The 72,089-nt window shown below is 44.9% G+C and overlaps 3 protein-coding genes and 2 non-coding genes across 7 annotated transcripts in view; 4 read left to right on the top strand and 1 right to left on the bottom strand.

Moving 5' to 3' along the window:
* pargl (poly (ADP-ribose) glycohydrolase, like) overlaps positions 1 to 9,146 on the bottom strand; it is a 34,438-nt gene extending 25,292 nt beyond the window's left edge. Inside the window, exon 1 of one of the 3 annotated variants that reach the window (XM_052525402.1) lies at positions 8,918 to 9,146. Coding sequence is in view for 1 of the 3 variants with exons in the window: in XM_052525400.1 (XP_052381360.1) it covers positions 7,048 to 7,105 (58 nt within the window). In the remaining 2 variants the exon portion in view is untranslated. Of the gene's footprint in view, positions 1 to 7,047; positions 7,215 to 8,917 lie in introns of those variants that run through there. The other 2 variants (XM_052525400.1, XM_052525401.1) reach the window with 2 other exon arrangements.
* Positions 9,147 to 15,406: 6,260 nt separating this feature from the next.
* zmiz2 (zinc finger, MIZ-type containing 2) lies at positions 15,407 to 63,013 on the top strand. The gene is given in 22 exon segments (XM_052525399.1): positions 15,407 to 15,987; positions 22,139 to 22,186; positions 24,969 to 25,057; positions 30,304 to 30,418; positions 30,834 to 31,024; positions 35,075 to 35,246; positions 35,570 to 35,821; positions 35,921 to 36,106; positions 36,940 to 37,017; positions 37,594 to 37,630; positions 37,633 to 37,812; positions 38,074 to 38,215; positions 38,370 to 38,448; positions 39,469 to 39,621; positions 40,027 to 40,132; positions 40,264 to 40,421; positions 40,561 to 40,628; positions 40,713 to 40,781; positions 44,152 to 44,393; positions 52,108 to 52,223; positions 59,618 to 59,836; positions 60,619 to 63,013. Coding segments are annotated over 20 exon segments (2,721 nt in total). The 5' UTR covers positions 15,407 to 15,987; positions 22,139 to 22,186; positions 24,969 to 25,007; the 3' UTR covers positions 60,727 to 63,013.
* Positions 63,014 to 64,145: 1,132 nt separating this feature from the next.
* ppiab (peptidylprolyl isomerase Ab (cyclophilin A)) lies at positions 64,146 to 69,355 on the top strand. The gene is made up of 5 exons (XM_035755301.2): positions 64,146 to 64,316; positions 66,765 to 66,795; positions 67,495 to 67,583; positions 67,953 to 68,125; positions 68,923 to 69,355. Exons 1-5 carry the CDS (start codon positions 64,248 to 64,250, stop codon positions 69,053 to 69,055), a joined length of 495 nt encoding a protein of 164 aa, XP_035611194.1. The 5' UTR covers positions 64,146 to 64,247; the 3' UTR covers positions 69,056 to 69,355.
* Positions 66,845 to 66,926, top strand: LOC118370352 (small nucleolar RNA SNORD35). Its single transcript, XR_004822789.1, has one exon. It is a non-coding gene; the product is annotated as a small nucleolar RNA SNORD35 (small nucleolar RNA).
* On the top strand, positions 68,190 to 68,271 carry LOC118370354 (small nucleolar RNA SNORD35). The gene has a single exon (XR_004822790.1). It is a non-coding gene; the product is annotated as a small nucleolar RNA SNORD35 (small nucleolar RNA).
* Positions 69,356 to 72,089: the final 2,734 nt, after the last annotated feature.

The raw sequence follows: 72,089 nt of genomic DNA, 5'->3' as shown, positions 1-72,089 counted from the left end.
TTCTATAAACATTTTTTTCTTTGTCATTATGGGGTATTGTGCGTAGATTGATGAGGAAAACAAACAATTCAATCCATTTTAGAATAAGGATGTAACGTAACAAAATGAGGGAAAAGGGGTCTGAATACTTTCAGAATGCACCGTACACCCCAAAAAATGTATTCGCCTCACGTTAGTCAAAAAAGTCTGTCTTTTTAATATCCAGTGCAAATTATAGTTCCTCAATATTTGACACTCCCGGCCTCGATAATCACCAAGCCTCGGTGTGATAGAGCAAAATATCATGATCTGATATCCATATATCCAGTGGAAATGTCATAAAAACAGCTTTCTGTTCCAAGCTCACTGACACAGGAAAGTGAGGGCCCGGAATAGTCTAGTTGATATAATGTGATGATTTGATACAATGTTGAACTTCACTAGCAATAGCTCAAGTCAAAACAGATCGAAAGGGAGGCAGACAGGCAGAGAAGAGAGATGAATGTATCATATTTTCTACTGTTTTTATTTCTCTGCTTTAGGCCTTTTACTTATTTGATGATGGAAGTTATAGGCATACTGCTGCAATGGCCTTCTATGCTTTCATTTCTTTAGCCACTAATGGACCACAATGTATCAATGTGTCCATATGACAGAGGCAAATGCTCTTGATGAATTTTAACTTTTAGATGATCATTTTACTTCAGATTTTTATAATTAACCACGAGACAATGACTTTGAAAAACTAAAACGTTATTGAAATTACTGTTCCACGAAAATGGACCATTTAGTTTGCTTGTCTTTGAAATAACACCAAAATGAACGCAGACTAATCTATATAATCATGTTGTCACATTGACACTTTGATAAATATAACCATCAGAAGATGGCACTCAGTTCTGTGTAACGCTTATCAGTCAAATGGTCTAATACACTTGATGAAATTAAATAGAATATTAGTTTCAATTTGTCAATTTTCTGACTACTCGTTCAAATTGAATAATAGAAAACTGTTGAAAATGTTCGAATTTTTCAACCGATTAAAATTGAGATTTTATAATGTTTTTCAAATTTGAGAATTTACCTTTATTTGTTCGAAAATTAAAAATGAAATATTGGTGTGGCTGGGAAAATGGTTATTTCTTAAATCTATGGATCAATTGGACGCTACCACTTCAGTGCTGGTGAGATTAGCCTTGCCTACACTATAAAGTGGTAAATTAATGCGGCACACACACACTGTCACGTTCGTTGTAACTAGGAGACCAAGGCGCAGCGTGACTAGAATACATTCCTCTTTATTAAAGGAAGACCACTTAAACAAAACAAATGTGACACTATAACCACTGGTGGTGACACAGGTATAGATAGACAATACATAGACAATAACCCACAAAATACCCAAGGAATATGGCTACCTAAATATGGTCCCCAATCAGAGACAACAATAAACAGCTGCCTCTGAGAACCAATCTAGGCAACCATAGACATAAAAATACCTAGACTAGTAACAACAATTTGGAGGGCTGGTCTTTATGTTAGATCTTTTATCCAATCATATTCAGCAATCATGTGTTGCCAGGGATCTAATATCTGCCCGCAGGCCTTCAGAATCAACAGTGCGGGCGCTTGTAGCTTAAAGTGAATGGAAATGAAAATGAAAATTTAGTGTCAACCAATCAGCTTTAGAGTTGGCTATTGTACACCTGCTGGCTGGCTCCAGTGTTACACAGGAGCCAGCTAGCAGGCGTAGTGCGTGCACGTCTTTTGATTGGATTACCAATATTGAGAGGCAAGTCCTATGGGCAGGTTTATGCAGAACCTCAGAACAAGGAAACTGAATTTGATAAACAAATTAATTTGCGTACTACTAAGCTGTTTTTTCAACCCACAATGGCGGAAGGAGGAGAAGATATAGATTTGGTCGAAGGATATAATTATAACGCCATTCTCAAGATGAACTTTTCAAGAAAAGTTAGACATTGTAAGGAGAGGTCGCCCGACGCCGACGCTACAGCCTGTCACAGGCGGGAAAGGGGTTTGTTCGCCACTTTCAAAGTTCCAACTACGAGCGCTATCAATGGCTCACAGGCTCCGAGGAACACTGTAAACTGTACTGCTGGGAATGTCTATTATTTGCAAGTGATCGATTTGATGTTTGGAGCCACACTGGCTTTGAAAACTTGAGTTGTCTAACCAAGGCAGCAACGAGACACCAAATTACGGCTGGCCACTTACGAGCAATGGTGCTTTTGAAAACTTTTGGGGACACCCGAGTGGATCTACAGCTCAACGAACAAGCGCGCAGGGCAACGGAGCTGCACAATGAAAAGGTGAAGAAAAATAGGGAAATATTGAAAAGACTCATTGATTGTGTCATGTTTTTGGGTAAACAGGAACTGTATTTTTTGGAGGGGGACTTAAAGCTCAAAGTTTGTGGACCAGAAATGGATAGAAGAAGAATATTCATATAACTCTGTTGCAGTCGAGTATGTTCTTGCCAATTAGTTGAACTGTACTGTATTGTACTCTTCCCCTGCAATTCTCTCAAGGTGACGCAACACCTGGTTATACTGCGTTTCTGTCTAAAAGTATAATGTCTAGAGCCATGGCATCATAATGGTGGTAATAAGAGGTGGATTAATTCGGGTGGGACTGTGTAGGACCTCACTGAAGGCCCAGGCCCCAGGCCCACGGCACGGCACGCCACTGACCAAAATAATAAAGAAAACAAAGAACACTATGGTCAGGTTGTGACACATGAAACGGATGTGAAACGGCTAGCTTAGTTAGCGGTGGTGCGCGCTAAATAGCGTTTCAATCGGTGACGTCACTTGCTCTGAGACCTTGAAGTAGTAGTTCCCCTTGCTCTGCAAGGGCCGCAGCTTTTGTGGAGCGATGGGTAACGATGCTTCGTGGGTGACTGTTGTTGATGTGTGCATAGGGTCCCTGGTTCGCGCCCGGGAATGGGGACGGTCTAAAGATATACTGTTACACACACAGGGGCGGATTGGCTGATCAGTTTTTACCCGGATGGGCCAGTCTAACTTGTTTTTTGTGTGCAAATGATCAAGGAAAACAATTATTTACAAGCAAACAAAAACTGCTACTGTGTATTAATGTTTTACTCAATAATAAAGCTGTAAATGACAGATTCTAACTCTGACTTATTTCTACCTAAGGGATGCTGAAACCTGGGATGACTCATGACTGACTTGGAGGTGAAGGCTAAAAACAAAATCCTCAAAGAGCCTATTCCAGAAATCAAGTCATTACAATATCTTAGTTTGTGCATTTATTTTCATTCTGATGTGTGTATATCACTTCTAAACCTAAACCTGTTTCTGAGAATCACACCACTTCCTGCTATCTGACCACACCGAGAGAGAGTTTCCATGACGCTCTGCAGAGCTGCAGTGCATTGTGGTCTCATGGCCTACACTCAGATATGTTGGTTCATCTGGGTCAGATCTTATTTTTCCACTTTGAGAAAAAGGAAATTGTGTGTAGGCTACATTTACAACAGCTCAAAACTGAAATCATGCATGCAAGTTTAACATTATCCTGCTAAGAATATCTTAATCACTGGTATAAGTTATGAATGTTCCTTTTTGCTAAATATATTAATGGTCTGAGGGGGTGAGCAAAGGAACAACAGTGTGGTGGTTAGTGTATCACATTGCTGCCTGTATCTCTAAAGTTATGCACACTTCATCTCATAGAGAAGTGTGGGTGGTGGATGTAATGTAGTGGCAGGGGTGGATTGGCCATCTGGCATTTCGGGCGGAGGGCATGTTTTTGCGCAAAAAGATAATTATCTGGCTAATACTGGGGGCTACAAGGAAATAAATGGTCTGGTGTGGGGGGCCTTGAGGAAAAACATGGCCCAGTGTGTTAGAAATGCTAAGGCTGATTTCTGGTCCCAGTCCACACTTACACTTACATACACACACACACACACACACACACACACACAGAAACACCAGGTATCTCCGAAGCAATGCTATACCATTCTAACGGCCATCGTGCGTTGTCAGGACACTGAATGGGGTTAACTCTCTTGGTACGGTCACTGACTGAAGAGACACGGAGTTGCGTACATCAGTTGCTGTCAGATTGCCCTTCGCTACAATGTTATCTTCAAACCCCTGCGTATGCCAACACCGTGCATATAGAAAGTCTAACAGTTACGCCTAGCCTATAAGTCGAAATGGAAGGTAAACTTACAAATCTGTGCGTAATGGCATTGTGTTTTATGTAAACATCCAATGAAGTAGCCTCATAGGCTAGTTATCTTGTGCATGTAGCCTAATGCACAGATTGTGCCGAGATCTATTGCATGTCCCTGTCGACTCACGAGTTGCCCCCCGAACCCCTGTGATGAACATCTTGGGGTTCAGGTAAAGCAGCGTCTGAGACAGCAATGTTACGGTCCATTGTTAGAACCTATTAAAGGTCGAGACACAAGCTTCTGTACGGTAAACTAGTAGCCTAAGTTAGCGGTATAGCTGAGATAAATGCATAGCCTATAATGGAAACGATGCTCCTGATTTGGGATAACCTATGCATCCTTCAGTCCTCCCATTCTTGAATGATAGGTGATGTTACGCTAGGCTACCAACCAAGTGATGTCAGATCAGTGATTATTTCTATAGCCTATGATCATTGATCTAATATACACTGTGTATACAAAAGTATGTCGACACCCCTTCAATTTAGTGGATTTGGCTATTTCAGCCACACCCATTGCTGACAGGTGTATAAAATCAAGCACATTGAATCACGCAAACAGCCATGCGATCTCAATAGCCAAACATTGTCAGTAGTATGGCCTTACTGAAGAGTGACTTTCAACGTGGCACCGTCATAGGATGTCATCTTTCCAACAAGCCAGTTGGTCAATTTTCTGCCCTGCTAGTGCTGTTATTGTAAAGTGGAAACATCTAGGCCACACAAGCTCATACAATGGGACCACCGAGTGCTGAATCACATAAAAATGGTCTGTCCATGCAACACTCACTACCGAGTTCCAAACTGCCTCTGGAAGAAACGTCAGCAAAAGAACTGTTCGACGGGAGCTTCACAAAATGGGTTTCCATGGCAGCCGCACACAAGCCTAAGAACACCATGCGCAATGCCAAGCATCAGCTGGAGTGGTGTAAAGCTCGCCACTATTGGACTATGGAGCAGTGGAAAAGCGTTCTCTGGAGTGATGAATCACGCTTCACCATCTGGCAGTCGAATCAGGGTTTGGCGGATGCCAGGAGAACACTACCTGCCGAATGCATAGTGCCAACTTTGTTTGGAGGAGGAGGAATAATGGTCTGGGTCTGATTTTCATTGTTCGGGGTAGGCTTCTTAGTTCCAGTGAAGGGAAATCTTAAAACTACAGCATACAATGACATTCTAGACGATTCTGTGCTTCCAACTTTGTGGCAACAGTTTCTGTAAGGCACTTTCCTGTTTCAGCATGACAATACCCCTGCGCACAATGCGAGGTCCATACAGAAATGGTTTGTTGAGATTCGTGTGAAAGAACTTGACTGGCCTGCACAGAGCCCTGACCTCAACCCCACTGAACACACTTGGAATTAATTGGAACGCCGACTGCGAGCCAGGCCTAATCGCCCAACATCAGTGCCCAACTTCACTAATGCGCTTGTTGCTGAATGGAAGCAAGTCCCCGCAGCAATGTTCCAACATCTAGTGGAAAGCCTTCCCAGAAGAGTGGAGACTGTTTTAGTAGCAACTCCATAATAATGCCCATGATTTTGGAATGAGATACTAGAAGAGCAGGTGTCCACATAATAATTGATCTAAATACAAAAAGTATTTCAAGAAACTGAGAATCCATCCATGAATATATTCAAACAGCACCTAAATTACATTGCTTTGCAGGAGTGGTCCTTGAGTTGCCTCTCGTCCCACAGACACGTTTGCATAAAATCCCTCCCACAGTCATTGGATAGGCCTATAGACCTATAATGCCATTAAACTATAGTCTCATTTAATTTCACTTGCCCACTGCAACCTACTGTTAGCGAACAGGTTATGGGTTCTCAATATAGTGGGCCAGTGTAGGTTTGTAATGGGCAGCAAAATAGCAGTTGTAGTGAATTTGGCAACATATCAAGATAATTTGTTTCATTGGGTGTGCTCAGGTACTATTTACAGTCGTTAGAATAGTTGCCATAAGGGGGAAATACTACTGTTAGTAAAGCACCATGGTCGTTAACTTGCCATTACACAAAGATTATTGACACCCCCTATTCTGAACGTTCCTTTCGTCACATAGGCCAAGATGTTAAGACTTCTAAACTACTGTAGGCTACGAAAGGTGTTTGCTACACAGCAGAACATTGAAGCCACTTCAGGGGGCAGAATGATAGGGACTCAATCCCAGGTCTCTTCTCAGTCAGTGACAGAGCTAAGAGTTTCTTCATCAGGTTGTGCTCATAACGCACCATGGCCATTAGAAGAGTGTATGCCTATAGTCTGAAGTTGTATGTGTGTGTGTTTGCGCACAGTGACGGCCTGTTATATGTGCCCAACTTCGCCTCTAAAGGGCCGAAGTCCGTGAATCGTAGCACTCGCTTTCCTGTCTGCTCTGGTATGTGTGTGTGTTGGTTCTTTATTTATTTTTCCCCACAAATTATATCCTGTCTCATCCAACGGCCTCGGGACAAAAAGATCGAGTCATGCGTCCTCTGAAACATAACAAACAGCGCTTCTTAACACCTACCCGCTTAACCCGGAAGCCAATGTGTCAAGAGTAAAAGGACCGATCAGACCATACACAACCAATTATCACTTTGGATGAGTATAGGGTCTCGCCCTGTGCACTGTAGTAGCCTAGTGGCGTCCACGAGAACCATGTATTTGAGTTTCACCCAGTTTTCCTAACAGCACCAATATTTTTACTTTCCCTTTTCAAACGACACAAGGTCAATTACAACATTGAAAATGTTTAACTCCGTTTCTATTATTCAAATTGAACAATCCTATTTGATAATTGGATTGATAAACGTCACACGCACCGGGGATACATTGTGTAGGTGGGCTACTCACTTAAATGATGCCCGAATCCGCAGCTAATTTCTGAAGAGCAAAATATGTGCTTTTCCATCTAGAACTCTTCGCGAAATTCCAGCAATCCTGAAAATGAAAGTGAAACGTAGACTAGGCAAATTGTCAAGCACGTCAACTGTGCATATGACGTAACGCAATACGTGCGTGTTTTTATGAAGTGAAGTCAACGTTGTTCTTAGGGCAGAAATAATCTGATTGGTTTAGGGAAGAACAAATCCGATTGGTTTCTAAAAGGTCAATGGTCAGAGTTTAAATTGCACAACTTTTGGAAACATGGAATAGGTTTGAACTCAGAATAGCTACAGAATTAGCTACTCATATTGAATTAGTGAATGGAGCTAGCTAGCAAATATACAAGAAAATCAGCTAACATTTGTTTTATTGAAATGTTAAATTGAATAAGCTACACAAACGAGGACAGCAATGTAAATTGCTAAACTAAACAGAGCTAGTTGATTTGCAGATCTCTTACTAAATGTTGAGTCATGGAATAAAGCTAGCTAGCTCGGTCTCAAATATACCATTAAGTAATCGCCCACTTCATCAGTATTTTGTGGGATAAGCTAAATAAACAAAAAAAATGGAATGAACTAGCCCTGGGTTCCCGAAGTGTAAAATGCTAAACTAAACTGGACTAGCTGGTTAAGTAGATAATGTTGAATCATCAAAAAGAGCTAGACAATTTTTCTGGTTTATATCACTTATTCAACGAACAGATTTACTGGCAGATTTGTCACCTAATTTGCTAGCGATTTCTATTTCATAATTCAATTTAAGGAAATAGCTATCTGCTCAGCTAAGCTACATTCAGCGTAGCATTTTATGTTTCTGCCCCCAGTGAAGCATAACAGTCCATTGAAATGTTTACATTTATTCAACTAAATATTCTGATAAATTAAGTGGAAGCAGATTAACTGATATTTGCGACATAGCTAGCTCGCTCTATTCTATGACTCAACATTAGTAATTATCATATTATCGGTATATTCAACAGCGTTATCTTGTGATCAAGCCATCAATGTTTTGTAATTATTGGTGTTTGACATTTCAATGAAAATACTACTACTATCAGCTTTTTGATAAGCGGTTTAGCAAAAAACATATGTCCTGTATTATCGGTAATGGGCTCCCAAGTGGCGCAGCTGTCAAGGCACTGCATCTCAGTGCAAGAGGTCCCTGCATCTACAGTCCCTGGTTCGGTTTCAAACTGTATCACATCCGTCCGTGATTGAGAGGTCCATAGGGTGGCGCACAATTGGTCCGGGTTTGGCCGGGATAAGCCGTCATTGTAAATAAGAATTTGTTTGTAATTGACTTGCCTAGTTAAATAAAGGTTACATTTAAAAAAAATAAAAACATGGTCCCCAGTTATTCGCCATCTTACTATTTTGTTCAATTACAAGATATATGTTTAATTTAGTTAAAAAAAGAGACACCAGCCTCGTATCCGAAGTGTTTACTAGATAGTTGACTAGTTGGCTAGCCTTCCAGTAAAAACAAAATACTTGAATGTCAACTTTTCATTGCGTAGCCCGATATGCCCTCCTATACTCTTAAAAATCATTCATCATTAAATCATCTTCTTCAGTGTTGTAACCAAATACTGTCTCATTATTTTTTTACAGATTCATCTTTTGTTTTGAGAAAGTAGATAACAGTTTAATACTCACATATGAGTTTGAATAATTTAGGTAAAAAGTTGGATATTAAATGATATGTATGGATGGATGGATGTATGTGTGTGTGTATATATATATATATACTCTCAAAACATGACTTAATTTACATAAACTGCAATGAAAATCGGTGGTCAGCTAGCTAGAAAGGTGTCTTTAGTTGCAAAACGTACCGTTATTTTCCAGGCCATTTAAATGTTGAGCTCAAAATGATTTAATCCTCCAACCGCTAGTGTACGATGTTGGGGGGAAATTAGCTAGCTATCTGTCCATCCCCATTTTCTTAAATTCATATAGTTGATTAAATTTCAATTAAGAAAATGTTAGCTGACTTGTAGATTTGACACCTAGCTACCGAGCTAGCTCTATTTATTCATTTGAGGTTGCTAAATGCATAGCTAGCTGGCTTGCTCTGATGAATTATTCTTTGCTTCAAGTCAGGCGACTAGTTGTATTTTAGCGATATTGTCACACTTATCTGTGACACAATAATGATTTCAAAACATTACAACTTGTTTGTCAAAGTTTAATTAACAAGATTCTCAGTTCAAACCTCCGCCTGTTTTTAAAAGTTGTGCATCTATTAAACTCCGCCCATTTACCTTTTAGAAACCAATCAGATAATTTCTGCCTTTAGAACAAAGTTGACTACACTCAATAGACTTAACTAGCTTGTGATTTTATTCGCACATTTGATCATTTGTCATTGCATATCCAGCACGAAATAAAGCAGGTATCTGGGCAAATTCGCTATGTGGAAGAGTAACTGTCAAGACCACCCTTGAACACAAGGTGGCGGTGATAGACAGAGTAATCCAGGGGCTCTGGTGTCGTCAATTTTATGCGCTGTCTTGTCTCCTCATACTCCACTAATTCCCTAATCTGATCTGGAAACACAAAATAAGAGGCAAAGATAGGATGGACTATTAAAACACACCATCGGTCTGTTATCAATATGTTTCTGGACAGATGGAGGGGTTGGAGTTGTTTGTGTGTTCGTGCATGACATGCCTGTGGACCTGTACGTGTACATGTCTGTGTGTGTCAGTGGAGGCTGCCGAGGGGAGGACAGCTCATAATAATGTCTGGAATGAAGTCAATGGAGTGGTATCAACCACATGGAAACCACATCTTTGATTTGTTTGATACCATTCCATTGACTCCATTCCAGCCATTATTATGAGCTGTCCTCCCCTCAGCAGCCTCCACTGTTGTGTGTGTGTGTGTGTGTGTGTGTGTGTGTGTGTGTGTGTGTGTGTGTGTGTGTGTGTGTGTGTGTGTGTGTGTGTGTGTGTGTGTGTGTGTGTGTGTGTGTGTGTGTGTGTGTGTGTAGTCAGTGCACACAGACACAGGTATGTGGGGCTGTGAGGATTATGGAATTTTGGGTAACAGTTAATTGTCATGCAAATAGACTTGGTTATTGTCAAAATTGTTTTAAAATGTTTTGAGCTAGTAATGCATCATAATGCATTTTTGAAAATTAGCAATGACATACCTAATGAATAGAGCACAGCTTTGGGAACACCCCTGTCTCAAAAATGAATGATTCTGAGGCGTCACTACAGACCCGGGTTCGATCCCGGCCTGTGTCACAACCGGCCGCGACCTGGAGTACCATAGGACGGTGTACAATTGGCCCGGCGTCATCCGAGTTAGAGGATTGGCTGGGGGGGCTTTACTTGGCTCATTGCACTCTAGTGACTCCTTGTGGCGGGCCGTGCGACTGCAGGCTGACCTCGATAGTTAGATAAACAATGTTTCCTCCTACACATTGGTGCAGCTGGCTTCCAGGTTAAGAGGGCGGTTGTTAAAAAGTGCGGTTTGGCGGGTCATGTGTTGGAGGATGCATGACTCGACCTTCGCTTCTCCCGAGCCTGTTGGGGAGTTGCAGCGATGAGACAAGATTGTAATGGGATCGCATTTGGATATCAAGAATTTGGGAGAAAAAGGGGGTAAAATACACACAAAGAAAATGGTTCTGACCATTTGAACTTTTGGAAATTAAGCTTCTCCTCCCGTTCGTGCTGTTCTACTCGTCAAATGACTACCAACTTTACCCATTTCCTGTAAACATTTAAAACTGCTATAGGGTAAAACTATATCTACTTGAATACAAAGTTGTATCCCACCTACTCCTAAAATGAATATTGAGATGATTATCTTTTTTTTTTGTTCACGATATTTGTCTTTAAATTTTGGATACACGACGATACGATAACTGTGCCAGTCCCAGTCACTAGGCTGTGTGAGTGTGAGGGGTAGAGAGGCAGATGGCAACTGTATCAGTTTGCCTTAGGCATGTGGTCTGCAAATATGAGAGGGAAAACCAGGGACTACACATTGCTAGAGATTGTATGAGCAGTATGTGTCATTAAATGGATGAGTTGTGTGTGTGTGTGTGTGTGTGTGTGTGTGTGTGTGTGTGTGTGTGTGTGTGTGTGTGTGTGTGTGTGTGTGTGTGTGTGTGTGTGTGTGTGTGTGTGTGTGTGTGTGTGTGTGTGTGTGTGTGTGTGTGTAGGACTACTGTATTTGGCTGAGCGAGGGTGGAGACCCTTGTTCACTCTTCCTGCCTGTGTGTGTGTTATTGTGGGTCAGCCATTTCTGTGGAATGTTCCGCCCCTGGCCAGAGAGAAGTCACCACAATGGAATGCACTGAGAAAACAGAAAAACAAAACACTGACCAAGAAAGGCCAGAAAATGAAGAAAGGCTACCTTGCATGTGTGGGTAAGCACACACACCTGTGTCTGTGTGTGTGTCTAGCGTCTCTAAAATAATGTAAAATAGTGTAAGAGACAGAAGGTCAGCACAGGAGAGGGAGAAATAGAAAGAGAGAGAGAGAGAAAGAAAGGAAAAAGCTTCCATTCCCTTTGTCTCCATCATCAGCTGCAGCAATAGCAGTGCAGAAACAGGCATAATCACATGCAGACACTTCACACATTCTCTCTCCCCCTCCCTCTTTCTTTTACTCTCTTTCTCTCCTTCGTGTCTCTCTCTTTCTCTTCTCTCTCCTCCCTCTCTTATTTCTCTCCCTCCCTCTCTTCTGAGAGATTAGCTGGAGGTCATATTGCTGCAATAGTGATCCTCCTGTCTCAACCACACACACACACACACACAAATATCAGATCAATACTGAAGCACCATTTGACCCTGTGCCCTGTAAGCGTGTGTGTGTGTGTACGTGCTTGAGTGTGTGTGCGTTCACTCTGTGTGCTAGTATGTGGAATGGGAGTCAGGAAGAGTCGGTTGTTAAATGACTGCAGTGAATTGGAATGGTGGGGAGTTGGTGAGTGTGTGTGTTCGCGCTGCGGCAGGTCGTGGGGGGAGGGGGCATAGGACGGGGGTGGAGAGGAAGGAATTAAGGGAGGAGGAGGAGGGTGAAGAGGAGGCGGTGGGGGGAAGAGGGAAGAGGAGGAGTAGGAGGGAGAGGAGGAGGGGACACTGGGTAGAGGAGAGAAAGATGAAGAACAGGAGAGGATCTCTACCTGTTTCCAGGGCAACGGAAAACTGCAGGTCGGAGTGTTTTCTCCACGCTACGCTGCCCTCTAGCAGAATACTGCAGACACCTCTGCACACACACTGCAGACACCTATAAACACACACACACACACACACAACTCAGACTTACCTCAGTGCATACTGAGCAATGTGTCCTTGCTTCTGAATCTCTGCTAGTGATGGGCTATGAACAGCTCTGTACCTAACACTGAATAACTGTGTTTTACAGTTCAGGACTTAATGTACAAGGTCAGTGTGTGTGTGTGTGTGTGTGTGTGTGTGTGTGTGTGTGTGTGTGTGTGTGTGTGTGTATTTGTGTCTGCCCCCTCACACTCACGCACACCTAAACCAGCTGTAGTTTTATGACCACTTCATGTATATTCATCATCTATAAGGTGTCTATAAACAGAGTAGTAACTGTGTAATCAGTCTTGTGTGACTGTCTGATCAGACACTATGGTCTGCCAACACTGGCTTTGTCGTCCCACACAAACACACACACACACACACACACACACACACGTTCCCTTGTATATTGCTCTGACCTGACATCAGGAGAGGGCAGCTCTGTTCAGCCGTAGTCAACAACACTCTTCATCTATTGTTCTCCTCACCACCCTCTCCCTCCAGCTCTGCCTCTCCACCCTCCTCTCTGTCGTTCCCCGCTGCAGCCCCCTCTCTCCCCCTCGATTTACACCTCCTACCCCCTCTTTTCATCCCACCTCCTTCCCTCTCCACCCCCTCTGTCCTTTGATTTCTCCCTCCCATCCCCTCTTCACTCCCCTCTTTCCCTGTCAACCTCCTTTCTCCCTCTGTACCCCCTCTTTCCCTCTACATCCCCTATCTTCCACCCTACAACCTCTCTCCCACTGCACCCCTCTCTTCCCCCTCTCCCATCTGGCTAATTCACATGATACAGTATGTGATTGCCCTAGGGTGGAACATACCAACCGCACTAGATCAAGGGAAGGCACAGAAAGGAAGGAAAGCTTTTTAGTTTCCATCTTGACACACACTTTAGAACCTGTCTTCTCTACTACAGCAGTGTTCCTTAAACCAATCCTCAGGAACTCCCAGTTGTTTCACATACCTGTTACATTTCACCACTAGCACGACTGATTCAGCTAATTAAGGGCTTGCTGATTAGCTCATTTACACTAGTAAAACCAAATGCATGCTTTTCAACCGTTCACTGCCCGCACCCGCCTGCCCGACTAGCATCACTACTCTGGACGGTTCTGACTTAGAATATGTGGACAACTACACATACCTAGGTGTCTGGCTAGACTGTAAACTCTCCTTCCAGACTCACATTAAACATCTCCAATCCAAAATTAAATCTAGAATTGGCTTCCTATTTCGCAACAAAGCCTCCTTCACTTGCGCCACCAAACATACCCTCGTAAAACTGACTATCCTACTGATCCTCAACTTCGGCGATGTCATTTACAAAATAGCTTCCAATACTCTACTCAGCAAACTGGATGCAGTCTATCACAGTGCCATCCGTTTTGTCACCAAAGCCCCTTATACCACCTACCACTGTGACCTGTATGCCTAGTCAGCTGGCCCTCGCTACATATTCGTCGCCAGACCCACTGGCTCCAGGTCATCTATAAGTCTATGCTAGGTAAAGCTCCGCCTTATCTCAGCTCACTGGTCACGATAACAACACCCACCCATAGCACGCGCTCCAGCAGGTATATCTCACTGGTCGTCCCCAAAGCCAACACCTACTTTGGCCACCTTTCCTTCCAGTTCTCTGCTGCCAATGACTGGAACGAATTGCAAAAATCGCTGAAGCTGGAGACTTAAATTTCACTCACTAACTTTAAACATCAGCTATCTGAGCAGCTAACCGATCGCTGCAGCTGTACATAGCCAATCTGTAAATATCCCATCCAATCTACCTACCTCACCCCCATATTGTTTGTATTTACTTTTTTGCACACCAGTATTTCTACTTGCACATCATCATCTGCACATCCATCACTCCAGTGTTCATTTGCTAAACTGTAATTACTTTGCTACTATGGCTTATTTATTGCCTTACCTCCTCACGCCATCTGCACACACTGTATATATACTTCATTTTTTTCTATTGTGTTATTGACTGTATGCTTGTTTATTCCATGTGTAACTCTGTGTTGTTGTTTGTGTTGCACTGCTTTGCTTTATCTTGGCCAGGTCGCAGTAGCAACTAGCTTACCTGGTTAAATAAAGGTGAAATAAAATAAAAATATATATAATAAAATTGAATCAGGTGTGCTAGTTATGGAATTCGACAGTTATGGTTTGGGGTCCCAGAGGAAAGGTTTGAGAAGCACTGATCTACACAAGAGACCCCCTACCAGTGCTATATCACACACAGACACTGGTGTAACCCAACCCATCTCCCCCTTCTCAGTCTGCAGGGGTACGATCTGTTACCCTCAGCCTGGGTCACGTTTAGTAGGTACAAAATGTTTTGAAACACAAAGTAAAACTGAATGTGCTCAATAACAGCACATATTTTGGTTTTCGGTTTCAAGACATTGTGCTTGTGACATACTAAACACAACTCCGGTTAAGTGTTTTTAAGGTTGAGTATTAGTTGCTAGACACCTCAGATACTTCCCTTAGCCCCTATACCCCTACAATGCATGTAAGGGGCATTCCCAGATACCTGAGAACAGGCAGAGCCATGGGAACACCTGAGAGGGATAAAAGTGACAGACATTCGTGTGCTCTCTCTCTAAACCTGGTCCATCTCGCTCACCCCTCCCCCTCTTGCTGCTGTAGAAAGGGACAGGTGTGTGACTTTGTCCTTCCATTACCCCTCTCTTCCTCTAATTAATTGACACACCAATGTATCAAACAGAAAATTACTATCCTGCCACTGATGCTTTGTGTCAAGGAGAACTGCTGATTTTAACGATGACAACAAATTAAGGCCATTGTTTAATTTGCTTCCAATAAAAATGTAATGCATAGAATAGACATGCATCACTTACCCTGTGGAAATCTATATTTGTAGGCCTATATTCTATAGATGTCACTCTGCAACTCTAAATCATTTCCTCTGAATAAACAGGCTACCATTCTGAAACAGACCTGATATACAATATACAAAATGTAATCGTCAATGGGAATCTGATTAACGATCGTTACCGAACCGACGTCACGGTGGAGGCAGGGGTGACATCTCTCTCGATGACTCCTTCTGTAATGATCAGCTACTCTGGTCTAGGGGCGAGGAGAAAAGTCAGTCGCTAGCCTTGTGTAGGGTGTGTGAGGGACATGAAAAATGCCTTTCTCCCGTCGGAGACAACAGCCCCGTGATCTCATGAATATATTCTAGCTGGCGGGCCATTGTGTAATAGTCAGGGAGGTATGCAATCCAGTTTCTTAGGCAAAAACGGCTACTCGGAGCAAGGACCAACTACTACACAGCGATTCTTCTCACTTTTGTGCATGCTTACATTCCGAGTAGTGACGACGCCGGACAAGCAGTGATACGGATCTTTTGAGGCACATTCGACGAGGCTGCCAGCTACAGTTTTAAAAGGGAAACGATTCGCCACATCCAGACATGGGAGCGAACGTTACAACTTGAAGACAGACAAGACACACTGTTGCGGATATAAGGAAAAATAACGAACATAGCCTACTTTTATTGTCACCGACCAATACTTCTTGGAACTATCTACCAGCTGAATAATACAGAATCAAATAAAGAATTCCAACCACGGGTAGTTGGAGTCAAAGGTAAGCCCCAGCAGAACACCAGATGGCTAGGCTAGCGTTGTCGAATAGCCTACTGTAGCCACTAACGTTAAGCTATTTGCAAATATTACCCAGACTAAATATGCAGTCACTAGCCTGTGCTGTATAACGTTTGGACAGCGTCTGCATCTCGGTTTGTCTGATAAGCGCTCCGGAACACGTTGTTTAATTGCTGCAAACAATAGTTTGGTCATGCCTTGTTGGCTACGGTTCTGTATGTAGCCTACAGGGCAATAGCTAATTTAGCTACAAAGTAGCTAGCATAATTACGTGGTTGAGTCCCCTTCTCGAATGGGGAAACGTGGACATAACTGACAGTAAAATAGTCTGGTTGTAAACAAACGGGGTCCCAAGTCGCAATACCTCTGAGCAGTTTCTGATATTACAAGGTTAGATGAAACAAAATGTCTCCCATTGTTATTTCAAGTGCGAGCAGCATGCGTAGCATGGTAGCTCCGATGTAGCACGGACTGCCTTGGAATTCTCTGACATCTATCTGTAAGCGATGCACGATTTCAGTGGAAACGTGTCCGTGCATTGCTTACATTGTATCCGCGCAAAGCATAACGTTTCAACAACAGTATGGTTGATGTTTTGTGTGTGTGTGAGATAATTGGTTGAATGTGTGTTTTTTTTTTATTAGGCTACAACAAATGTATACTGACAGATTATCTTGCGATCTGTCGATCGCCTCACGATGAGATCTGAGATGGTGCTAAATAGATTAGCGCCAAAAAGCTACATCCCTTGTAGGCAATGTAGCTCCTTAAACACCATAGTCTTTGTGTGAGTTTCCATCGAGACGCTGTGTTGCGAATTGCTAAAACACAAACTTAACCTCAAGGCAGTCAAATAATATGATCACTCCTGTGTATCACCTCAGCCACCACATACCTGTGTATTCATGAGGACTTTCTATATGCACATTGTTAGTTCGCACACTTATACCCAGACCTACATGTACAACGATACACAAATAACACATCTGAAGGACCGGTCAGCAACATCCCAAGGATCAGTGCTGGTCCAGAGACCGTGGGTTGAGGGACTCTGCTCCAGGTATTTAGGGGTCCAGCTGTAGCCAGGTGAGGCAGCTGGGTGTCAGAGGTTAAAGGTGAGGCTAGGTGACAATACATGGCAATGGGTGTCTATCGGCTGGCCAGATGTCCCCTGTATGCTAGATGGAGTCAAACCCAGAGGTGGGTGAGATTGGGAGTAGGCCTATTCCACATACATTTACATTTAAGTCATTTAGCAGACGCTCTTATCCAGACACACGTTCTACACAGGCCTGTGAGGAATATCAGATCTTTACAATGCCTGGAGAATAGAGGTCGACAGAGTGATTTTTCAACATCGATACTGATTATTGGAGGACCAAAAAAGGCCGGAACCGATTCATCGGACGATTTTAACATTTATTTCTATGTAATAATGACAATTACAACAATACTACTGAATGAACACTTTTATTTTAACTTAATATAATAAATCAAAATCAATTTAGCCTCAAATAAATAATGAAACATGTTCAATTTGGTTTAAATAATGCAAAAGCAAAGTATTGGAGAAGTAAAAGTGCAATATGTGCCAAGTAAGAAAGCTAATGTTTAAGTTCCTTGCTCAGAACATGAGAACATATGAAAGCTGGTGGTTTATTTTAACTTGACTCTTCAATATTCCCAGGTAAGAAGTTTTAGGTTGTAGTTATTATAGGACTATTTCTCTCTATACCATTTGTATTTCATATACATTTGACTGTTGGATGTTCTTATAGGCACTTTAGTATTGCCAGTGTAACAGTATAGCTTCGGTCCCTCTCGCCCCTATCTGGGCTCGAACCAGGAACACATCGACAACAGCCATCCTCGAAGCATCGTTACCCATCGCTCCACAAAAGCCGCAGCCGTTGCAGAGCAAGGGGAACAACTACTTCAAGTCTCAGAGCGAGTGACGTTTGAAACGCTATTAGCGTGCACCCCGCTAACTAGCTAGCCGTTTTACATCGGTTACACCAGCCTAATCTCGGGAGTTGATAGGCTTGAAGTTATAAACAGCTTAATGCTTGAAGCACAACGGAGAGCTGCTGGCAAACGCACGAAAGTGCTGTTTGAATGAATGTTTACGAGCCTGCTGCTGCCTACCACCGCTCAGTCAGACTGCTCTGTCAAATATCAATTCCTAGATTTAACTATACCACAATAACACACAGAAATCAGAGCCGTATGTCATTAATATGGTAAAATCCGGAAACTATAATTTCGAAAACAAAACGTTTATTCTTTCAGTGAAATACGGAACTGTTCCATATTTTATCTAACGGGTGGCATCCATAAGTCTAAATATTCCTGTTACATTGTACAACCTTCAATGTTATGTCATAATTACGTAAAATTCTGGCAAATTAGTTCGCAATGAGCCAGGCAGCCAAAACTGCTGCATATACCCTGACTCTGTGTGCAATGAACGCAAGAGAAGTGACACAATTTCCCTTCGTTGAAAGAAATTCATGTTAGCAGGCAATATTAACGAAATATGCAGGTTTTAAAATATATACTTGTGTATTGATTTTAAGAAAGGCGTTGATGTTTATGGTTAGGTACACATTGGTGCAACGAAAGTGCTTTTTTTGCGAATGTGCTTGTTAAATAACCGTTTGGCAAAGTAGGCTATGATTCAATGATAAATTAACAAGCACAGCATCGATTATATGCAACGCAGGACAAGCTAGATAAACTAGTAATATCATCAACCATGTGTAGATAACTAGTGATTATGTTAAGATTGATTGTTTTCTATAAGATACGTTTAATGCTAGTTAGCACCTTACCTTGGCTCCTTGCTGCACTCCCATAACATGTAGTCATAACAAGTAGTTAATATATTTAACCTTTTTATTTAACTATGCAAATTCTTATTTACAATGACGGCCTACCCCGGCCAAACCCTCTCCTAACCCGGATGATGCTGGGCCAATTGTGCGCCTCCATATGGGACTACCGATCACGGCCGGTTGTGATCCAGCCTGGGCTCAAACCAGTGCCGTAGACCTCCTTGCCACTCAGGAGCTGAATTTATGTATCTGAAATGCACCCACTGTATGTGTCTGGCTCTCACTTACAGACGGGCAGGCAGACAAACAGCATGAATGACCTGAGGGTTCTGCTGCTTCTCAACAGAACGCTGCTGTCACCTGAAATCCTGTCTCACTGCTGTTTGAGACACACCGCACACAGTAGCAGTGTGTGGGTAAAATCACTCAGAATGCCAAGCAGGCTGTAAAATAGCTTTTTTTACCGATGTTGGGGGGGGGTTTGCTGCACCAGGACAACCCACAGTTGAGCTCAGCTCAATGCCGTTTGGCTATTTATTTATTTTATCTAGGGAGGCTAAATGCCTGCTGTCATCAATCAATCAAATACAGTGGCGGTCACATGTTATAATATTGTTATTATATTATTATATATGTTATACTCTTTTGGTCCAGACAGCGTCAGATACAGGGGCTACACATACTGAGACAGAGGGGTGCTGTTTCCCTGTTCAGACAGGGTGCTACACATACTGAGACAGAGGGGTGCTTTCCCTGTTCAGACAGCGTCAGATACAGGGCTACACATACTGAGACAGAGGGTGCTGTTTCCCTGTTCAGATCAGCAGGGGCTACACATACTGAGACAGAGGGGTGCTGTTTCCCTGTTCAGACAGCGTCAGATACAGGGGCTACACATACTGAGACAGAGACAGGGTGCTGTGCTGTTTCCCTTTCCCTGTTCAGACAGCGTCAGATACAGGGGCTACACATACTGAGACAGAGGGTGCTGTTTCCCTGTTCAGACAGCGTCAGATACAGGGGCTACACATACTGAGACAGAGGGGGTGCTGTTTCCTGAGACTCCCTGTTCAGACAGCGTCAGATACAGGGGCTACACATACTGAGACAGAGGGTGCTGTTTCCCTGTTCAGACCTGTTCTGAGACAGAGGGGTGCTGCTTCCCTGTTCAGACAGCGTCAGATACAGGGCTACACATACTGAGACAGAGGGGTGCTGTTTCCCTGTTCAGACAGCGTCAGATACAGGGGCTACACATACTGAGACAGAGGGGTGCTGTTTCCCTGTTCAGACAGCGTCAGGTACAGGGGCTACACATACTGAGACAGAGGGGTGCTGCTTCCCTGTTCAGACAGCGTCAGATACAGGGGCTACACATACTGAGACAGAGGGGTGCTGCTTCCCTGTTCAGACAGCATCAGATACAGGGGCTACACATACTGAGACAGAGGGTGCTGTTTCCCTGTTCAGACAGCGTCAGATACAGGGGCTACACATACTGAGACAGAGGGTGCTGTTTCCCTGTTCAGACAGCGTCAGATACAGGGGGACAGAGGGTGCTGTTTCCCTGTTCAGACAGCAGATACACACATACTGAGACAGAGGGGTGCTGTTTCCCTCGCTCTGATCATTTCGCCAGTGAGATTCAGCTACTTGCAAATTACCCATTTTTGTGGGGAAACAGTGATGATAGAGAAAATATTTTATAATTGTAATTTATTTATTGGTCAAATATTTGGGGAAGCCTGACCTCCCTTGGCATCCATGAATACACACCACTGTGCACACATGTCACCGACCTGTAGCATCCCTGTTCCCTTTCCCTGTTTACCATGCCTTTGTTCCTTTGAGAGCTTTATCATAAGTCATGTACTTCTCAAAAGTCAGTTTGTAGCACATTTGACTTAACATTTGATTTGGATCCTATATGATCAATATTATGAACATATTGTTTAATCTGTCAACTAAGGCAGTCTTTAGAACAATTGTAAATTCAATGCTTGACCGTTGTGAATTGTCCCTGCAATCAGATCAAATCGAAAGAATTTGCTTGCATCTCAGACTAACCCATAAAATCTACTGAAAATTGATAGACTGTAGTTACTTTAGTGCACAGACAACATTCTAGCGTCAAACTAGTTCATTGCAATTATGATTCAAGTAATCAAGGCCTGCCTGAACCCAAATCAATTTTGTCTTGAAACAACCAAACTGCAAATAATTCTAGACTAAAACTGATGTTTTTGGTTCCTCCCCATTGTTTAAGTGAAATACTGACAAGTTATGGCATTTCTGTGTGTCTTTGGCTATTTTCATATTTTCGGGCAAGTGACCATAATTTTCTGGCAACCTGAAAAAATGATCCTGACTACCCGGATGGGCAATTGCCTTTCAGGCCTAAATGTCAATCCACACACAATTATGGGTTAAGTCCATATGACAATGTGTGTATCTGTGTCTAGAATGATGATAATGTTTACAATGGTACCTCTGGTGATTGACAGTATGATCGATGGCACTGGACTCATTTCCCTCTTCACTTGTTTCTCTTCACCTTTTCCACACCCCTCCTCCAGATATCCTTCTCAGTGAGTGGGTCAGCAGCATACCACCCTGCATCCCACTGCTGGCTTGTCTCTGAAGCTAAGCAGGATAGGTCCTGGTCAGTCCATAGATGGGAGACAAGATGCTGCTAGAAGTGGTGTTGGAGGGCCAATAGGAGGCACTCTTTCATTTGGCCTAGAATAAAATATCCCAATGCCCCAGGGCAGTAATAGGGAACGTTTCCCTGTGTACGGTGCCGTCTTTCAGATGGGATGTTAAACGGGTGACCTGACTCTCCGTGGCCACTAAAGAGCCTATGGCACTTATCAAAAATGTAGGGTTGTTAACCCCGCTGTCTTGGCTAAATTCCCTATCTGGCCCTCATACCATCATGGTCACCTAATCATCCCCAGCTTCCAATTGGCTTATTTGTCTCCCCTGTAACTATTCCCCAGGTTCTTGCTGTAAATGAGAATGTGTTCTCAATCAACTTACCTGGTAAAATAAGGGTTAAAAGTGAAAGGGTGAAAGCCACCTAATCCTGGACTGCTGGTCTGGTAGGTGAGTCATTGGAGTCCATTCATCTGACTGTGAGTCTTCTACATGCTGGCACACAGACAAACAGTCACAGGGATTGAGGACACACAACCTTCTCCAAGGTCTTTTGTTCCAACCCCACGGAAACACAACTGATTCAACTAATTAAATGAGACATCACTATACTGAGAAATGGAGCCTTTGTTCATGTTTTTTCAGGGCCCCCATACTAAACAATGAGGATGAGGAAGTGATTTGCTGTTTGGGGTAAGTTTCTCAAAAACAAGTGAAATTACAAAAAAGGTATCAAGATCCTTCCTTAACATGCCATTTACATAAAAGATTTGGTTGAAAAAATGCCAACTTTTCCATTAAGGTCTTGATGATCAGTTGATTATTTAAATCATTTGTTAGTGCTGGGCCGAAACAATAGCCTGCACACTCTGTAGCCCTCCAGGACTAGGGTTGAAGACCAGCCAGGGCTTGTTCTTACAAAGCATCTGAGTAAGAGTGCTGATCTAGGATCAGTTTTGCCTTTTAGATCATAATTATAAGGAGGGAATGGGTGGATCCTAGATCAGTACTCTACTCTGTGAATGTGGGCCCAGACCACTGCTCTGGGTGGTTTGATCTCTTGGGTGGTATGTAAGTGTGTGTTTGTACTGTTATTACACAACAACATCAATTAGCAAGTCATGAGCCAGAGCCAAGTTTCCATGTACATTCAGCAGAGCAGTGGGGGAATCCATCAGTGTGTTTCTCAGCCCTGGGTCCTATTCATTAGGTACGAAACGGAAGGAAACTGGGAAGTACTGGGAAGTACTATCTGAACTTGTCCAATAAGAAGCCAGTGTCCTAATTAATACAACCCTGCTGGTGACAAGCAGTAAACACGGTGACCTTGGAATGGAGAGGGAGATAGATGTGGAGATGCAGAGTGAGAGAACATTGGTTTACTGTAGTAGAGGTGTAAACAGGGGCTATGCAGAACAAACTGGAGCTTCACTTCAGATGTTTGAAGTCTTTATGTTGATCCGCTATAAAGCACTATTATATCAAAAAAAACATTCATTTAGCAGACGCTCTTATCCAGAGCGACTTACAGTATGACTGCATACATTTCCATAATTTTTCTTACTGGTCCCCTGTGGGAATAGAACCCGCAACCCTGGAGTTGCAAGCACCATGCTCTACCAACTGAACCAAACGGGACTATCTCATCTGAAGTCAGGCAGGGGACAGGGGTCATAGTTCAGCCTATGATAATGCCTGATTCACACCAATTAGTGGTGCGCAGTCTGACTGCACGTCAGTTATCTTTTCATTAGATGCCTCCATCACCCAACCTGCTGTCACAGTACGTTTTCCATGGAGAACCATGAATCGCAGTAGTATAAATTGCTTTTCGGCCCATGTGTGGGAAAAACTCCTAGCCTGTGTTTACACAGTCACCCCAATTCTAATGTATTGGCATATCTGATACCAATCTGATCTTTTCCCCATTGTCTAACCAGCAGAAACCACATGGAAACGGATCATTTGAGTTCTGATTTAAATCCTGATACAATTCTGATGGTTCATATGTGACGATCATTTTTTTGTTGCTCTGAAGTGTTTTGTAGTTTTTTTTGTGTGTTTTTTTGCACATGACCTGTTGTTGCATGACAACCACCCCAAAATGTAAAGGAACAGTGATAGGAAATTATAATTGCATCTGTGACCTATTTCAAAGGTCAAGCACAAATCTTAGTAATGCAATAGCTGATATGGGCCACATATATAAAACTGATTGTAGACAGTTAGAAAAATTATAATCTGAATTTGGTTCTTAGCTTGCATTTACACAGCCATCCTAAGTCGTGTATTTAGATTCAGTTTTATGTGAGCGGTATCTGAAGGTCTCAGTGTTTAATGACATAAGATGCCTCATCTAAATACTCCCGGCGAGTGACAGTGTGACTGCTCCTAGTGGCTCGCAGTGGGTGACAGACAGGATATGATAGATATGCAAACCTGTGTGTCAGACCGTGTGAGTCAGAGATGTGGGTGGGACTCCCTCTCTAACACACTTAACTGTTGTTCGACTCCATGAAACCCCCTCAGACAGCAGGGACGCAACACACGTTGGCTATGTAGGAGGCAAAACGAGGTGGTGGCTGTACAGTCGGATGGTGTTTTTGTCTGAGAGAGATGGGAGGAGGATGGGGTGAGGGAATGAGAAATGGAAGAGAGGGAGAATTGGGAAGAGAGTGAGGGAAGGAGAACACCCACACTCGCGCGCACACAAGGTTGAAGGGAACTAATATCCATAGAGAAGGTTTCTGTCTGGTAACTGTCACTCTATATATCCCCCCCCACACACACCCCTCTTCAATCTGCAGGGTGTCTGACCCAATTCTGTGAGGAGAGGAGACGAAGAAGAAAGAGATGGCTCTAATGTTGGCAACAAATTAGCCTGTCAGTTAGCGGAGCTTACCCTGGAATGAAGAGTAATTTACAGAGAAAGAGAGGCAGAAAGGGAGGGTGAAGAAGAGAGACTGGGATGGAGGGAAAGTTATATTGAAGGCGTGTGATCCTAAAACTGAGAAATGGCAGTGCAAGAGAAGCCCCCTCTCGCTCTCTCTCAGCCCTTAACGAGCTGTGTGTGTGTAGGCAGCCTCTTCATGGCTGTTCTCTTCAATTCCTGCTGCTGCCCCTCCCTTCTATGAGAAGCTTTATGCCAGGCAGTGATAGGCTACTGCTCTGAGACACACACACACACACACACAAACACACGGATACGCACACGTAGAGACCTAGGCTAAAAGGGAGAGGAGGGTAACTTGTGTGGGCTATGATTGTGAAATCACTGCTTCAGTTCAATGCTATGAGACTAATTTCGCTCTCAATTCATTTCAATTAAATTCAATTGACATGATATTGGTGATGACAAGGAAACGATAATACATAGAATAATAAATTATCACAAAATAATTAGGCCTATTCAGAATACGAATGAAACACAAATGACACACCATTTCAATACTCTCTCTCTCTCTCTCTCTCTCAGGCTGCCTGTCAGGGTCTTGTTGACCTCCCCGTTCCTCCGATGAACCCCCTCAACTCCATGAAACCCGGTCTGCCTCCCACTCCGCACAGGTACACACACACACACACACACACACACACACACACACACACACACACACAGAGTGACTCATAGAGGGAGTGCTGAGCTGATTGTCAGTTGGCTTCTGGTTGGCTTTGACCTCTCACCTATCCTGCTATTGGCTGATCTCTGGGATCTGACTGCCGATTTGCTGCTGCTGGCCCGAGTGCTAGTTTCCTGTTTAAGAGTTCACTTCCTGTGGTTTCAGGGGGGAAGTGGTTTTGAGAGTGTAACCTTATCCGCACACACACACACAAGGGTTGGGCTCAGTTCAATTGAATGTCTCATAAATTCCAATTAAATTCTTTCATTTTAATTAGTAAACAGGATACGTAATTGCAATTTGAATTAAAGGAAATAGAATTGAATTCAGTGAAATTCAATGGCATTAAAATGCCTGTTCTATTATATATTAAGTGTGGTCTTTACAAATATACAGTACCAGTCAAAAGATTGGACACACCTACTCATTCAAGGGTTTTTCTTTATTTTTTACTATTTCCTACATTGTAGAATAATAGTGAAAACATCAAAACTATGAAATAACACACATGGGATCATGTGGTAACCAAAAAAGTATTTTCTTTGTGGTTTCTTTGCAGCAATTTGGCCATGAAACCTGATTCCCGCAGTCTCACATGAACAGTTGAGGTATCTGTTCATTGAACTCTGTTAAGCATTTTATTTGGGCTGCAATTTCTAAGGCTGGTAACTAATGAACCTATCCTCTGCAGCAGAGATAACTCTGGGTCTTCCATTCCTGTAGTGGTCTTCATGAGAGCCAGTTTCATCATAGTGCTTGATAGTTTGATTGACCTTCATGTCTTAAAGTAATGATTAACTGTCATTTCACTTTGCTTATTTGAGCTGTTCTTGCCATAATATGGACTTGGTCTTTTACCATATAGGGTTGTCTTCTGTATACCACCCCTACCTTGTCACAGTAGAACTGATTGTCTCAAAAACATTATTAAGAAGGAAAGAAATTCCACAAATGAACTTTTAGCAAGGCACTCCTGTTAATTGGAATGCATTCCAGGTGACTACCTCATGAAGCTGGTTGAGAGAAGTGTTCAAAGCTGTCAAGGCAAAGGGTGGCTACTTTGAAGAATCTGAAATATAAATATATTTTAATTTGTTTAACACTTTTTTTTGGTTACTACATGATTCCTTATGTGTTTTGATGTCTTATTATTATTCTACAATGTATAAAGAAAGAACAAAACCTTTAATGAGTAGGTGTCCAACATTTTGACTGGTACTGTACATAAAACATCAAACATGTTATATACATATCATTTTGGGGGGAAACAATTGATTTGCAGAACAAACTCTTAAAATGAACAATATCTGTATGCAAATATTCTAAGTTATTCTATTTCATTAATAATTTAAATATGGGGAAAATACATTTCCCAGAGTGCATTAGCCTAACCTTAAAGTTGATCCGAAGCCTTCAAGAAGAAGCCAAACAAATGAAATAGTTGGTGGAAATTTTATTGGCTATTCTATGCACCAAGTGTCACGCCCTGGTCTTAGTATTTTGTGTTTTCTTTAATTATTTGTTCAGGCCAAGGTGTGACATGGGGTTATTGTATTTTCGTATTGGGGTTTGTAGTTTTTGGGATCGCGGCTGAGTAGGGGTGTTGTATAGGCTTGGCTGCCTGAGGCGGTTCTCAATCAGAGTCAGGTGATTCTCGTTGTCTCTGATTGTGAACCGTATTTAGGTAGCCGGGGTTTCACTGTGTATTTCGTGGGTGATTGTTCCTGTCTCTGTGTAGTTCACCAGATAGGCTGTAATTAGGTTTCACGTTCCGTTTGTTGTTTTGTATTTTGTATAGTTATTTCATGTCACTTTTTCCATTAAAGTCATGAGTAACCACCACGCTGCATTTCGGTCCGACTCTCTTTCTACAAACGAAGAACGACGTTACAGAATCACCCACCACACTCGGACCGAGCAGTGTGTTAACAGGCAGCAGCGAAGGGAGGACGTTATGGACCGCAGAGGCTTGGAGTACGACGTGGGAGGAAATAGACAGGTGGGCGGCCGACCCAGAGAGAGAGCAGGAGCCCGCCTGGGATTCGCTGGAGCAGTGCGAAGAGGGCTATAGGAGAATGGAGTCGAAAAGAAAGACACGGCGGCGCAGAGCGAAACCCGAAAGTCACCCCCAAATATTTATTGGGGGAGGGCTCAGGGAGAGAGTAGCAGAGTCAGGAGTCAGACCTGAGCCTACTCTCCCTGTTAATTGTGAGGAGCAGTGATCAAAGGACTTCTGGACTTGGGAGGAGATATTAGACGGAAAAGGACCCTGGGCTCAGCCTGGAGAATATCGCCGTCCCAAGGAAGAACTAGAGGCGGCTAAAGCGGAGAGGCGCTGGTATGAGGAGGCAGCATGGCGACGCGGATGGAAGCCCGAAAAGCAGCCGCAAAAAAATATTGTGGGGGGCTTAAAGGGAGTATGGCTATGCCAGGTAGGAGACCTGCGCAAACTCCCTGTGCTTACCGGTGGGCTAGAGAGACCGGGCAGACACCCTGTTATGCTATGGAGCGCACGGTGTTTCCAGTGCGGGTGCATAGCCCGGTGCGGTTCATACCAGCCCTTCGTATTGGCCGGGCTAGAGTGGGCATCGAGCCAGGTAAGCTTGGGCAGGCTCGGTGCTCAAGAGCTCCAGTGCGCCTGCACGGTCCGGTCTATCCAGAGCCACCTCCACACACCAGTCCTCCGGTAGCAGCTCCCCGCACCAGGCTTCCTGTGCGTGTCCTCGCTCCAGTATCACCAGTGCCAGCACCACGCATCAGGCCTACAGTGCGCCCCGCCTCTCCAGCGCTGTCGGAGCCTTTCTCCTCTCCTGCGCTACCGGAGTCTCCCGCCTGTTCAGCGCTATCAGAGCCTTCCTCATCTACAGCGCTGCCGGAGCCTCCTGCCTGTTCGGAGCAGCCTGAGCTGTCAGTCTGCAGGGAGCTGTCAGTCTGCAAGGTGCTGTCAGTCTGCATGAAGCAACCAGAGCTGTCAGTCTGCAAAGAGCTGCCAGTCTGCAAGGAGCTGTCAGTCTACAAGGAGCTGCCAGTCTGCAGGGTGCTGTCAGCCTGCATGGAGCAGTCAGAGCTGTCAGTCTGCATGAAGCAGCCAGAGCTGTCGGTCTGCAAGGAGCTGTCGGTCTGCAAGGAGCTGTCGGTCTACAAGGAGCTGCCAGTCTGCAGGTTGCTGTCAGCCTGCATGGAGCAGTCAGAGCTGTCAGTCTGCATAAAGCAGCCAGAGCTGCCAGTCTGTATGAATCAGCCAGAGATGTCAGTATGTATGAAGCAGCCAGAGCTGTCAGTATGTATGAAGCAGCCAGAGCTGTCAGTATGTATGAAGCAGCCAGAGCTGTCAGTCTGTATGAAGCAGTCAAAGCTGTCAGTCTGCATAAAGCAGCCAGAGCTGTCAGTCTGTATGAAGCAGTCAAAGCTGTCAGTCTGTATGAAGCAGCCAGAGCTGTCAGTCTGCATGAAGCAGCCAGAGCTGTCAGTCTGTATGAAGCAGTCAGAGCTGTCAGTCTGTATGAAGCAGCCAGAGCTGTCAGTCTGCAAAGAGCTGCCAGTCTGCAAGGAGCTGTCAGTCTACAAGGAGCTGCCAGTCTGCAGGGTGCTGTCAGCCTGCATGGAGCAGTCAGAGCTGTCAGTCTGCATGAAGCAGCCAGAGCTGTCAGTCTGCAAGGAGCTGCAAGTCTGCAAGGAGCTTCCAGTCTGCAGGTTGCTGCCAGTCTGTAGTCTGAATCAGCCAGAGATGTCAGTATGTATGAAGCAGCCAGAGCTGTCAGTCTGTATGAAGCAGCCAGAGCTGTCAGTCTGTATGAAGCAGCCAGAGCTGTCAGTCTGAGTCAAAGCAGCCAGAGCTGTCAGTCTGTATGAAGCAGTCAAAGCTGTCATGAAGCAGCCAGAGCTGTCAGCCAGCTGTCAGATGCAGCCAGAGATGTCAGTATGTATGAAGCAGCCAGAGCTGTCAGTATGTATGAAGCAGCCAGAGCTGTCAGTCTGTATGAAGCAGCCAGAGCTGTCAGTCTGTATGAAGCAGTCAAAGCTGTCAGTCTGCATAAAGCAGCCAGAGCTGTCAGTCTGTATGAAGCAGTCAAAGCTGTCAGTCTGTATGAAGCAGCCAGAGCTGTCAGTCTGCATGAAGCAGCCAGAGCTGTCAGTCTGTATGAAGCAGTCAGCGCTGTCAGTCTGTATGAAGCAGCCAGAGCTGTCAGTCTGTATGAAGCAGTCAAAGCTGTCAGTCTGTTCGAAGCAGTCAGAGCTGTCAGTCTGCATGAAGCAGTCAGAGCTGTCAGTCTGCATGAAGCAGCCAGAGCTGTCAGTCTGCATGAAGCAGCCAGAGCTGTCAGTCTGCAAAGAGCTGTCAGTCTGCAAGTTCCGTTTGTTGTTTTGTATTTTGTATAGTTATTTCATGTCACTTTTTCCATTAAAGTCATGAGTAACCACCACGCTGCATTTCGGTCCGACTCTTTCTACAAACTAAGAACGACGTTACACCAAGGTTAGAGTACATGAACACAGTTTCCAGAGAAAAGTGATATATATATATATTCTTTGGTATCTGGAAGTGTTACGTGTCACATTCAATTAAACTAGTGTTATTATTTATTTATAAATATATTTTACCCCCTTTCTTTCCTCCCAATTTCAATTATGATCTTGTCACATCGCTGCAACTTCCCAATGGGCTCGGGAGAGGCGACGGTTGAGCCATGCGTCCTCCAAAACATGACCCGTCAAACCGCTCTCCTTAATTAACATCCGCCCTCTTAACCCGGAAGCCACATGGGAGGCTGAAACTCTTATGCTTTGACTAAGTGGAATTACACTTACACTTCCTGCCATTGGTGTGGCCAATTTTGAATTTCAATTCATGAGTCGAATAGGAGTCAATTCCAAATTTATGAATTAAGCCCAACTCTGACACACACACACACACACACACACTCTCTCTCAGGAGCCTCCTCTCCCTCGGAAGGGCTGCTCATACTGGTTTCTAAGTAACTGCTTTGTTGTTGTTATGGAAACGTTGTTGAGTGCCTCTTGAGGATGTGATGTGGTACAAGCCATTCAACTCCTACAAATACACCCACTTGTCTTTCTCTTCAACAAACTAACAATAACTGCTTCCTCTCCTTCATCTTACAGACCCAGGTCTGTAAGCCGTGCCCGTACATGACTCCATACCATAATATCCCTGCTTCCTGTCTCCCTTAGTGACGGTAACTTCCTGTATGACTCTGCCTCCTGGCAACAAGGCACCAATCAGCAGCCAGGCGCCCTCTCTGTGGTAACCACTGTCTGGGGCGTGACCAATCCCTCGCACAGCCAGGTAACGGACCAGGCCAATTATGTCTCCTTCCTCATCACCCCACCCCCCTTCTCTCATCCATCCTGCTATCATTATCATCTTTTCCATCCATCAGCCAACCCTCTTCCATCCCCCACTCCTACGTCCATGTATTTAACCTTGTTTGAAGGAGAGCAAATATCTTTGGCAGCATTCCAGGCCGCCTACATAGCAGTTGTTCACCAAATCTGACAAGGCCTGGATTGTGTTTTAACATGTTAGTAACCGCATCAGTGATATTCCGATCCTGCTACAATGTAGATGACACAGCTTTTGATTATTTGTTCATTTGTATAGTATATGTGCCTTGCAGACTGTATGGAATGTCAATTTCTTTTTTTCTTCTACCGGTTACCTGTTTCCACTACTTATCCACTTCCTGTGTTACCCCGTCTAGGTGTTTGGCGCGCCCATGGGTCCGGGCGGGAACTCTGGAGGTCACATGATGCAGGGCAGCGGTGGCGGTGGGGGGATGAGTCCTGGTGTGAACCACCAGTACCAGAGCTATGGTGATAAGGGCTACGGACAACCAGGTCTCTACGGACGCCCCAACACCGCCTATAACCAAGCACCACCATATGGACAGAGGTAAACACCTTTTTGACCTGTTTTTATGGTATATGTTCACCGGGGTCGTGTTCATTAGGCATCAAATGGAAGAAAACGGAGTACTACCTAGGGTATTCACTAGGCATGAAATGGAAGGAAAGAATTGACTGAAATAGGGAAGGACTACCTGGAACATTGCACCAAATACATCTGTTTAACCTATAGCTATTGTAAGCAGTAATCATGAGTCTATAAACCAGAGTGGTGGTGTGCAATAGTAGGATGACCACTTAGTGCAGGGTGAGTTGCATAATCAGCTCCAATGTAAATAACATGAGTACGTCTGATAAGCTTCCCAGTAAATAATTAAAAACAATCAACACAGAAAGGTGCTTAAAAATAGCCCATTTTAATATATGTAGTCTAAGAAACAAGATCCAGGAAGTCAATAACTTGCTTGTAACAGATGACATTCATATTCTCTGAAATCTCTGAAACTCACTTAGATAATACCTTTGATGATACAGTGGTAGCAATACATGGTTTTAACATCTACCGAAAAGACAGAAATGCCAACGGAGGTGGTGTTGCTGTCGATATTCAGAACCACATTCCTGTAACGCTTAGAGACAATCTAATGTTAAATACTGTTGAAGTAATATGTCTACAGGTTCATCTGCCTCATCTAAAGCCCATTATTGTGGGTAGCTGCTATAGATGACCAAGTGTTAACAGTCAGTATCTAGATAATATGTGTGAAATGCTTGATAATGTATGTGATATCAACAGAGAGGTATATTTTCTGGGTGATTTTTAAATATTGACTGGCCTGCAACCTGAATCAGGTTGTCCGTCAACCTTCCAGGGTAGTTACAAACAGCACAGGAATTAAATCATCAACATGTATTGATCACATTTTTACTGACGCTGCAGATATTTGCTTTAAAGGAGTATCCAAATACATAGGATATAGTGATCACAATATAATAGCCATATCTAGGCGCAGTGCACGCTGACCAGGTCGCTAGGTGCACGGTGTTTCCTCCGACACATTGGTGCGGCTGGCTTCCGGGTTGGATGCGCGCTGTGTTAAGAAGCAGTGCTGCTTGGTTGGGTTGTGTTTCGGAGGACACATGGCTCTTGACCTTCGTCTCTCCCGAGCCCGTACGGGAGTTGTAGCGATGAGACAAGACCGTAACTACTAACAATTGGATACTAGGAAATTGGGGAGCAAAGGGGGGTAAAAAAATAAATAATAATAAGCACCCATTAAGAAAATGACTGTTAAAAACTGTTAAATCCCCTTGGCTTGATGAGGAATTGAATTGTATGGTTGAAAGGGATGAGGCAAAAGGTATGGCAATTAAGTCTGGCAGCCCAACTGATTGGCAAACATACTGCAAATAAAGAAATCATGTGACTAACCTAAATAAAAATAAACTAGACTAGGAAACGAAGATAAATTATATAAAGAATGATAGTAAAAAGCCAACTTGGCTCCATTTATTGAATCAGATGGCTCATTCATCACAAAGCCCACTGACATCGCAAACTACTTTAATTACTTTTTCATTGGCAAGAGAAGCAAACTTAGGGATGACATGCCAGCAACAAACTCTGACGCTATACATCCAAGTATATCAGACCAAATTATGAAAGACGAGAATTGTAATTTTGAATTCCGTATGGAAGACAAGCCACCAGGGTCTGACAATCTGGATGGAAAATTACTGAGGACAATAGCAGACGATATTGCCACTCCTATTTGCCACATCTTTAATTTAACCCTACTAGAGAGGGTGTACCCTCAGGCCTGGAGGGACGCTAAAAGTCATTCCGCTACCCAAGAAAAGTAAAAACCCCTTTACTGTCTCAAATAGCCGACCAATCAGCCTGTTACCAACCCTTAGTAAACTTATGGGAAAAATTGTGTTTGACCAGATACAATGCTATTTTACAGTAAACAAACTGACAGCAGAATTTCGGCACGCTTATAGGGAAGGACATTCAACAAGCACAGCACTTACACAAATGACTGATTGGCTGAGAGAAATTGATGATAAAATGATTGTTGGGGCTGTCTTGTTAGACTTCAGTGCAGCTTTTGACATTATCAATCATAGTCTGCTGCTGGAAAAACGTATGTGTTATGGCTTTTCACCCCCTGCTATAATGTGGATAAAGAGTTACTTGTCTAACAGAACACAGAGGAATTCTTTAATGGAAGCCTATAAAATATAATAGAGTTAGAATCAGGAATTCCCCAGGGTAGCTGTTTAGGCCCCTTGCTTTTTTCAATTTTTACTAACGACATGCCACTGACTTTGAGTAAAGCCAGAGTTTCTATATATATATGCGGATGACTCAACACTATACACGCTGCTACTACAGTGACTGCAATACTCAACAAAGAGCTGCAGTTAGTTTCAGAGTGGGTGGCAAGGAATAAGTTAGCCCTAAATATTTCTATAACTAAAAGCATTGTATTTGGAACAAAACACTCACTCAACCCTAAACCTCAACTAAATCTTGTAATAGATCATGTGGAAATTGAGCAAATTGAGATGACCAAACTGCTTGGAGTAACACTAGATTGTAAACTGTCATGGTAAAAACATATTGATGCAGTAGTAGCTAAGATGAGAAGACTGTCTAGAATAAAGCGATGTTCTGCCTTAACAACACTCTACAAGGCAGGGTCCTACAGGCCCTAGTTTTGCGCAGCTTGACTACTGTTCAGTCGTGTGGTCAGATGCCATGAAAAGGAAAATGTAGGAAAATTGCATTTGGCTCAGAACATGGATGTACACAGAGGGCTAATATTAATAATATGCATGTCAATCTCTCCCGGCTGATGGTGGAGGAGAGATGGACTTCATCACTACTTGTATTTATGAGCGGTATTGACATGTTGAATGCACCGAGCTGTCTGGCAAACAGCTCAGACACCCATGCATACCCAACAAGACAGGCCACAAGAGGTCTCTTCACAGTCCCCAAGTCCAGAACAGACTATGGGAGGCACACAATACTACATAGAGCCATGACTACATGGAACTCTATTATACATCAAGTAACTGACACCAGCAGAAAAATTAGATTTAAAAAACACCTTATGGAACAGCGGGGACTGTGAAGCAACACAAACATTGGCACAGACGCATGCATACACACACACACGCACTATACACACACATTGATTTATTACTGTAGATATGTGGTGGAGTAGGAGCCTGAGGGCGCACTGCGTTGTGAAATCTGTGAATGTAATGTTTTAAAATGATATAAACTGCCATAATTTTGCTGGACCCCAGGGAGAGTAGCTGCTGCTGCTTTTACAGCAGCTTATGGGGATCCATAATAAATACAAATACAATAAGGTTTGTGCTAATGAATACAACCCTGAACTTTTCTTCTCCATTGTAGAATGTGTAAAGTTTCATTAGCCGAATGAACACAACCCAGGGCTCCAGTCAGTCAGGCACAAGGGGAGAATTTGAATTGCATTTTATTTGGTTTCCTCTTCCTCTCAAAGCCCATTTGTTCAGAAGGACAGAGCAGATGTCCCTAACCTCTGATCTTGTCATCCAATTGGTTTTGAGAAGGAATCAAGGAAATGCCATAGAGATTCTCCCATGGAGACTCCACTGGTGGAGGAAGGTTTATTTATGCTGTGTGAGTGAGTCATAGTGCTATGGGAAGATCCACGTTCTCTCCTCGTCTGCTTCTCAAAACCCATTGGATGAGAAAGACTGAGGTCCCTCCCCTCTGGCCTTGACCTCCAATGGTTTTTGAGAAAGAGAGGAGGAGAGGGGACGTGAGGAGTATGCAATTGAGATCTTCCCTATGTCGCTGTGTGTGTCTGTCAAAGCAGCAGGCTGCGTCACTGCTGTCTGTGGGGGGTTCTTCATGGAGTCAGAACAAGAGCTACGTGTATCAGAGAGGGAGTCCCACCCACATCTCTGAGCAAGACGCACGCACTCACACACACACAATCAACACTCATTGTGCTTGGCCACTATGGAGTGAGTTGCAAATAATTCTCCCTTTCTCTCCCCCTCTCTCTCCCTCTCTCTGTGTGTATCTTAGTTACTCTAATAATGGTGGTGGTGGAGGGGGAATGGGCCAACGCCCCCCCTCTGACTTCACCCAGGCTGCTGCCGCTGCTGTTGCCGCCGCTGCTGCCACGGCAACCGCCACTGCCACGGCAACAGTTGCCGCCATCCAGGAGAAGCAGAACCAGGAAATGAACTACGGCCAGGTAAGAGGCTCCACCTTACCGTGTGTGTGAGCAGGAAACTGCTTACCTGGACAGCTTTCCTCTAAATAGTGGGCTATTTCTTAAACAATTTATTGGGGGGATATTGTTAGCTCGTTACACACCCTGCAGGACAGATCAGGAACTAGCTCTGCCACACCCACACACGCTCCAGACTCTTGATTAGAGGGAGAACATAAGTATTTTTTAGCAGACTGTTTACACGTCTACAGAATCTGTCTCTGAGGAGAAACCACACTGTAAGTCCTATCTCTTCATCGGTCTGTTTCTCTCCTTTTTTTTCTCTTTTTTGTTTCTGTCTTCAGATGGGCGGAGGACCCTCCTCCTACAGTACCCAGTTCCTGTCCCACCCGGGCCCCCAGCAGGGTGGGCCCCGCGGCCCCCCGGGGATGAGCCCCAGTGGGATGGTCCAGTCCCGGCCTGGACAGCACCCCTCAATGGGGGGCATGGGGTACCCCTCGCACCCCTCCCAGGGTCAGGGCCAGAGGATGTCCCAGCAGCACCAAGGCTACCCAGCAGGTCAACAACAGGGGCTCAAACGCCCCTACCAATCTGAGGTACACTTAGAATATACACAGAGCAAACACATGCAAGACACTAACACGCGTCAACATGCGCTTACAAACTCCCCCTCCTCTCCCCCTGTCCCTCCCCAGGGTTTCCCGGGGCAGCAACAGTATGGTTCAGGGGGCATGTCTCCGTACCATGGTGGCCAGCCCCTCCAGTACCCCCCCGGACCCCAGCAGCGCCCGCCCCAGTCCCCATCATACCACCCCAACCAGCGCATGCCCCCCATGGCACAGTACCAGCAAGGACCACCTAACCCGGCACAGTACTACAAGGTAAGCTGTGAGATCACACTCCTGTGTTTAGGTTAACTTGTGAAAGGGGCTAGCAGCAATGCAGCCGACCCAAGATCACACACGTCCTCCATTTAATAGGGGTTCGATATCCGCTTACGCCTTATTTTACTTCCCTTTCATCTCTCTCATTTTTGTTCACAAATAAAAGCTTTTAAAATATGAAAGTGGAATGGAATTCTGTTTTCCTTACTTTAAAATACATATATTTTTATTAAGTATTTTACATGTAATTTACATCTGTCATTTAGCAGATGCTATTATCCGGAGCGAATTACATGAGCAATTAGGGTTAAGTGCCAACACCAACAGATTTTGTCACTTTCTCTGCTCAGGGTTTTGAACCAGTGACCTTTTCAATTACTGGCCAAATGCTCTTAATCGCTACATGTTATTGACCGCTACCTCTTTGTGTCTGTGGTGATGCCGATCTTGTGCTGATATTTTTTCATGTTTTATTTAACCCTTATTTTACCAGGTAAGTTGACTTAGAACAAATTCTCATTTACAGCAACGATCTGGGGAATAGTTACAGGGGAGAGGAAGGGGGATGAATGCGCTAACTGGAAGCTGGGGATGATTAGGTGGCCATGATGATATGAGGGACAGATTGGGAATTTAGCCAGGACACCTAGGATAACACCCCTACTCTTACGATAAGTACCATGGGATCTTTAGTGATGGCTCCATACACAGGGCAATGTCCCCAATCTCTGCCCTGGGGCATTGGGATATATATTTTTTTTAGAATAAAGTTAAGAGTGCCTCCTACTGGCACTCCAACACAACTGATTATTGTGTGTGTGTTTAAACAGGAGCAGCAGTACAATGGGCAGCAGGGTAACATGCCACCAGGAGGCTACAATGCCTTCACACAGGCTGCTGTCAATGCGGTAAGCCACCTTGTGTGTGTAGCTTAGTGGTGTGGAGGAGATGGTCCTTTGCTTTGGAATGTTTGGGTCCTTTGCAAATGTAATTTTATAATATAATTGTAATTGGCGATCCAAATAAAGAACATGTTAGGCTGTGGCACATAGGGATTTTGTGTCAGTAATTAGATTGAGCTAAATGGTTTTTCAATGCAAGTCATACGTTGACATATGATGGACAACGGTGATGATTGTCTGTAAAAATAAATAAAAAAATCACAATTGATGTATGCTACTCATCTAAAAATAGTTGACTAGAGTTGACAATTAAATAATTAATATACAATTGAATCTGTGTTCATGCATGCATTATAGCCGTAGTGTTATACAGTAACTGATTCAGAGGGGTTGGGTTAAATGCGGAAGACAAATTTCAGTTGATTGCATTCAGTTGTACAACTGACAAGGTGTCCACCTTTCATTCAGTCGTACAACTGACAAGGTATCCACCTTTCATTCAGTTGTACAACTGACAAGGCATCTTTCACTTTATGTATTGTAGCCTTATGATGATATCTTCTATTTAAAACTCTCCCTCAGCAGGGTGGCCGAGTGATGCCGGGGTACCCCAGTTCTCCTTTGGGGGTAACCCAACCCCTCCCATGACTCCAGGCAGCATGCCCCCCTACCTGTCACCCGGTGGGCCTGGACCGGACACCAAGCCCCCCTACCTCCCCCAAGGCCCTGACATCAAGCCCCCCTACCTCCCCCAAGGCCCTGACATCAAGCCCAACATCAACTCCCTACAGCCCCCCACTGGTGAGATACTTACTGCAGCACACACTCCTTTATCATGTTATTGGACTAATGGAAATGTATTGAGAGACCTGGGTCGTGTTCATTAGACACCAAACCGGGAAAAAATGAAATGAGAAGAGACTGCCTGGACGTGTCCAGTAAGAAATGCACATTTTTGTTTTCCTTTGCAAAATGTTCCTTTGTGTTCCTTAATGAACATGACCCTGGGACCAATTCATAGGTTAAGTACCTGTGCACTCTCATTCCCCTCCCCCTGTTTAGGTAACCCTAGCGACGACCTGCGGCTGACCTTCCCGGTGCGCGACGGCGTGGTGCTGGAGCCGTTCCGATTGGAGCACAACCTGGCAGTCAGCAACCATGCCTTCCAGCTGCGAGACTCTGTCTACAAAACCCTCATGATGAGGTCAGAGCCCACCGCCTCTCAACCAGTCACTCAGCCGTTTCTGTGACGTGATCCAGTGTTTTTTAATACCGTGGAGTTTAGAGTTTTACCACATTATTAATTAATGACACTGGTGTGTGTGCGTGCGTGAATCTTTTGACTGTGTGTGTCCTAGGCCTGACCTGGAGCTGCAGTTTAAGTGTTATCACCATGAGGACCGGCAGATGAACACTAACTGGCCCGCTTCCGTACAGGTACAATCACACTTACAGGTACAATCACACGTACAGGTACAATTACATGTACAATCACACGTACAGGTACAATCACACGTACAGGTACAATTACATGTACAATCACACGTACAGGTACAGTCACACGTACAGGTGTATTCAAATATATATACACACACAGAGAGAGAGAGAGCGATCAAAGCATAACAGACGTTTCCCATGATAGCAGGGTTTTTTTTTTTCACATACAACTGGATCTATGTGCATGTACACACATCCAAATCAGAATGGGTTAGGCTGGGATTACGCTCCCCTAAGCGCTCTCACTTATGCTTGTCTAAAGTTACAAATTCTGGCATGCACCGAAATCTCAAAGTTGTTGTGGAGTCTCAGCAGAGTTCATCTAGTGCAAGGGTGGGCAGTTCCAGTCCTCAATGGCCTGATTGGTGTCACATGTTTGCCCCAGCGAAAACACCTGACTCCAATAATCACCTAATCATGATATTCAGTTTAGAATGCCATTTGATTAATCAGCTGTGTTTGCTAGGGACGGAGAAAGTGTGACACCAATCAAGCCCTCGAGGACTGGAATTGCCCACCCCTGATCTAGTGTTAATCCAGCCTTGGTTTCTGGGTTAACCAGTCGATGAAAGACAACTGTGAATTAGCTAGCCATTTGAGCCACAGGGTAGCATTCAGTAGGGTACAAGGTACTGAACATTGTAGATAGAAATACATCAATGAAACTGATGATTCCTTACTCAATATCTCTACTCTGGATGTCTGTTCTACACAACATATTTCTGTTCAAGCGTTCCACAATGCTGCACCCTATACTGAAGGTGGCCCAAGGCCCATGTTCATAAATCGTCTCAGAGTAGGAGTGTTGCTCTAGGATCCGTTTGTCCTTTTAGCTCATAACGAATACGATCATATGGACAGCGGTTACCTGATCATAGATCAGCACTCCTGCTCTGAGGCCAGTGTGACGACTGTGACTAGCGTGTTAGCCGACCCTCCATTCACCTGTCTGTCATGTAGGTTTCTGGTCCTTGCTTACAGGTGAGTGTGAACGCCACACCGCTCACCATCGAGAGGGGCGACAACAAGACGTCCCACAAGCCCCTCTACCTCAAGCAGGTGTGTCAGCCGGGACGCAACACCATCCAGATCACCGTCACCGCTTGCTGCTGCGTAAGTGGGGGGTGCATGGGACATGTTTTGCGTAGTGGGCAAAACTGTTTGCATTAATGATGTCATGGTTAGGTGGTATACTGGTTCTATAAGCATGTTTTGTTAACGTCTTTATAAAATCTTTATCTGGTCAGAACTAAAATATGAAGTCTCAGCAACAACGTCTTGATCTTGTCATGAAAAATCTTTCTTTACCTGGTTGTAACAGAGACAGGTTGGATGGAATCTGGTTTTATGATATCTTAACAACCAGTTTACAGCCAAAAGTACTTCACCTGGCAAATTTTGCATGCTGGATGTGCACATCTGTTGGTCTATAAGTGTTCTGCAGGATCCAAATGAACCTCCCCTTGTCTCTCTCTCTCCCCCATCCCTTTCTTCCCATCTCACTCTGTCTCCCTCCAGTCCCACCTGTTTGTGTTGCAGCTGGTCCACAGGCCATCAGTACGCTCAGTTCTGCAAGGTTTAATGAAGAAGAGATTACTGCCCGCAGAGCACTGTGTGTCTAAGAGTGAGTGGAACACACACACAAACACACTTGATTTACTGCATGGTTAGTGCTCAGAAAGACAGACTTTGTCGCAATTCTCACCTATTTTCTGGCCTGCCTTGTCTCCTCCCCCGCCATGTCCCTCTCCTCAGTTAAGAGGAACTTCAATAGTGGGACCATCCCTGGAACCACAGGGCTGAACGGAGAGGATGGTGTGGAGCAGACAGCCATCAAAGTCTCTCTGAAATGTCCCATCACCTTCAGACGCATCCAGCTGCCCGCACGGGGACACGACTGTAGACATATCCAGGTGAGCGAGACACACGCACACTGGTGAAAACATACACATACTCCCACAAGAACTTACATACTATAACTCTAAACATCCAGGTGAGAGACTAGAGACACACACACACACCCTAAACGTCTGTCTGTCTCTCTCTCTGCAGTGTTTTGATCTGGAGTCGTATCTGCAGTTGAACTGTGAGAGGGGGACCTGGAGATGCCCTGTGTGCAAGTAGGTTAACACAACCATTTGCTGTTTTTCCCATAGGTAGACCTGTTGTTTCTTAGTTAACCTGACCGTGTCTCCACTCCACAGTAAGAGCGCTCTACTGGAGGGACTAGAAGTGGACCAGTACATTCTGGGGATTCTAATTTACATACAGAAGTAAGTGTGTGTGTGTGGGGGGGGTCATTCTATCCTTGTGGGGACCTAAAATCACCCAAAGTCCCCACAAGAATAGTAAAACAAGGACAATTCTCCCTCGTAGGGACATTTCCCACATCCCCATGAGGACAAATGCTAGTTTAAGCTTAGGGTTTAGGTTTAGTGTTCCAGTAAGGGTGAGGGGTTCATGGTTAGGTCAGGTTAGGTTAGGGGTGAATGATAAGGGTTGGGTCGGGTTAGGGGTGAATGGTAAGGGTTGGGTCGGGTTAGGGGGAATGGTAAGGGTTGGGTCGGGTTAGGGGTGAACGGTAAGGGTCGGGTTAGGGGTGAATGGTAAGGGTCGGGTTAGGGGTGAATGGTAAGGGTTGGGTTAGGGGTGAATGGTGAAGGTTGGGTTAGGGGTGAATGGTGAGGGTCGGGTTAGGGGTGAATGGTGAGGGTCGGGTTAGGGGTGAATGGTGAGGGTCGGGTTAGGGGTGAATGGTGAGGGTCGGGTTAGGGGTGAATGGTGAGGGTCGGGTTAGGGGTGAATGGTGAGGGTCGGGTTAGGGGTGAATGGTGAGGGTCGGGTTAGGGGTGAATGGTGAGGGTCGGGTTAGGGGTGAATGGTGAGGGTCGGGTTAGGGGTGAATGGTGAGGGTCGGGTTAGGGGTGAATGGTGAGGGTCGGGTTAGGGGTGGGTGAGGGTCGGGTTAGGGTGAATGGTGAGGGGTGATGGGGTCGGGTTAGGGGTGAACGGTGAGGGTCGGGTTAGGGGTGAACGGTGAGGGTCGGGTTAGGGGTGAACGGTGAGGGTCGGGTTAGGGGTGAACGGTGAGGGTCGGGTTAGGGGTGAACGGTGAGGGTCGGGTTAGGGGTGAACGGTGAGGGTCGGGTTAGGGGTGAACGGTGAGGGTCGGGTTAGGGTGAACGGTGAGGGTCGGGTTAGGGGTGAACGGTGAGGGTCGGGTTAGGGGTGAACGGTGAGGGTCGGGTTAGGGGTGAACGGTGAGGGTCGGGTTAGGGGTGAGCGGTGAGGGTCGGGTTAGGGGTGAGCGGTGAGGGTCGGGTTAGGGGTGAGCGGTGAGGGTCGGGTTAGGGGTGAACGGTGAGGGTCGGGTTAGGGGTGAACGGTGAGGGTCGGGTTAGGGGTGAACGGTGAGGGTCGGGTTAGGGGTGAACGGTGAGGGTCGGGTTAGGGGTGACGGTGAGGGTCGGGTTAGGGGTGAGGGTCGGGTTAGGGGTGAACGGTGAGGGTCGGGTTAGGGGTGAAGGGGTGAACGGTGAGGGTCGGGTTAGGGGTGAACGGTGAGGGTCGGGTTAGGGGTGAACGGTGAGGGTCGGGTTAGTGGGTGAGGGTCGGGTTAGGGGTGTAAGGGTCGGGTTAGGGGTGAACGGTAGGGTCGGGTTAGGGGTGAACGGTAGGGTCGGGTTAGGGGTGAACGGGTTGGGGGTGAACGGTGAGGGTCGGGTTGGGGGTGAACGGTAAGGGGGGTCGGGTTGGGGGTGAACGGTGAGGGTCGGGTTAGGGGTTAGGGGTGAACGGTGAGGGTCGGGTTAGGGGTGGGTGAACGGTGAGTGAGGGTCGGGTTAGGGTGAACGGTGAGGGTCGGGTTAGGGGTGAACGGTGAGGGTCGGGTTAGGGGTGAACGGTGAGGGTCGGGTTAGGGGTGAGCGGTGAGGGTCGGGTTAGGGGTGAGCGGTGAGGGTCGGGTTAGGGGTGAACGGTGAGGGTCGGGTTAGGGGTGAACGGTGAGGGTCGGGTTAGGGGGGTGAACGGTGAGGGTCGGGTTAGGGGTGAACGGTAGGGGTGAAGGGTCGGGTTAGGGGTGAAGGGTCGGGTTGGGGGTGAACGGTAAGGGTCGGGTTAGGGGTGAACGGTAAGGGTCGGGTTAGGGGTCGGGTTGGGGGTGAACGGTAAGGGTCGGGTTGGGGGTGAACGGTAAGGGTCGGGTTGGGGGTGAACGGGGTCGGGTTGGGGGTGAAGGGTGAGGGTCGGGTTGGGGGTAAGGGTCGGGTTGGGGGTGAACGGTGAGGGTCGGGTTGGGGGTGAACGGTGAGGGTCGGGTTAGGGGTGAAGGGTCGGGTTAGGGGTAAGGGTCGGGTTAGGGGTGAACGGGGTCGGGTTAGGGGTGAACGGTGAGGGTGGTCGGGTTGGGGGTGAACGGTGAGGGTCGGGTCGGGTTGGGGTGAACGGGGTGGGTCGGGTTGGGGTGAACGGTGAGGGTCGGGTTGGGGGTGAACGGTGAGGGTCGGGTTGGGGGTGAACGGTGAGGGTCGGGTTGGGGGTGAAGCGGTGAGGGTCGGGTTGGGGTGAACGGTGGTCGGGTTAGGGGGTGAACGGTGAGGGTCGGTTAGGGGTGAAGGGTCGGGTTGGGGTGAGGGTCGGGTTGGGGGTGAACGGTGAGGGTCGGGTTGGGGGTGAACGGTGAAGGGTCGGGTTAGGGGTGAACGGTGAGGGTCGGGTTAGGGGTGAACGGTCGGGTTAGGGGTTGGGTGGCGGCAAGGGTCGGGTTAGGGGTGAAGGGTCGGGTTAGGGGTGAGCGGTAAGGGTCGGGTTAGGGGTGAGGGTCGGGTTAGGGGGTAAGGGTCGGGTTAGGGGTGAAGCGGTAAGGGTCGGGTTAGGGGTGAACGGTAAGGGTCGGGTTAGGGGTGAACGGTAAGGGTCGGGTTAGGGGTGAACGGTAAGGGTCGGGTTGGGGGTGAGCGGTAAGGGTCGGGTCGGGTTAGGGGTGAACGGTAAGGGTCGGGTTAGGGTTGAACGGTAAGGTTAGGGTTGAACGGTAAGGGTCGGGTTAGGGGTGAACGGTAAGGGTCGGGTTGGGGGTGAACGGTAGGGTTGGGGGTGAACGGTAAGGGTCGGGTTAGGGGTGAACGGTAAGGGTCGGGTTAGGGGTGAACGGTAAGGGTCGGGTCGGGTTAGGGTTGAACGGTAAGGGTCGGGTTGGGGGTGAACGGTAAGGGTCGGGTCAGGTTAGGGGTGAATGGTAAGGGTTGGGTCAGGTTAGGGGTTAAATAGGATTTTGAATGGGAATCAGTTTTAGGTCCCCACAAGGATAGAAGAAAATAATGTGTGTCTGTGTACACATCCCCTACTACAGGGGTGTTCATGTCTGGGCCTGGAGGACCAGACTACTGCTGGTTTTCTGTTCTACCTGATAATGAATTACACCCACCTGGTGTCCATTTAAAAGGGAAGAATTAAAATACATCAGAAGTGGAACTAGCTTTGAGGTCTAGATCTGAATTTGCCTGTCCTATGTCCATTTTTGGTTCATTAACTTAGCCAGAATGAGGTCTAAAGTTAGGTGTCCTTGAAATGGGCCCTTCATCTTTCTCACCTTCTTTCTCTTCATTCACTAACCTTTCTCTCCTCCTCTTCCCTCCTCAGCTCGGACTATGAGGAGATCACCATTGATCCAGTGTGTGGCTGGAGGCCGGTGCCCATTAAACCAGACATCCACATAAAGGAGGAAGCAGACGGGCCTGTGTTGAAGCGCTGCCGGACGGTCAGCCCCAGTCACATGATGATGCCCAATGTCATGGAGATGATAGCTGCCCTGGGACCGGCCTCCTCGCCCTACCAGGGTCTACCACCTGGGGGCAGGAACACACCTGACTACAACAGCCAAGGTAGGGAGGAGACAGGCACACACATTCAGTACCAGTCAAAAATGTACACACCTACTCATTACAGGGATTTTCTTAAAACATCAAAGCTATGAAATAACACATGGAATCATGTAGTTACCAAAAGTGTTAAACAAATCAAATTATATTTTATTTTTGAGATTCTTCAAATAGCCACCCTTTGCCTTGATGACAGATTTGCACACTCTTGACATTCTCTCAACCAGCTTCATGAGGTAGTCATCTGGAATGCATTTCAATTAACAGGTGTGACTTGTTAAAAGTTAATTTGTGTAATTTCTTTCCTTCTTAATGGTTTGAGCCAGTCAGTTGTGTTGTAACAAGGTAGGGGTGATATACAGAAGATAGCCCTGTTTGGTAAAATACCAAGCCCATATTATGGCAAGAACAGCTCAAATAAGCAAAGTCCATCATTACTTTAAGACAAGAAGGTCAGGCAATACGGAACATTTCAAGAACTTTGAAAGTTTCTTGAAGTGCAGTCGCAAGTGCTATGATGAAACTGGCTCTCATGAGGACCGCCGAAGGAAAGGAGGACGGTTACCTCTACTGCAGAGGATAAGATTTAACATGAGATTTAACTGCACCTCAGATGGCAGCCCAAATACAGTGCCTTGCGAAAGTATTCAGCCCCCTTGAACTTTGCGACCTTTTGCCACATTTCAGGCTTCAAACATAAAGATATAAAACTGTATTTTTTTTGTGAAGAATCAACAACAAGTGGGACACAATCATGAAGTGGAACGACATTTATTGGATATTTCAAACTTTTTTTAACAAATCAAAAACTGAAAAAATTGGGCGTGCAAAATTATTCAGCCCCCTTAAGTTAATACTTTGTAGCGCCACCTTTTGCTGCGATTACAGCTGTAAGTCGCTTGGGGTATGTCTCTCAGTTTTGCACATCGAGAGACTGAATTTTTTTACCATTCCTCCTTGCAAAACAGCTCGAGCTCAGTGAGGTTGGATGGAGAGCATTTGTGAACAGCAGTTTTCAGTTCTTTCCACAGATTCTCGATTGGATTCAGGTCTGGACTTTGACTTGGCCATTCTAACACCTGGATATGTTTATTTTTGAACCATTCCATTGTAGATATTGCTTTATGTTTTGGATCATTGTCTTGTTGGAAGACAAATCTCCGTCCCAGTCTCAGGTCTTTTGCAGACTCCATCAGGTTTTCTTCCAGAATGGTCCTGTATTTGGCTCCATCCATCTTCCCATCAATTTTAACCATCTTCCCTGTCCCTGCTGAAGAAAAGCAGGCCCCCAAACCATGATGCTGCCACCACCATGTTTGACAGTGGGAATGGTGTGTTCAGGGTGATGAGCTGTGTTGCTTTTACGACAAACATAACGTTTTGCATTGTTGCCAAAAAGTTCAATTTTGGTTTCATCTGACCAGAGCACCTTCTTCCACATGTTTGGTGTGTCTCCCAGGTGGCTTGTGGCAAACTTTAAACGACACTTTTTATGGATATCTTTAAGAAATGGCTTTCTTCATGCCACTCTTCCATAAAGGCCAGATTTGTGCAATATACGACTGATTGTTGTCCTATGGACAGAGTCTCCCACCTCAGCTGTAGATCTCTGCAGTTAATCCAGAGTGATCATGGGCCTCTTGGCTGCATCTCTGATCAGTCTTCTCCTTGTATGAGCTGAAAATTTAGAGGGACGGCCAGGTCTTGGTAGATTTGCAGTGGTCTGATACTCCTTCCATTTCAATATTATCGCTTGCACAGTGCTTCTTGGGATGTTTAAAGCTTGGGAAATCTTTTTGTATCCAAATCCGGCTTTAAACTTCTTCACAACAATATCTCGGACCTGCCTGGTGTGTTCCTTGTTCTTCATGATGCTCTCTGCGCTTTTAACGGACCTCTGAGACTATCACAGTGCAGGTGCAGTTATACGGAGACTTGATTACACACAGGTGGATTGTATTTATCATCATTAGTCATTAGTCATTAGTCATTCAGCCTATGGAATTCCCAGACCCAAATTGCCATACTTTGAAAACGGAAAGGAGAGTGAATTTGTCCTTTTGGAAATTGCATTGGAGAGCCTACTGGGTATTCACAGTCATCTGTCAGAACGCTACAAATACCAAGTACTAATGGATCATTTGCGGTTTCCCACTGCATACAGGCTGGCCCAATCCTTTATGCACTCCGCAACACCATACACTATAGCTCTCCAGGCCCTGAAGGCGAGATATGGTGAGCCACGTCAGCTAGTCCAGAATGAACTAAACAACATCCTGAACACGTCTCCAATTAAAATGGGAGACCATGCTGCCTTCCAAGAATTCTCCCTGGCTGTCCAATCCCTGACCTCGATGCTCCAATCCGTTGAAGGAGAAGACAGGAACGAGCTGAAATGTGGCTCCCACGTAGACAGACTTCTTAGCAAACTTCCACCTCAGAGACAGTTTCAGAGACAGTTTCATTGAAAATTGTTTGAATAAGGGCATCCTGAAAGAGGGCTCGAGAAGCACCTATGCTCTTAGAGACCTGGCCGCATGGTTGGAGGTGAAGGCGTAGGCGAAGAGCATCGCTCACCAGGCCACAATCTCAGCCATAGCCACCGGGGGAAGGAAGGAGTTTGAACGCCAGGAGGGACAGAAAAGGCCAAATCCCACTACCATGTACTTAAATAGTGAGGCCGGGGAGGAACCCGGGAAGAAGACCCCTCTCAAGAGCAAGAACATCAAATTTCAGCCTTACTGCCCATATTGCAATAGTGAGGGGCACATCCTTGGCTCATGCCCCAGGGTAAAAAAAAACTCACTCAAACTCAATTGAAGGCCTGGATCACTTCAGGCGAGCGATGCTACAAGTGTGCCCGTAGCCATAAGGCGGAGACCTGCACATTGAGGAAACCCTGCAACCGCTGTAAAGAAATCCATCTCACCGTGTTGCATGATCTAATTCCCCAAGCACAGAAGGAGCAGAGTATGCTCATGGTAGGAGCTGTACCTCGACCAGCAGAACCGGTCTCCAAGGGTCATGTTGAAGGTGGTCAAGGTCACTCTGCAAAGTGAAGGGAGAAGCATTGATACATTCGCCATTCTAGATGATGGGTCAGAAAGAACAATCATTCTCACGGCGGCCACCCGTCAGCTTAACCTGGAGGGGACCCCCGAGACCCTTAATCTCAGAACGGTGCGACATGATGTTATCCAAATGAAAGGCTCTGCTGTAACCTTTAGCATTTCACCTTCAGCAAACAGGGGCGTGGCCTATAACATCACCAATCCCTTCACGGCAGAAGGCTTGAATCTTGCAGCGCACTCCTGCCCGGTAAGTGTTCTACAGAAACAATATCCTCATTTACGAGGATTGCCTCTTCCTAACCTGGCCAGAGTAGCGCCATTTATCCTGATTTGGGTCAGACCACCCACATCTCGTCACCCCGACTGAGCCTATACGAGCTGAACCAGAAGGAGGGCCCATTGCTGTCCATACATCCTTGGGTTGGGCTGTGCAAGGTCCATCCCATCTACTTCTCTCCACCCAAACTGTACAGTCACAGCAAGTCCTCTTCACCAGAAGCAATCCAGATGCAGCCACTGACCTCCTTCGGAATGTTGAGATGCTCTGGAAGATGGACACCTTCTCCAACCGGAAGCTACAGGAGGTCACTCGCTCGAAACATGAATCCTATGCATTAGACCTCCTGGAGAAGAGCACCACCATCACTGAAATGGATGGCCACTGCTACGGGTGCCCAACCATCCTCCTCTGGCAACCACGACACGGGCTGTACTCTCACTACTGCGTGGAACGGAGCGACGCCTGGTGAAGAATCCTGAGCTTGCAGAAGTTCATAACAGAGAGATTCATAACCTTGTGAAGGCAGGCTACGTCACGGAAGTGACAGCTCATGAAGAGGGAAACGCACTCCGTGAATCCTGGTATCTCCCTCACCATGTTATCCAGCAACATGGTGGGAAGTATAGATTTGTCTTCAACTGTTCATTCCAAGCTGCTGGTCAAATCCTGAATGACTGTCTACTCCCCGGACCAACCTTAGGTCCTTCCTTGCTCGGTGTCCTTCTCCGGTTCCGGCAGCACTCTACAGCCATCAGTGGAGACATCAAAGCCATGTTTCATCAGATTTGTTTACTGCCTTCCGACACCACACTGCTCCGGTTCATATGGCGAGATATGGAATGAGATACAGAGCCCACAATCTATGAATGGAATTTGGCACCACCTGCAGTCCTTGCTGTGCCATATACGCTCTGCAGAGACACGCACGGGAGCATCCAAACAGTGACCCAGAAGTATTGGATTCAGTGGAAAATGCCTTCTATGTGGATAACTGCTTACAGAGCATCCCATCCACGGCTGAAGCGAAAGCACTCCTTGATAAAGTACGGAATCTCCTGTCCAAAGGGGGATTTGAGGTCCGACAGTGGGCTAGTAACTGAGCGGAGGTTATCCAGCACCTCCCGCCACAAGCTAGGTCCAGTAGCAGTGAACTATGGCTAACGCAGTCTGGTGCTAACCCAGAAGAGCCCACTCTAGGACTGAGGTGGAGCTGCATACCGGATACCCTGGGGTATAAGCACCGCTCATTCCCGAGTACCGAAACCCCCACTCTGCGCACCATCTATCGGACCCTGGCCAGTCAATATGATCCCCTTGGGTATATCCTGCCATACACAACACGGGCCAAAGTCTTAGTCCAGGTCCTGTGGCAGACCAAGAGGGACTGGGATGAACCAATCCACCCGGCTGACCTAGTGGAACGATGGATCTGTTGGGAAACTGAGTTAACGGAGCTCTCTGATGTCCAAATGCCAAGATGTTATGTACCATCCTGTGCTGACCAACTGGGATCATGCCTGGAACTGCATGTGTTCGGTGACGCTTCGGAGCAAGCTTATGCGGCGGTTTCTATCTTAGAGTGGAGGATAAGCCAGGCCACACCCATGTCTCCTTTGTCATGGCCAGGTCCAGGGTCGCACCCAAGAAGCAGTTGTCAATGCCTAGGCTGGAACTCAGTGCTGCCCTTTCCGGAGCCCATTTGGCCTCTACCTTGCGAGCCGAGCTCACCGTGCCAATCCAAAGGGTCATCTACTGGAGTGATTGGACCACTGTATTGACCTGGCTCAAGTCGGAGTCCTGCAGGTGTTCGTTGGTACTCTCATTGCGGAAATCCAAGACCGAACAGAAGTCCAGGATGGGAGGTATGTTGATGTCATCAGCAGGATTGTTTATGCTATTACTAGAGGTAAAACCCTTCAGGAACTGGCTCAACCCCATCGCTGGAGCTTGGGACCACCATTCTTGTCCCAACCAGAGAACGAGTGGCCGACAGCCCCCAGGCGTGCGGCCCCTCCGCAACCAACTGAAGCTCATGAGTTAAGGAAGTCCGCCCAATGCTACAGCATCTCTACGGAACCAACAACTGCTCTCCCTGACCTAACACAATCTCAAACACTGCCGGATCTGATCGCCGCCACAAACCAGACCTCAGCCTGGGTGGCTTCTATACCCACCTCCCTCGCGGCAGAGACACTACTCCTCCAGCAAGCACAAGCAGTTCGCTTCCCTGAGGTGTTAAAAGCTCTGAAAGCCGGTAGGGAAGTGGCTAAGGACAGCCGTCTTCTCTCTCTTGCCCCAGAATATGATCCAATCCTTGGAGTGATCAGTGTCGGAGGGAGGCTGCGCCAAGCAGAGGTTTTGGACCCAGATGCTATCCACCCAATTATGCTTGACTCCAGACACCCTCGAGTTATGATGAGCGGCTTCTCCACCCAGGGCCAGAGAGGGTCTATGGGGGGATGAGGCGGAAGTACTGGATAATTGGAGGACGAGGAGCCATTCGTAAGCACCAATACGCCTGCGTAGAATGTCAGAAATGGCGGGCCGGAGCTGCGGTGCCCAAAATGGCAGATTTACCCCCTGCTCGCTTGCGCCTCCTTAAACCACCCTTCTGGTCAACAGGAGTAGATTGCTTTGGCCCCTTGATGATCAAGTTAGGTCGTTGTGTGGAAAAGCGCTGGAGCATTCTATTCAAGTGTTTGACAACCAGATGTGTCCACCTGGACCTACTCTACTGGAGAGTTTGGATACGGAAACCTTCCTCATGGCCCTACGGCGGTTTATCTCCCGATGGGGGGAAACCCTACGAGATCCTGCCTGACAGAGTTACGAACTTCAAGGCAGGAGAAGCCAGGTTGGAGGAAGCCTTCCAAGCCATGAAACCCAGCCTCCAGGATCAGCTGATGGACCAACAAATCTCATTCAAATTTAACCCTCCGGACGCTCCTCATTTTGGAGGAACATGGGAGCGAGAGATCAAATCTGTAAAGACGTCCTTACGAGTTGTCCTGGGGGACCAAACTGTCTTGAGGACCGTCCTGATAGAGGTGGAAGGGATTCTGAACTCCAAACCCTTGGGAAATCTCTCTGCAGACATCGCTGACCCTGATCCGGTTAGACCGAATATGCTCTTGATGGGACGCCGAGATGCGTCACTTCCTCAAGCCATGTATGCTGATACCAACCTCGTAGGCAGAAGCCGGTGGCGACACAGCCAAATCTTAGCTGACCATTTTTGGGCCCGATTCATTCGGGATTACCTACCAAGTCTACAGCACAGAGGGAAATGGCGGAGAGAAATGGCCAGCCTGGAAACTGGCCAAGTAGTAATGATGGTGGACCCTCAGCTGCCTCGAGCCTCCTGGCCGGTGGGCCGTATAACTAAAACCATGTCTGGGACCGATGGTCGTGTTAGAGGAGTGGAGATCCAGGTGAAGAACCGGACATATATCCGGCCAGTTGCCCGACTAATTCCTCTCCCTGAGATGACAGAGGACGGGGAGCAATGAGCCTTTTTGAGGAGTATGGAATTTAACAAATTTCCGGGGTGGCTGTAGAAAAAGCCCATGGAGTTGGTGGAATAATCCTTTAATGCATTGCCATTTACTCAGCTGGGCCAGGGGAGCTTTAATTAGGTCAGGTGGAAATGTCTGACAGATCTCAACTCCATAAAAGGAGGAAATTGCCATCGCCTGATCTCGCTGCTTTCACTTCCTTAATTCCATCTGATCCAGAAGTTCTGTGCGTCCATGAATCCACCACAGACTACTCAATAAATATACCACTTTATGGTTAAAGGAATTCCTGCCTCAGTCTCATCCATTCCTCTGTCACCTGACACGTGACCACCTGTTCACCTTCACTGTCAGTCATCCTACCTGTCCAGCTACCCACACAGATTCCACTAATCTTTCATCAACCCAATTGAGATGTTTTGGGATTAGTTGGGCCGCAGAGTGAATGAAAAGAAGCCAACAAGTGCTCCGCATATGTGGGAAGTCCTTCAAGACTGTTGGAAAAGCATTCCAGGTGAAGCTGGTTGAGAGAATGCCAAGAGTGTAAAGCTGTCATCAAGGCAAAGGGTGGCTACTTTGAAGAGTCTCAAATATAAAATATATACATTTTTGGTTACTACATGATTTCATATGTGTTATTTCATAGTTTTGATATCTTCACTATTATTCTACAATGTGGACAATAGTCAAAAATAAAGGCAAACTTGTGAATGAGTAGAATGAGTAGGTGTGTCCTATCTTTTGACTGGTACTGCACAGCAAATTAATTATATTGCCTCCTATTAGTTACAATTGAAATAGTTTTTTGCAACAGAAGACTTCCACCTGTCTGTCGTGTGTTGTTCATCCAGCAGGTCAAGGATACTCCAGCCAGTCAGGCTTCTCTGAGTTCCCCAACACCCCTGGAACTCCAACCCTGAGAGACTTCACCTCCCCTGGACCACCTAACATCTACCAGCAGGACCAGGTAAACACACACACACAGATCCCCTCAGGCTACAGTGATATGGTTCCGGGGTAGATTCCATTTCAAGTCAGTCAGGGTCTGAAAGTGAATGGCCTAATGTCTGACTGGGTTAGAAAGGCAGTGAAGAAACACACACAAACACGGTCAAAGTACACACTGATGTTCCTACATCACAGGCTCCAATTAGGTCACTTAATGGTTAACAGCAGAGCTGAACGAAATGGGTGAACATGAAAGTCCAAATGGACTCTGAAATACTTCGAAAGCATTGGCAAAAAAATGTTATCCAGAAACAAGCACTTAATCTTCTAATTTATTTTCCATTATTTTTTCAGTTAATGGAATGAATTAGTTTGATTTGATACAATCGAAATGCATATAAAGTTGTTTCAGTCCAGGAAAGCGAACTATACACGTGTTTATCTGTTCGGAATGTGAACCACGCAATATTCTGGGTGCCTTGTCTTAATTAGACTTCCCATTATCTCCCTTGGATTTACTAAATGATGTGCACAGGGCTCTAAAGTGTGACCATTTTACTCGCATATGCGCCTAAATATTTTGCTGTGTGACCTAGAATTTGTGTTTAGGAGCACCAGTGCGCCTAGAAAGATTGAAGGATTCTAGATGTAATATCTCAAATATTTTTCATTGTGCTCCTAAATTACTGTGCGCTTACATTATTCAGCTTTTGCACACACGTGCTACTTGTAAAAAGGGTCAGCGTAAGTGTGATACATCCACTAGAATAATATATTTAAGCAATATACAACGGGTGCGTCTAATCCTGAATTCTCATTGGTTAAACCGCATTCCAGCTGGTTTCTATTCCACACGTAACCACTGGCTAAATCTATGACGTTAAAATGCCTATTTAATCTGTTCCATCAGACTGCGCAATCCACTGTCTCATCAACCCAGCCAAGCAATTTATCAACTTGATCTCCGCTATAAAAAGAATCTAGACATTATCTCACATTTCTTCTAGACTAATATTTAGGTTTCAACAGCTGAAATATGTATAAACCTTGCTGTCTGTCTCTCTGACATTTGCAACATTGTTTCAATATTCAAATTCGGTCTGAACAACAGTGTCCTGGCGAGCACATTTTCTATGCCAGGTGAAATCGTGTATCATTGGCTCATTGTTATGGATGTACAGTGCATTCGGAAAGCCTTCAGACTCCTTTTAATATACAGCTTTATTCAACAACAAAAAGTATGTTAAACCATTCTCATCAATCAACACACAATACCCCATACTGACAATGCGAAAACAGTTTTTATTTTTTTTATTTTACAAATGTATTAAAAATAAAAACAAACCTTATTTGCATAAGTATTCAGCCCCTTTGCTATGAGACTCAAAATTGAGTTCAGGTACACCCTGTTTCCATTGATCATCCTTGAGATGTTTCTACAACTTGATTGGAGTCCACCTGTGGTAAATTCAATTGATTGGACATGATTTGGAAAGGCACACATCTGTCCATATAAGGTCCCACAGTTGACAGTGCATGTCAGAGCAAAAACCAAGCCATGAGGTTGAAGGAATGGGGAAGGGTACCAAAAAATGTCTGCAGCATTGAAGTTCCCCAAGAACACAGTGGCCTCCATTTTTAAATGGAAGAAGTTTGGAACCACCAAGACTTTTCCTAGAGCTGGCCGCCCGGCCGAACTGAGCAATCGGGGGAGAAAGGCCTTGGTCAGAGAGGTGACCAAGAACCCGATGGTCACTCTGACAGAGCTCCAGAGTTCCTCTGTGGAGATGGTTGTCCTTCTGGAAAGTTCTCCCATCTCTGCAGCACTCCACCAATCAGGTCTTTATGGTAGAGTGGCCAGACAGAAGCCACTCCTCAGTAAAAGGAACATGACAGCTGCTTGGTGTTTGCCAAAAGGCACCTAAAGGACTCTGACCATGAGAAACAAGATTCTCTGATCTGATGAAACCAAGATTGAACTCTTTGGCCTGAATGCTAAGCGTCATGCCCTTCGGCAAACCTGTCAACATTGCTACGGTGAAGCATGGGGGTGGCTGCATAATGCTGTAGGGATGTTGTTGTTTTTTAGCTGCAAGGACTGGGAGACTAGTCAGAATCGAGGAAAGGATGAACGAGGCAAAGTACAGAGAGATCATTGATGAAAACCTGTTCCAGAGAACGTAGGACCTCACTGGGGTGAAGGTTCACCTTCCAACAAGACAACAACCCTAAGCACACATCTAAGGCAATGCAGGAGTAGCTTCGGGACAAGTTTCTGAATGTCCTTGAGCGGCCCTGCCAGATCCCAGACTTGAACCTTATCTAACATCTCTGGAGAGACCTGAAAATAGCTGTGCAGCTATTTCAACCTGATAGAGCTTGAGAGGATCTGCAGAGAAGAATGGGAGAAACTCCCCAAATAAAGGTGTGCCAAGCTTGTGGTGTCATACCCAAGAAGACTTGAGGCTGTAATTGCTGCCAAAGGTGCTTCAACAAAGGCTGTAACGTGGCAAAATGTGTGAAAAGTCAAGGGGTCTGAATACTTTATGAATGCACTGTATCCAAACAAATGTCACTAGAAAAGAGCTTATGCAAATTCAGCTACTTTGTTGTTATACTGGCTGCACTGTTTGACGTGACCAAGTTAGCTGTAGTTAGCCAATAGAACAAACGACCATCAGGCTTGGGAAGCAACCCTAGATTTGTGTCAGGATTGTATCTTGTGGAAAGATTAAATGGTATAAATAAATTCATCAAAATATATTTTTTTAATGAAAATGTTAATCATTATTTGAACATGTTGATAACCGGTTGTATAAAAGTGATAGTGCCCTCGAAGCTGATGTTTGCTGGATATATTGGCATGTTTTGCCTGCCCTTGACTTAGTCTCGGGCTGAACAACACCCATGCCAATATATTCTCCAAACACCAGCTTCTCAGGTATCATCACTAAAGTAAGGCCTGAGTGGGTATGCTATCTGTCCAATATACCACGGTTAAGGGCTGTTCTTTTGCATGACGCAACAGAGTGCCTTAATACAGCCCTTAGCCGTGATGTATTAGGTGCCTTAATGCTATTATCAACTGGTCACCAACGTAATTAGAGCAGTGAAAAAATATATTTTGTCTTACCCGTGGTATACGGTCTGATATACCACAGATGTCAGCCAATCAGCATTCAGGACTCGAATCACTGAAGTTTTTTATAATATCCTATATATTATACTACCAGCCTGTACCATTGACACCAGGCAGGATGGGCCATGGATTCATGCTGCTTATGCCAAATCCTGACTCTACCATCAGCATGATGCAACAGGAACCGGGATTTGTAGTACCAGGCAACAGCAACAAATAATTCCACTCAATGAATTGTCCAGTGTTGGTCATTGTGTGCCCACTGGAGCCGCCACTTCTTGTTTTTAGCTGATAGGAGTGGGACCCGGTGTGGTCGTCTGCTGCCCAACCGTGACAAAGACGAACGAGTTGTGCATTCCGAGATGATGCTCTGCATACCACTGTTGTACTGTGCCGTCATTTGCCTGTTTGTGGCCCACTTGCACAATTCTTGCCATTCTCCTTCAACCTCTCATCAACACACTGTTTTCGCCCAAAGGACTGCCGCTGACTGGATGTTTTTTGTTTGTCACGCCATTCTCTGAACACCCTAGACAATGTCATTTGTGAAAAGCCCAGGAGGCTGGCTGTTTCTGAGATACTGGATCTGGCGCACCTGGCACCGACAATCATACCACACTCAAAAGTTGCTTAGGTCACTCGTTTTGCCCATTCGTACGTTTAATCAAACAGTGACTGAATGCCTCGATGCCTGTCTACCTGCTTTATATAGCAAGCCGTGGCCACCACGTGACTCACTTTCTGTAGGAGCGAACCATTTTTGTGAACAGGGTTGTATACCTTATGAACTGGCCACTGAGCTGCTTATTATTATTATAATTGTGTGTGTGTGTACATATGTATGTATGTGGTATGTATGTATACACACACACAGTGGGGCGAACAAGTATTTGATACACTGCCGATTTAGCAGGTTTTCCTACTTACAAAGCATGTAGAGGTCTAATTTTTATCATAGGTACACTTTAACTGTGAGAGACGTAATCTAAAACAAAAATCCAGAAAATCACATTGTATGATATTTAAGTAATTCATTTGCATTTTATTGCATGACATACGTATTTGATACATCAGAAAAGCAGAACCTAGTATTTGGTACAGAACACTTTGTTTGCAATTACAGAGATCATACGTTTCCTGTAGTTCTTGACCAGGTTTGCACACACTGCAGCAGGGATTTTGGCCCACTCCTCCATACAGACCTTCTCCAGATCCTTCAGGTTTGGGCAATACGGACAATGGTCCTTCTGTAGCTCAGTTGGTAGAGCATGGCGCTGGGCAATCCGGGACCACCCACGGACTTTCTAAAGCTACCCTCCAAAGATTTTCTATTGGGTTCAGGTCTGGAGACTGGCTAGGCCACTCCAGGACCTTGAGATGCTTCTTACGGAGTCACTCTTTAGTTGCCCTGGCTGTGTGTTTCGGGTTGTTGTCATGCTGGAAGACCCAGCCACGACCCATCTTCAATGCTCTTACTGAGGGAAGGAGGTTGTTGGCCAAGATCTCGCTATACATGGCCCCATCCATCCTCCCCTCAATTACGGTGCAGTCGTCCTGTCCCCTTTGCAGAAAAGCATCCCCAAAGAATGATGTTTCCACCTCCATGCTTCACAGTTGGGATGGTGTTCTTGGGGTTGTACTCATCCTTCTTCCTCCAAACACGGCGAGTGGAGTTCAGACCAAAAAGCTCTATTTTCGTTGCATCAGACCGCATGACCTTCTCCCATCCCTCCTCTGGATCATCCAGATGGTCATTGGCAAACTTCAGACGGGCCTGGACATGCGCTGGCTTGAGCAGGGGGACACTGCGTGCCCTGCAGGATTTTAATCCATGACGGCGTAGTTACTAATGGTTTTCTTTGAGACTGTGGTCCCAGCTCTCTTCAGGTCATTGACCAGGTCCTGCCGTGTAGTTCTGGGCTGATCCCTCACCTTCCTCATGATCATTGATGCCCCACAATGTGAGATCTTGCATGGAGCCCCAGACCAAGTGTGATTGACCGTCATCTTGAACTTCTTCCATTTTCTAATAATTGCGCCAACAGTTGTTGCCTTCTCGCCAAGCTGCTTGCCTATTGTCCTGTAGCCCATCCCAGCCTTGTGCAGGTCTACAATTTTATCCCTGATGTCCTTACACAGCTCTCTGGTCTTGGCCATTGTGGAGAGGTTGAAGTCTGTTTGATTGAGTGTGGACAGGTGTCTTTTATACAGGTAATGAGTTCAAACAGGTGCAGTTAATACAGGTAATGAGTGGAGAACAGGAGCGCTTCTTAAAGAAAAACTTGCAGGTCTGTGAGAGATGGAATTCTTACTGGTTGGTAGGTGATCAAATACTTATGTCATGCAATAAAATGCAAATTAATTACTAAAAATCATACAATGTGATTTTCTGGATTTTTGTTTTAGATTCCATCTCTCACAGTTGAAGTGTACCTAGGGATAAAAATTACAGACGTCTACATGCTTTGTAAGTAGGAAAACCTGCAAAATCAGCAGTGTATCAAATACTTGTTCATTCATATATATATATATATATATATGAATTTATGTATGTGTGTGTGTGTGTGTGTGTGTGTGTGTGTGTGTGTGTGTGTGTGTGTGTGTGTGTGTGTGTGTGTGTGTGTGTGTGTGTGTATTTATATATATTTATTTATATATATTGATATATTTATATATATATTTATTTATATATATTGATATATTTATATATATATTTATTTATATATATTGATATATTTATATATATTTATTTATATATATTGATATATTTATATATATATTTATTTATATATATTGATATATTTATATATTTATATATATTGATATATTTATATATATATTTATTTATATATATTGATATATTTATATATATTTATTTATATATATTGATATATTTATATATATATATATTTATACATATGTATGTATGTGTATATTTATATATATATATTTATATATAAATTCATATATAAAATATATATATATATATATATATATATATGAATGAACACGTATTTGATACACTGCCGATTTTGCAGGTTATATATATATGAATATGAGCGTGTATGGGGTGAAGCAAAAGCAGCCAACAGGTGCTCAGCTTATGAGGGAACTCCTTCAAGACTGTTGGAGAAGCATTCGTCATGAAGCTGGATGAGGGAATGCCAAGAGTGTGCAAGCTGTCATCAATATATATATATATTTTTTTGGGTTACTTACATGAATCTGTATTTGTTATTTTGTAGTTTTGATGTCTTCACTATTATTCTACAATGTAGAAAATAGTAAAAATAAAGAAAACACCTTGAATGAGTAGGTGTCCAAACTTTTGACTGGGACTGTATATTATGCTATATGTAATACTGCCGTTAACTTCAATGGAATGTGCCCTTATCCGATGCACACTTGTTAGGACTAAATTCTCTAATATATTATAATTGCAAAGCATACTTTTAAATATGTACATATTGGACATCTTAAAGTGTCTGACAGTCGGTGACTAAAAGTAGCAGTAGTATGGTAATGGAGTATCTCCTGGGAATGTGTCCAATATCAGATGACTATCTCGTGCTTCCAATTACACACATCGGGTACGTCCCAAATGGCCCTCTAATACCCTATAGTACACTACATATGAACAGAGCCCTACCGCCCTGGTCAATAGTAGTGAACTATATAGGGAATTGGGTGCCATTTGAGATTCTGCCTTGCTGTGGTTCCAATGGTGCAGTTGGTTAGAGAAGGGTGCTTGAAACAGCAGTTAGGTGGATCCTGAGTAGGGTGAATATCGTGTGTTTGTGTTCACCGTAAGTGGCTTTGAATAAAGGCATCAGCTGATTGACCATGTTACATTAGTTTAGCCTGAAGCTACTTTGTGTGCGTGCGCACGTTTATATAAAGTGATGTATTTATCTAAGTTCTCTAAGAGTGACTGTCATGCCCTTCTGGCTTGTGTGTACAGTGAAGAGCCTTTTGACTGGGCCTGGAGGAGACAGCATTTACACACACACTCTTACAAACACACACACCTGCAGGCGCTCACGCCTGTCACAGACAGCTGCTCAGCTGTCCAAGAAAGTATTTTAGAGGGGGCACAAAGCATCCACCATTCCTCCTCTTCACTTCTCTCTCTCTCTTGTCACACACACAGACTGTGGAGAAAAAGTCGAAGGATTCATTCGCACCTGCCCTGAACGTAACCTCCAAATAACATCATACAATGTGAAACTCGATGTTCTCTTTCTCCCTTCCACTTCTCTTTCGCTCTCCATCAGATGTCCCACTCTGGCCGTATGGACCCTTCCCATAATGCCCTGCAGCAACAACAGCAGCAGCACCAGCAGGGTGTCCACGGTAACCAGAGTATCGGAGGCGGCGTTGGCGGACAGATGCAGCAGCGGAACTCCAATACCCAGAATGCCCGGCTGCAGACGGAGGGGTCGTTCGGCCTGGGTGGAGCGGGAGGAGGAGAGGGAGCGGATCACACCCTGGACGTAAGTCACTACCTTAGCCCTGTCACACCCATATGGAAATGGTGTCCGATACCAATAACTGATATTTTCTAGACACAATGATAGCCGATACAGATATGGCAAAAACAAGTTTTCTCTTTGTGAGATTGGGCAACGGCTGCGATAGAAAACATCCACTTTGCAAATCTGTAAGGTACACATTGGTTTGAAAATGCAACACCAATGAGGAAGTGGTTATGATTCATGCAGGTTTAAGTTAAGTGTGTACATGTGATGCATGCAATGCCATTACCAAGTCCTATATTGGGCATAAATCCTCAGTGATATTGCTGGTGGGACATTGGATCTGGGCCCATGTGGGTGGTTTTATACTAACCCCCACCCTCCCTCTTTCACTGGGGACGGGGTGAACCGGTTGCAGGGGAGGAACTTCCACAGATCATTCTACTTCGACAACCGTAAGACAACCATAAGACAACCGTTAGACAACCGTAAGGCAACCACACAGAAAGCCAGCTAGCTGCTCGTTCAGCGATACTGTAGATTGAGTTATATTGGGCATGTCGAACTGAAGCTATCTGAAGCTACCTTCACTCTTGGAAAGAGCTTGTTTTTTGCCACATCCATGTGCCACAAACAAACCTTTCTCTCTCTTTCTCTCTCTACCCCTTTCTCTCTGCTTTTTCAAAATCCATTTATTTTAATTCAAGACGCTTTATTGGCATGAAAAGCGAAGGAAAACGTTAAAGCAACAATAACAACAATAACACTTTCTCTCCCTTCTCTTTGTGCCCCCTCTCCAGCTTCTCCCTGAGCTGACCAATCCAGATGAGCTGTTGTCCTACCTAGGTCCTCCAGATCTACCTAGCAACAGCAACGATGACCTGCTCTCTCTGTTCGAGAACAACTGAAGACTCACTTTCTTCCTCGTTTAGGGACAGCTTCATCCTATTGAGAGGGGGGAGGGGACGGGACAGAGAGGGATTCATGTTTTTATACCCCATGCCTGCCCATCCCTACCCTCTGTGGACCAGACCAACAGGAAGGTGCAGAGGGTAGTGAGAGACAGACATGACTTTCTCTGTCTGGAAACTCTGTCAAGACTAGTGTTTTTAGACTCATTATAAAGCATCCCTTTGCACTCTGGATCCATCAAATAAATGAAAAAAGAATAATCCAGTGAAAAATGGGACTGCCTGCACTGGCCAGCCACTATAACTGTAATGTTCTTAAAAAATCACAAGCTGAAGGATTTTAAACTTTTTAAAGGACCTTTTTAGAAACCAGAAAAATTAAGTGTTATGTTGACTTTCCATTGTGTATTTATGATTGTGGAACTTGTCAATAAACGAGAAACAGACAGTGGATCTCTGACATGACATTACATTACTTAGTGTCATAAATAAAACTAAGAGTTGGTGTTGTTCATTCTAAATGGGAGTTATGAATGCTGAAATGAAGATATGTAGTGTTTACACCAGGGCCCGGTTTCCCAAAAGCATCGAAGGCTAAATTAATCGTTAGAACCTTCATAGGAGGATAGTTAAATTTATTGAGCTTTTTCCCAACTGATTTATCGCCTGCCTCCGACAGCTAGTAGAACAGCTAAGTCCTTAGAATCTTTTTACCCTCCCGCGTCACTTTATTACACCGATCTCGCTAATCATAGAATCACATGGTTTATCCATCTCTATGACCGCCGAAAACTTCAGTACAAAGTTGAATACAAATACTAAGTTGCCAATGTCTTTGCAATTGATACAAACAAGCAACGTATGAAAATGTTTCAGATAAAACCGAGATGACTATTCAAATAAATAGTAGGCTATAGACCTATTATAGTCATATTGAAATATATTTGATGTTCAATCGAGTTCTATTTTGCTACTTTTAGGCTAGGCTACTGTCTGTAATTAGTCAATATAGTTCATGTGTAGCCTAAAGTGCTTAATGATGTACCAAATAGAATAAGCTGCGTCAATATTTGCAGCAGTAGGCGGTAATATTTCTCTAGGAGCTTATCCGTCGTCGTTATTGTGAAATAATTCTGTTAAGGTAAGATTTGGATGGAGAAAGCTGATCTGAGAGCAGCGCTCCCGTTCTTTCGATCCTATCGGTATCGACAAGTGCTCCAATGATTCATTTAGCGACCGTTCACTCTACGTTGTGTTTTGGGAAACGCGTTACCTATTCGATGTTGTAGGAAATGTGCATAATTTAACGCCTGGAACAGACCAACATTGCCGTTGCATCAACGCTGCATAATACATTCTGCAGTCCAACTTTTTCATTATGTAATCCAAAGTTGTTACTTGGTATATGAGCAACAAAAGTTCAACATTCATCTTTTGCTACTGTTTGTTCAAACGCGCTGCAGCATTCCATTGTAAATGAATGTACTTCTGGTGTACCAAAATGCAATGTAGCAGTTGGTCTGCTCCAGGCATAAAACCATTAAGCCAAGTTCCATTAGGAAACTGGGCCCTGGGTAATGCCAACAGTACACACCTTAATGTCTCTATACAGATGACGTCATACAAAGCCAGCACACAAAAGGAGATGGGAGGGATTTTTGAGACAGAGAGGTGTCTCATATCAGGCCAGTTGGTAAATAAGGAAACTACTAGATGTTTGAATTGTTTGTTTTTCCCTGAGTGGGAGTCAGAAGCCAGACATGGGGAACTCACCTTCAATCTGTCTCTGGTACTCCTCCCTTCTCACTCTCTGTCTCTCTTTTATAACTATACTGCAGAGACATTTAAACATGCACAAATATACACACACTTTCAAGACCATGGGAATGGATCGAAGCATCCCCAGTGAACTCCTGTGAATTGATGGAGAGAGGACAGTTGGACAAATTATGCTCACCATGTGTTTCCCATATGTCAAGGAGTGAATGTGTATTCTCCCTCCATTCCTTCCTCCTCCTCTCCAGTAACACACATTTAAAACCGCCTATTTCTAAGGTTTAAACAGCCTTTATGCTTCCTCTCTCTGGGTCCTTAGCCTGAGGGGACTATCTGTCTGTTCCCACCCCTCTGAGGTTGTCATTGGTTTGTAGGCCTAACTGTTTAGAGCACCAGATGTTGGATGTGCAATGTTTAGTTTAAGAACATCTGTATTCAATTCATTTTTTTAATAATCATGATAATATTGTTGTTATTAGAGTAATTAAAGTGTTGGTGAAGCTGTGCACATCTGTCCTATATGTGTTTAAACTAACCGAGGCTATGAGTTAGGAAATGTGTCATTCATGTCAGAAGACATATGGGGGGCCTGTATTCACACATTTTCCGATCATAATGAGTACAATTATATGGATTATATGGACCAGATCCTAGATAAGCATTCCTACCCTGAGATGCTTTGTGAATATGGGCCATGGTTACTATATGAGACATGAACAGCACATGCTATGTAATAATTTTTTATGGTTTATTATTCTCTAGATGATGATGCTTAGAGGCTAATGTCAGTTAATAATACAGTTAATGAAATGTTGAATTGTCCTATTTAACTGCACACCAGTTTTTCTAAAGATGATTTCCATATTTTCCATCCGTTTTCTAAGTAAAAAATGTAACTTCTGAATGATTAAGTTTCCCTAGTTTTCTATTTACTGTATTCGGTCCCCCCCCGTACAGGGTAGGCTACATGAAAGAACACCCTGATGTCATTCATTCCATGTTCAGCAGAACTCAGGCTCGAGTCAGCAACCCGATACAATCGATTCATCCGCAACATTTCAGGCGTGGCCCCCAACGCATGCTGTGGCATCACGCAGACACACACACACACACACAGCATTTTTTCAAATATGACAATCAGAAGATTATTCACAATGCAACATAAAAGCGTTGTATTTTATTACAATCATTCGTGATGATGTCGCATACATTCCGTAAGCGCTTTTGTCCAGCGGTGATCGAGAGAAACAGGCCATTCCCGACCCGTTGCACCATACAGATCCATTGATAACTCACATTTATATTTGAGCCATAATGGCGATTTTATTCGGCGGGAGACGCCCTGGAATCTACCAACGCGCCACCACCAGAACACACCCACATTTCCCCTGGCAGCGCATTGGGCAGAATGAGAGATCGTCATATGTATGAACCACAATGGGCCAATCGAGATGTAAATCACTAGTCCATCCCCTAAACCTTGCTGATCAAACCGGTGTGCAGGGGAAGTGACCATTGTTCTAATGTATTCACCCGCAAGACCTTTAATTGGTTAAATCCGATGTCACTCAGCAGCCCCAGTCTTCTTATTGGTTCTCATTGCCTCCGGGGGCTTCCCTTGGTGCGCATATATATCTCGTATAAACGGCAGCATTTCCGTTCCGATTCAGCTGCGGCACCGTCCTGTATCTACTGTCTGCACTCGTGTAGTTTCACAAAAAAAATAAAGTTTAATCCCAATCATGCCTAACCCCAGAGTTTACTTCGACATCACTATCGGCGATACCCCCGCCGGAAGGATTGAAATGGAGGTAAGGAGGAAAGCAGATCGGCTTTTTGGACTCAATTAACTTTCTGCTCAACTTAACTTTTAAAATAATTGTTAATTTCTCGTTCGGTTTATTTTAACTCGCTGCCAGGTAGGTGACTGCACCCGGGATGCTGTCAGACGTGGTCCACGTGTTCTAACATGTTAGCTACCTTACGAACAATTCAACTTTAACTTCATTGAAAGCTTAACACTTCTCGTACTTAACGAACACTCACTCACCTCGCTTGATATGCCTACATTTTAAACTGTCAATTGATTGTGGTTTATTTGCTGTTAGCGTTGACTGGCCTTTAACGCGGTATGTGTTGCATTTTCACACCGGTGCTCACTCTTAAGTAAACCGCATTTCTTTCGGAAGCAGAGTTTGAAAAACTTGGCGCCGTGGTGTAAATATGTCCATCGCTTTCGTTAACTTAGTCAGTTTACCACAGTCTTAGCCATGTGAACATTATGTTGTAATTACGTTGATTCGATTAACATAACTATCTAGGTAATGTGCTGTAGCTAGCTAGTCACCGCACATGCAATTTTAGCCGGTCGCCATTTTCAGCATCCCCGTTTCGTCGCGCCAGATGCCATTTTGAAAAAGGAGGGGATGCAGGTTTGGAAGGGAACAACGTACCAAATAGCATTGACCGCAGTCCATGCTTTGATTACGTAAAATCGTTAAATTGAATACATTTAGATTGATGCATCTGAATTATATTAATGCTGTCTACCAGCCATATTTGCAATGGCCCAAGGATTGTGGCCTATGCGCCCTCAGTATAACCGCAGCACACCAGATAACAATTGGTATTCATCGTTATTAAGTAAGCTGTATTTTGCTAAATGCCAGACATATTCAGTCATCTGGCCATGTTGTAAAATATCGCTGCTATTGCCATTGCGACTGGTTCAATAAGTGTGTTACATTCAAACAAGGCCCTGGTTCAAGGCCCGTGCATATCCCTAGTGCCCATTAATTTCACTGAGATCTCGTTTTACGTTACAATTTATGACAGGAAATCTCCAGATTTCGTTGACTGAAGTTGTAGGTGCAGCGTTGGCACCAGATTGCACGCGTGTACCGGTTCTTGCCCCTTCCAGGAGCACGTGGCCATGAAGACACGCTTGTCCACCTGCAAGGCCTCAGCGAAATCCAGGAGAATAAAATGCCATTCCTACGTCAAATTCAACATTACCTTCCAAACGGCAAAAGTGACTAGTGGCGATTCTTGTAGCGCTGACTTCTGCGTTTTGTACATTTTGATCTCCCAACCTTTTGTCATCCTTTGGGAGGGAGCACGTGTCCATGTAGCGGACTCCATTGTTTGACGCAGAGGCCATGCCGACGCCAGCAACAGGCATTGCCCCTTGGTGCTTGCCAAACTAACAAGTTGGCCAAAAAGCCCGGTAGAGCTCGGTCAATAAGATTCGGGATCATTTGTCCATGGGACACAACTGCCCTTAAATAAGCCTTTATGGTGCTTGGCCACTTGGTCCTACAGCATTGGTCATCTCTAGCGGTGGAGTGGGTTGGCCTTATCACAGTCAATGGTCTATGATAGATTCATTAAAATAAATATTTGCACTTTGGTCCTATTGTAAGATTGGACAAGGTCGGCAGTGGGATTAGGTTGTAAAAATCAAGCATTGGAAATGGGTGGGGTTTAGCCATTGGTTTTGTGGCTGTGTTAACTGTGACTTCCCTTTTCTGCATTGAACTTGTTCCTGAGTGGAAAAGTACTGGCTCCAGATGTGGGTGTGTCTGGGGCTAGGAGGGAGGAGAGCTGCTGTGTAGGCTGGTGCATGGTGTTCCATGCAGAGGCCCTCCCAGCACTGTAGCTGCCCATTGGCAGTAAAGGCATGTTGTGAAGGGGCCTGTATGTTGCTGTTATCACTTCAGATGTTGACACTTGTCAGGAATATAATATAGATGTCTAGGTGCCAGTTACACTGTCTTCCCATCCCTCCTAATGCATTCAAAATGTGTTAACTGATCCTAGATTAATGCCATAAGGAAAAATATCATTTAAGCTTTTACTGTGAGTGGTTAGTTGATAGTGTGTGAGCAGTTGTATTGTAAAAGGCCATATGAGATGGTGCACACTGCTCGGATTCTGACATCATTGCCTGAAGATGTTTGCTTGTCTGTTGCAATGGACTGTCACGTGATAGGTTGGAAATGAACAGCTTCTGTAGCTTCACCTCAGCGTAACACCAATCTTGTTCTCACATGGGAGTTCTGGTGGATCTTAACAGAGTGAATCTAGAACATGTCAACCTTGAGCCAAAGGTCTTGCCCATGTCTGCCTTGGTTCCTGTAGTCAATGCTTTAAGTCTTTCCCTTCCAGCCTTGCCCGCATGTTCAGTGTCAGGCTTTCTCTGCATGCTGTTTTTGCTCCTCATTGATTGTATACTAATGTAAAGCCATCTTTTCTTGCAGCTTTTTGCAGATGTTGTCCCCAAGACTGCAGGTAAGATGGCTTAAATGATTGCAATTTCTTGAATAATTCACACATTCTCTGCAAATGATGTTTCTCACGATGGTCTTCCAAGCCTTGTGGTGGTGACGACACTGCCTAATGGCAACAACTGATGCAGTCATCTTCCCAATGCTCCTCAGCCCCTTCCAAAGGTGCCTCTGTCATGCCCCCCCAGATATACAATGAACTGCTGATGCATGTAAATTCAAAAGGGCAGGTCTGCTTCTGATAAGTCAGCAGGAGCATTGTGTGGCCCGCTGTGCTGTGAATGGGTATACTCGGCAGAGTGGGGCCCCCGCCTATTGTTAGTCCCCGTGGCCTGGTTGACAGCCTGTGAATTAGGCCCTGCAGAGATGGCCTATTTGCTGCCTCTGCAATAGACTGGGGTTGTGATGCACACGTGGTTAGCTAGCGACCATATTCTAGTGATGTCAAGCATATGGGCCAATCTGTTCGACACAATGATTCTACTTTTCAGTAATTAATGTAGCTGCAATGCTTTATCACCCCAAAAAGCATTGACTTCTACATCAAATCTTTTTCAAAGATATAATGAAGTGTACTTGAAACCAACCTTTTCAGTTTGATATTTCAATGATCAGAGAACCCCTGCATTTTGGCTTGATGCAGCCTTTATGCCTTTAAGCTGCTATGCAGTCACTGATCGTGACGTTGCCTGTTTTCCCCCAGAGAACTTTCGTGCCCTGTGCACTGGGGACAAGGGGTTTGGCTACAAGGGCTCCAGCTTCCATCGCATCATCCCCGGTTTCATGTGCCAGGTGAGCAGGGGGGGTATGACCTGAACCTAGATCAACGTGTATATTCCAAGACGCTTTCTGAATACAGGCTCTGATCTGACGACGTTGCCAAATGCAACACTGATGCCGTTCCAACACTCGCAATTTTTTTCAGAAAACAGGATCCTTTCCAGTAGCATGATTTTTAAAAAGCGAGTTATACAAATAAAATTACCATGATCTCACTGACTGTCCTGATTGCTTAGCCTACATACAAGATTATGTAGGCTAGGCAATGTTTGTTATGATTTCCTTTTCTTGTGCAAAATTGTGTTTTTAATTGTGTTTTTGGGGAAGGGCTTTTAAGTGAGCATGTTTAATGACAATGTTAATTTCTTTCCTTACCTTCAGGGCGGAGACTTCACCAACCACAATGGAACTGGGGGCAAGTCCATCTACGGCAATAAGTTTGCTGACGAGAACTTCACCCTGAAGCACACAGGCATGGGCTGTCTGTCCATGGCCAACGCTGGCCCTAATACCAACGGGTCCCAGTTCTTTATCTGCACTGCTAACACTGACTGGTGAGGCATGCGGACACGCAGTTCACACTGACATGCAGTATAAATTGAATGCACCTTTACATTCTGCAAGTGATGTTTCTCACGATGGTCTTCCAAGCCTTGTGGTTGTGACGACACTGCCTAATGGCAACAACTGATGCAGTCCAACCTTCCAACACTCCTCAGCCCCTTCAATGGTGCCTCTGATACATGCGTGCACTGCTCGTGCTGTCTAAACAGGCAAATTGGTTCTGATTTTTTAATCACTTGTTTTGATGATCTGAAAGGAATGGGTCAAAAGACCAATTGGTAGAAGGAAGTTGAGAATTGGGCTGCCTGTGTAAACAGCCTAATGCTCTGAAGTGACTGGTGACTGGCAAGATGCTTCCTCCACACTGGCAGCACACTATAGTGTCCTTCAGGGAAATGCACCACTGCCTGAATGTTTTCACCAAGCAATAGGGCTGTTATTGGAGTTCTATAATGTTACCAGTGATTATGGATGAAGACTAAAGAAATGTTTATACTCTATTTATTTTCAGGATGTTATAGTTGACACATTAGCCCTGGTCCTGCTGTAGTTCCCACTGCTAGGGTAACATGCCAGGGAGAAGGGCAAGAGAATGTCTATTTTGAGTAGTTGTACATTTACCTTTGTCAGGCAATTGTTACCCCAAAGTCCATATTTGTCACAGCCCTATGGCTACAAACATTCTATTTGGTTTGCCTTAAGGAATCCTGTCTGCTAGTTCAGGAAGAACACTGCCATACCCCCTCAGCATTGGTGCCCACTGACTCTTACCTCTTTCCGTCTGTAGGCTGAACGGCAAGCACGTTGTGTTTGGCAAGGTGGTCGAGGGCCTCAACATCATCGCTAGCATGGAGAAGAAGGGTTCCAGCAGTGGCAAGTGTTCCGCCAAGGTCGCCATCGCTGACTGTGGAGAGCTCTGAGCGTCCCTCCTTCACACCATCCCTTCACCCAGCTCTGAGCCTTTCCTCCCTTGTTCCCTCCATGCAGCTCTAATCATCAACCTCTCCTTACTTCCCCTTGATCTCTCCCCTCCCCAGAATCAAAAATATTCCCTAATATTGAGATTAGTTTTTTTTACCATTCCTCTCCCTTAGGGAACGGTTTGTCCTGTGTCTGAACTTGTTTCATTTGTGGCTTGCCTTTATTTTGCATTTTGAATTGTCCCATGTGGACCACTTTTGTTTAACAAAATCAGAATAAAGTGGCAAAAGACTCCTTAACTGACTGCATAAGAGTGGATGTGTGAATTTGAAGTGTTTGGTATTTGGCACTACATACAAGTGGTCAATATTTGCTGTGGTAGTGGGTTTCTTTCTGGTAACGTGATTTAAGTTATTCAACAACATTTACATTTAAGTCATTTAGCAGACGCTCTTATCCAGAGCGACATACAAATTCAGCTCAATGTATGTTACTCTTGTATGCTTCCCTGTCTGGGAGTTCATTACCCAGTTAATATCCTACAAATTCTGAAATGGTTCTTTCAAACAATATTATCAACAGTAACTGGGGTATGGCTCCCCTCATGTTAGTTTCTATCCCTGGCCCACCTGATTAGGTGACCTGGGTTGAGCCGATGTCAAGTCATGCTCTACCAATACAGCACACTTGTTTCAGTTCACAACTGCTTTGCTCTTTTACTCACCCTGGAGACTTAGTTGGACATGTACCTTTTGTCTAGAGGACATACACAAACCTGTAGGCTAAAATTGCTGAGTGTTTGCTTTCATGCAATTCACACCTTTCACCACCGGAGGTGAGCAGAGTCTTACTATTTAGTGCTATGCTTTAAAGGTCCAATGCAGCTCTTTGCTACTCATTTCGCAAGTAAGTACATACTGTGATTTGTTTTCCATGTGAATGGTAAACAAAGCTTAGCAAGATTGAATTTATCAAGTTTGGAATTGATCAAAATTTCTTCCTGGTGACAAATGGACTGACATTTAAGTCTACAAACAGCTCGTACACTAAATGGGCGTTATTGCCATTTTCAGGGTGGAAATGGAACAAATCGTGCTTCTGACTGGGCTGGAAATGTGAGTTATCTAGAACGGTAAGCACATGGTTACCCTCACAAACACCCCTGCAGCTTTTCCACTTTACTGACAGTCTTTAGATGACAATGTGAAGCTTGATTACAAGCCCATGCTAAAATATTTCTCAGTTCTGTTTTAATACTGTTATTTGGTTTAAAATCAGTTGTGCAGCATGTCCTTTACAACAGACACTGAAGGGCAACCTGTTACTGTCGGCCAGGTAACACGACACCCAGTGTCTTGACCCATATACCTGTTGTGACTTAAGTGTCAAACCCAACATTCCATTTTTTTACCACCAAAGAAGTTCTTTTGAAAGCTGTTTTCTTAAATCGTTTAATGCTTTCGTCTTATATTTTAAATAACTAGAAAATACACAACGCGTTGTCCTTTCAGTGCCACTACTTGGACTAAAAATACTGACACGTCAAGCATTATGCCCGTATTCATACAAGTCAGTCACATATGCCCTTATGTCAGTAAGAGGGTGGTTTGTCCCAGTCCTCAGCAGGAGCGTATTGGGGTAGGTGCGTGGCAGACATGTGTGTGCAATTACAGTGGTAATGTAATACAATTCATATAACAATGTTGACGCGTAGCCTATGGTGTAATGGAATGATTTGTTTTGACGCTTGGTGGCTCCAGAAAGTATTCGGCCCATTTTGACCTTTTCCATATTTTACGTTCCATCTGTATCCTAAAATTGATTCAATAGTTTACACACAATACCCCATAATGACAAAGCAAAGAAAGCTTTTTAGAAATTCATGCTAACTGAAATGACACATTAACATAAGTATTCAGACTCGTTACTCAGTACTTTGTTGAAGCATGTTTAGCGGCGATTACAGCATGGAGTCTTGCGTATCGTGCTACAAGCTTGGCACACCTGTATTTGGGAAGTTTCTCATATTCTTCTCTACAGATTCTCTCAAGCTCTGTCATGTTGGATGGGGAGCGTTGCTCCACAGCTATTTTCAGGTCTCCCCGGAGATGTTTGATGGGGTTCAAATCTGGGCTCTGGCTGGGCCACTCAAGGACATTCAGAGACTTGTCCCGAAGCCACTCGTGTTGTTTTGGCTGTGTGCTTATGGTCACTGTCCTGTTAGAAGTTTAACCTTTACCCCAGTCTGGGTTCCTGAGAGCTCTGGAGCAGGAGTTCATCAAGGATCTCTGTACTTTGCTCCATTCATCTTTGCCTCGATCCTGATAAGTCTGTCCCTTTTGCTGAAACACATCCCCACAGCATGAAACGGCCACCATGCTTCACCGTAGGGATGGTGCCAGGTTTTCTCCAGATGTGGCGCTTGGCATTCAGGCCAAAGAGTTAAATCTTGGGTTTCATCAGACCAGAGAATCTTGTGTAGGTGCCTATTGACAAACTCCAAGGGGCTTTCATGTGACTTACTGAGGAGTGATTCTGTCTTGCCACTACCATAAAGGCCTGATTGGTGGAGTGCTGCAGAAATGGTTGTCATTCTGGAAGGTTCTCCCATCTCCACAGAGGAACTCTAGAGCTCTGAGTGACCATCAGGTGGTTCCAAACATTTTCCATTTAAGAATGAGGGAGGCCACTGTTATTGGGGACCTTCAATGCTGCACATTTTTTGATACCCTTCCCCAGATCTGTGCCTCAACACAATCCTCTCGGAGCTCTACGGACAATTACTTTGACCTCATGGCTTAGTTTTTGCTCTGACATGCACTGTCAACTGTGGGACCATGTATAGACATGTCCAATCAATTTACCACAGGTGTGTCTACAACTTCAATGGAGTCCATCTCAAGGATGATCAATGGAAACGAGATGCACCTGAGCTCAATTTTGACTCTCATGGCAAAGGGGCTGAATACTTTTAAGTTTTTGTTTTGTTTTAAATTTGCCCCCAAAAAGACATGTTTTCACGGTCATTATGGG

The sequence above is a fragment of the Oncorhynchus keta genome, chromosome 9, assembly GCF_023373465.1.
Source record: "Oncorhynchus keta strain PuntledgeMale-10-30-2019 chromosome 9, Oket_V2, whole genome shotgun sequence".
In the NCBI taxonomy this organism is placed as follows: domain Eukaryota; kingdom Metazoa; phylum Chordata; class Actinopteri; order Salmoniformes; family Salmonidae; genus Oncorhynchus; species Oncorhynchus keta.
This window is presented reverse-complemented; position numbering and strand designations above follow the sequence as displayed.

Excerpts from the sequence above, each read along its gene's own strand:
- ppiab (XM_035755301.2), top strand. The coding sequence starts at position 64,248 with ATGCCTAACCCCAGAGTTTACTTCGACATCACTATCGGCGATACCCCC. Across the intron at positions 64,317-66,764 it reads CCGGAAGGATTGAAATGGAG|CTTTTTGCAGATGTTGTCCC; the intron begins GTAAGGAGGAAA and ends CTTTTCTTGCAG. Across the intron at positions 68,126-68,922 it reads TGCACTGCTAACACTGACTG|GCTGAACGGCAAGCACGTTG; the intron begins GTGAGGCATGCG and ends TTCCGTCTGTAG.